The sequence below is a fragment of the Rosa rugosa genome, chromosome 2 (assembly GCF_958449725.1).
Source record: "Rosa rugosa chromosome 2, drRosRugo1.1, whole genome shotgun sequence".
NCBI lineage: Eukaryota > Viridiplantae > Streptophyta > Magnoliopsida > Rosales > Rosaceae > Rosa > Rosa rugosa.
The window spans coordinates 13,450,863-13,522,290 of NC_084821.1; the positions used below are offsets into that span (position 1 = coordinate 13,450,863).

General features: G+C 41.3%; 4 protein-coding genes and 1 pseudogene across 15 annotated transcripts; 1 reads left to right on the forward strand and 4 right to left on the reverse strand.

Moving 5' to 3' along the window:
- The first annotated feature begins 4,390 nt into the window (after positions 1 to 4,390).
- On the forward strand, positions 4,391 to 19,850 carry LOC133732190 (uncharacterized; annotated as a pseudogene).
- A 1,196-nt stretch (positions 19,851 to 21,046) lies between these two features.
- On the reverse strand, positions 21,047 to 22,703 carry LOC133732236 (shikimate O-hydroxycinnamoyltransferase-like). The gene has a single exon (XM_062159737.1). It carries the CDS (start codon positions 22,514 to 22,516, stop codon positions 21,128 to 21,130), a length of 1,389 nt encoding a protein of 462 aa, XP_062015721.1. The 5' UTR covers positions 22,517 to 22,703; the 3' UTR covers positions 21,047 to 21,127.
- A 12,849-nt stretch (positions 22,704 to 35,552) lies between these two features.
- Positions 35,553 to 37,942, reverse strand: LOC133732414 (scarecrow-like protein 30). The gene has a single exon (XM_062159956.1). It carries the CDS (start codon positions 37,618 to 37,620, stop codon positions 35,632 to 35,634), a length of 1,989 nt encoding a protein of 662 aa, XP_062015940.1. The 5' UTR covers positions 37,621 to 37,942; the 3' UTR covers positions 35,553 to 35,631.
- Positions 37,943 to 42,458: 4,516 nt separating this feature from the next.
- LOC133727944 (uncharacterized) lies at positions 42,459 to 47,419 on the reverse strand. Of its 9 annotated transcripts, none has more exons than XR_009855461.1 (9): positions 46,797 to 47,419; positions 46,642 to 46,708; positions 46,463 to 46,559; positions 45,561 to 45,719; positions 44,829 to 45,075; positions 43,958 to 44,447; positions 43,665 to 43,818; positions 42,897 to 43,017; positions 42,459 to 42,784 (listed from the first exon to the last, which is right to left on the reverse strand). XR_009855461.1 is itself a non-coding variant. In XM_062155360.1 (4 exons), the coding sequence occupies exons 1-4, from the start codon at positions 46,896 to 46,898 to the stop codon at positions 44,909 to 44,911; spliced, it is 495 nt and encodes a 164-aa protein (XP_062011344.1). In that variant the 5' UTR covers positions 46,899 to 47,419; the 3' UTR covers positions 44,683 to 44,908. The 9 variants fall into 9 exon arrangements, 1 of the variants encoding a protein (XP_062011344.1); XR_009855460.1 differs by having other exon boundaries at positions 42,465 to 42,784; positions 42,897 to 43,014; XR_009855459.1 differs by having other exon boundaries at positions 42,465 to 42,784; positions 42,862 to 43,014.
- A 15,133-nt stretch (positions 47,420 to 62,552) lies between these two features.
- On the reverse strand, positions 62,553 to 64,855 carry LOC133728017 (ALA-interacting subunit 3-like). Of its 4 annotated transcripts, none has more exons than XR_009855508.1 (6): positions 64,403 to 64,855; positions 63,796 to 63,854; positions 63,630 to 63,704; positions 63,431 to 63,544; positions 62,980 to 63,023; positions 62,553 to 62,876 (listed from the first exon to the last, which is right to left on the reverse strand). XR_009855508.1 is itself a non-coding variant. In XM_062155439.1 (6 exons), exons 1-5 carry the CDS (start codon positions 64,830 to 64,832, stop codon positions 63,461 to 63,463), a joined length of 477 nt encoding a protein of 158 aa, XP_062011423.1. In that variant the 5' UTR covers positions 64,833 to 64,855; the 3' UTR covers positions 62,943 to 63,023; positions 63,431 to 63,460. The 4 variants fall into 4 exon arrangements, 2 of the variants coding, with proteins under 2 accessions (XP_062011423.1, XP_062011422.1); XR_009855509.1 differs by having other exon boundaries at positions 62,553 to 62,879; XM_062155439.1 differs by lacking the exon at positions 62,553 to 62,876 and having other exon boundaries at positions 62,943 to 63,023; positions 64,403 to 64,508; positions 64,680 to 64,855.
- Positions 64,856 to 71,428: the final 6,573 nt, after the last annotated feature.

The following is a 71,428-nucleotide window of genomic DNA, read 5'->3' on the forward strand; positions in this document are numbered from 1 at the left end:
ATGGGGATTTAGCTGAAGAAGTTTACATGAGCCTTCCTCCTGGATATGAAACTACTACAAATATTGATGTGGTTTGCAGATTGAAAAAGTCCTTGTATGGTTTGAAGCAGTCACCTCGTGCATGGTTTGGGAGGTTCACTCAATCAATGTGCCGCTTTGGTTATAAACAAAGCAACTCAGATCACACTCTTTTTCTCAAGCGTCAGAAGGGTAAGATAATTGTGTTGATAATCTATGTGGATGATATGGTGATTACAGGAGATGATAATGATGAGATTAGAAAACTGCAACAGCAATTGGCTTCTGAGTTTGAGATGAAAGATCTTGGAGACCTAAAGTATTTTCTGGGCATTGAGGTAGCAAGGGGGAGAAGTGGAATCTTCTTATGCCAACGGAAGTATGTTCTGGACCTCCTGACTGAAACAGGTTTGTTAGATTGCAGACCCATTGACACACCTATTGAGCAAAATCACAAGTTGGCAGAGTATCCTGATCAAGTTTCTACAGATAGGGCTAGATATCAAAGATTGGTTGGAAGATTAATTTACTTGTCTCATACCAGACCAGATGTAGCATATGCAGTCAGTGTAGTGAGTCAGTTCATGCACAACCCAAGTGAGGCTCATATGGATGCCGTTGTGAGAATTTTAAGATACTTAAAGATTGCACCAGGGAAAGGTCTGATGTTTTCTAAACATAATCACCTGGAGGTGAGTGGCTTTACTGATGCAGATTGGGCTAGTTGTATTACTGACCGGAGATCTACTTCAGGGTACTTTGCATTTGTAGGAGGAAACCTAGTTACTTGGAGAAGTAAGAAGCAAAAGGTGGTAGCAAGGTCTAGTGCTGAAGCAGAGTATAGAGGGATGGCTCATGGAGTTTGTGAACTACTATGGCTGCGTAATTTATTGCGTGAATTAGGGTTCAAACCTAAGCAGGCCATGAAGTTACACTGTGACAATAAGGCAGCAATCGATATATCATAGAATCTGGTACAACATGATCGTACCAAGCATGTGGAAGTTGCTAGGCACTTTATTAAGGAGAAGCTAGACGAGAAGTTGATTGACTTTCCATTTGTTCCAACTGAAGAGCAATTAGCAGATGTGTTGACTAAAGGAGTTTCCACCAAGGTGTTCCATGACTCACTTGACAAGTTGGGCATCCGTGACTTGTATGCTCCAACTTGAGGGGGAGTGTTAGCGTGAGTCAACGTATCCTATTTAGAATATTCTTATTCTATTCGGAATGTACTTATTGTATGCAATTAGGAATGTAATTATCTCTTTAATTGTAATTAGCACTTACCTAGTTAGTATATGTAACCTTGGTGTATAAATACCTCCTTGTGAGAAGAATAAAATCATCTCATTATTCTCTCAAATACGTTCTTATTCTCAAGTTTTAGCTGTTGGAGATTGTAAATGGAAAAAAGAATGGTGATTTCCATCATGTTGAACATTCACCAACTCTTGCTGGTTGGGTAAGTGAAATTTTAGTTATTGTTAGGCACTGAAATTAAAAGTTTTAGTTTATTCACGTGTGCCTTAAAAACGAAAAGAAATGAAATTTTCAATTAGAATCTATAAGCAGCAAGGAAGCTATTAATTAGCTTTACCACTGCCTATAACTTATTAGCTTCCATTTTAAGTAAGAAATTATGCAAACTTGATGGGTTTATATACATTTGTGTTGATTCTTAAGCTTGGAAATTATGGAAAGAAGGTAAAGGAGTGGAGATAATTGATACATCAATGAGAGAAACATGTCTGCCTCATGAAGCTTTAAGGTGTATCCATGTTTCGTTTTTGTGTGTTCAAGAAGCTCCAGCTGATCGACCAGCAATGTCTTCCATAGTTCACATGCTGGTCAATGAAGCAACACCACTTCCCCTCTTCAAAGAACCTGCATATTCAACGGAAACTACTTTTGGTGATGTTGGTTCTTCTCCATCAAATGGAGTCACCATTACTATCTCAGAAAGTCGAGAGAGGTTTGATGTCTATTAGTGAAACAAGCATTTGGAAAATACATTAATCACTGGGCTCAAAATTTTACATATTTTTTCGTCAATCATGTATTTAGAGAGCATATATTTTTTTTTTTGGTGAGGGTAGCATTATTATCCATTTATTTTTTGTCACGTTAGAAGATGGCCTTTACAAAAAGCATTGTATCTATATATATATATATATATATATATATATATATATATATATATTCATTTTTTTCTTCTTCTTCTTCTTTTTTATTTTTTTATTTTATTTCAAAGGGGTGTAACACGATGATTTCGTTTCTTTTTAGCGTTTGGAGTGATGTGAAACCAAAATCAAATTACATCATTTCAACCATGAATTTGATATCATCAAGGTGAGATGTGATATACAAAATTGTGGTCTAAAAATACCGGGATTATATGTGTTGGAGAAGCCTTGCGAAATTATAGGGGTGAATGGATGAATGAGTATTCTGTCAAGTTGGGCATTCGTCAAGTTGTTGAAGTTGAACTTTGGGGACTTCTGAAAGGAATGGAAATGGCTTGGCAGAATGGTAGTTGATTGTTGGAAATAGAAATGGATTCACTTGTTGCTGTCAAGTTGGTTCTCTTTCGGAGTGATCATTTTTGTCATCTTTATAGTCTTGTGGCAAACTGTCAGGAGATTTTGAGTAGGGATTGGAATGTGTCCCTTACCCATGTTTATAGGTAGTGTAATTCAGTGGCTGGCTTGTTAGAAAATATTGATCATGGTTATGAGCCTAGCTGCAGATTCTTAATTCTCCCTTTGCTGATGTTGTTCCTATTTTGGAATATGATTTATTAGGCATATGAGTGCCTATTTAAGCTAAGATTAATTGTGATTTAGGTCTCTTGTCCTGTGCCTTCAGAATTCTTTGTAAGAATTATTTTATTATTATTTGTTTTGAAAGGGGGACGGGTGCGGCTGCCCTCAAGCCTTGATTAATGAAACTGCAGAATATAGGGGGGACGTGAAGCCTGAACCCCAAATTACAATAAACATCGAGAGAACATCATGAAATAATACCAAGAGTGTCCACAAAATCTATATATTCTAACAAACACCAATTAGCAAAGAGTGCACCAATGGCTACTCTATTTGCTTTGATATAGTGGTGACATACCGAAAAGATAACTCTATCACGAAGAAACATTATTACAAATAGCACAGTTTTCCCACTATGTTGCCACACGGAAGTAAATCCGGCCGACACTTAGTTTCATCCTGCCACTAGGAGATTGCGTCCATTTGATCATGTAAACAGCTCGCCGCCTCGCTAGGCCAGACCAGGCACACTGAGTGTGCATACCGGGACAAAGCCCATATTGCCCTATCCAATAGTGGTAGGGACTTATTACTGGCATAAAGCCACATCTTACTAAATATAAAACTAAAAAGCAGGAAATTAAAATTAGAAAATAGCAAGGGTCCAGAGCCAAAGCCCAAACCCACAAACAACCAAGCCCAAGCCCAAGCCCAAAAGTCAGGTTGCAGACTCCAAGACACCACCACCTCGCCTGAGCAGCCCATGACATCCCACCACCGCCATCTGCGCTTCCACCACCTACCTCACGCTGACCAGACTCGTCGCCCTTCTCCAGATCGAAGCCTTCCCCAGTCGGATCCGATGGATTTGACCTGAGCACAGTAGGTCTCGGCGTTTCCACCAGACGGCCATTACCACCAAGTGCGTTTCACTCCGGCGTCACCACCTCGATCCACGAACCAGACCATCTGCCCTCCTTTCTGAAGCAACCCGACATCATGAGCCCTCTCATCCTACCATACCGTTGATGCCCTTCCCTATTAGATTCTCCCAACTCACAGGGTGGCGCCGTCGTCAGCCCACAACCCTTCCTCCAGTTGGACCACAGAAATCCGGACACGAGGTCCACTCTAGCCTGTCCAACGGCGCCGCCGCGAGGGCATGTCGTCGGACTAGGCATGCGCTCTTAACGGAAACAACTCTTAGGGTTTTGAGAGAAAAGTTAATTGAAACTCTTCTATAAGACAAATTTAGGGTTTTTTAAGGTGAAGCTAATTGCATCCCCCAAATAAAACTCATTACGTACACCAGAAAATTAATTTTATTTTCTTCAAAATATATCATCTCATCTCATTCTATACTTCACAACCTTGAATTTGATGATAAACAAATACAATAGAAAGTTTGTCAAATTTTCATTAAAGCTATTTGATATAATTTGATAGATGATTATTGATTTTCAAATCTGAGAATTATCTTTTTTTTTTTTTTTTTTTTTTGGGATAATAAAGATGAGAATTATTTGAAAAAGAGAAATGTGTTTGGGCCGGGAGTCCCTTCAGCAAAAAGCCCTTTATTCATTTGGACCCTGCTGACCGTTAAAACATTCAACTCGCTCCGTAGTCTGGAATCAAAACAAACCAAAACAGAGCCAGAAACGCCGTGCAGAGGCCTTCGCTCTGCCATGGATTCCCGGCACGCATCTCTAGGCCGCCGAACGGTAACGACCTCTTCAGCCTCTGCACATATTGAATTTTGGCTTCTATTATTGCTCATATTGTTCTGTGCACAGATAATGGAGGAATGAGAAAATCGGAGAGCGCGGATCGACTCTCTGAGGTAGGAGAAAATAACTTTTTTTTTTTTTGAAGTTTATATGATTTGATTAACAATTTGTGATCTTTCTGTTCAAATTCTTATAAATTTATTAATGGATTGTACTTAGTTTCTCAGATAAGAGACTTGGATAGGAAGAATGCAGAACTGGAAGAACAAAACAAAAATTTGGCTTCCATGGTACAACTCTTGTTCTTGTGCTTGTTAGTTTCTTTTCCAAGTTTTCACTTTAGGAGGGTTTGGTTGCGGGCAATGGTCAATTTGGTTGTGCCTAATTATATCGTGGTCTTAATGTTTCAGCTTGAAACAAAGGAAGCCGGAAGTAATGTACTGCAGAAACGTTTGAATGATCTGGTAAATTTATCACCTTTTAACATCCTCACCTTTTAAGGCTGCCCCCGTTTACTTTGTTTGCTGTAATTGTAGGAGCAAAATACTGGACCGTCTTTGAGGAAAGCTGTTAAGGATGTCGCAATGGAGAAAGATGCAGCAGTTGTTGCACGGGTAATGACCGTCCATTGTTGCTTTGTCTCACTTTTCATTATGTATAGTCCCTCACAGTTTGGTTTCTTAGTGTAGGAGGATCTCTCTGCCCAGCTGCGTCGTCTAAAGGACCCAGAAGAAGAACAGTATTGAGTATGCAATTTGTTTCTCTCCCAGTTCCCTTGGAACAGCTAGTAACTATCTTTTCTAACTACTTCTTTGGCAACAGGCTGAGGAAGATGCATCATCCCTGAGAGCAGAACTCAATATGATACAGCAACAAACAATGAGTGGCTCACTTGGTGCACTAAACTCAATTGCTAATCCACCTGATCAGATAAATACATTAGAAATTGAGTTAGCTAACATAAACTTGAGTTGCAGGTAACAATTCTATTTGTTTGATGGCCTTTTGTAGTTTCTGCGGGTGTCTAACCTCAGTGAAAATTTTGTAGCGAGTGTGAATGTTTAGACAGCAAGAACGGCAGCAATTAGCAGAGAAGCAGGCTCGAGCATCCGTCCTTACATCTGAGAAGCAAGATTGGAAGAAAAACTTGCGGTTTTGTCTAGAAAGTCTTCAGGTGCCATAGCATATTACAATTCTCAACTAGGAGGGGCTTTTAGATGTTTTGAGCTATATCCATTGCCCTGGATGTGGGGTTTTTTATTTTATTTTTTTGGTTCATGCCACTTACCTATTCTATTTTGAATTTACTTGTGAAGATTATTTTAGTAATTACGATGGGGCAGTAGAGGATGCACATATGGTCCGTCAGTTTTAAGTCTTACCAAAATTCATATTACAACTCCATGAAAATTCCAGATAATCTTTTACTTCAGATAACAAAGGTACAGAAAAGAGGGCCTTCATGATGCCTCTTTTAAATCTGGGCTTCCACCCTCTGATATGTGAAAGAGGCTTAAAATAGTTATACTTAAAAGACCTTTGATCAAGAAAAGTTGAATAAATTGGCGACTTCATTTATCTTGGGAGAGGGTAGAATTTTGGACAGCTGGCATTGTTATTGTTTTTATTGCTGTAATTTGTTTGTACATCTGGTGATACATTCATACCTTCCTCTCTATCTAATATAAGTTTTATGAACTTAGATCCCTTGACCGTTGAGTACTTGGAGTTGCACCTCTTCTGGCCTTTTAGTTCTATGAAGTATTATTATTCATCGCCTTTGGCTGTGTTACTAGCCTAGATCCCTTTTATGGTTCTGTCGATTTTGTTGCGTGGCCTTTTAGTATGATTAACATCTTCTATAATAGTCTTTTACAAAAGCGGTAGAGCTTCTGATTGTTGTTTCTATGTTGTTACCCCCTGGTTCTTTTATTGCAGAAGTGTCAGACAAAGTGGCCAGCAAGGGATTTTCAATAGTAAGTTATTTGCCTGATGTTCATCTTTACGGAAATTTTGTACTGTCTTTGTCTATGAATGGGGGAAGGAAAAAAAAGGATGGAATACATAGAGGTTAGAACTCAATGGCGTGTAATCTCAGTCACAAGTGATCAAAATGTGAAATGGTTAATGCACAGAACTTTTGAGTGGGTTTCTCAGCATGGTCATAGAGGTAGTCCACTTGCTATGACCATAATAAAAAGCATGTTTACTATGAACATAGTATGACTGATTGATTAACTGTACCTTCTCTTGGTTTTGTTGGTCCTATAAAATTATGCTTTGATACATGATTTACTTAATGCATTCATGGCCAGGAAGACAAGGAGATACTCGAGAAGCAGATGCATGACATGGCTGTAGTGATTGAGAAATTGGAAAGCAGTAGACAAAAGCTTTTAATGGAGGTAGTCTTGGCAATTTATTTTTCTATTGGCATTTTTTTTTTTGTATATTTGTTTTCTACTGAAAATTTATTTTTCTATAGACTCCAATGGCATTTTTCTTTCTTTCTTTGTATATATGCTGTTTCACAGCAAACTCAGTTTTTGTAAATGGTGGCAGATTGATTCCCAATCTTCGGAGATAGAAAGGCTTTTTGAGAAAAACTCTAATTTATCTAGTTCTCTTCAGGAGGCTATGAGCATAGCTGTGCACTGGGAGAATCTGGTACTTTTGGTGGCTTAATTGATAAGAATTGACAGAATATAGCTTGTGTTCAAGGAACTCTACTATTGCCTATCTGTGCATCTATCAATTAATTATTTTACTTTTATTTTTTTTGTAGTATTATTTGGCAGTTTAGTTTCCCATTAACTAGGTTAATAAAATTGTCAGTTGTTAATGTCTGAAAGTCTGGCGGTAGCCGAACCTTTGTTAACGCTGATCCGGTGGGCGGATCGATACTTGTGATGCTCTTAAAGCCTCCGCCACCTGTCAAGTAAAATACAGAGAGGCGTCAGAGGGAGACCGCGCTGGGCGGTCTTCAACTCTCCGATGCCTAAGTTAGTCAATGTATTTATGTTGACAAAGTAACAGTAGGTAAGTATTGAATGCGTAATTAATGAGGAGAGATGAGAGAACCTTTTATAGGTGAGGAGGAGGCTGACCTCCTCCTTGTTTTCGATGTGGGACTGATGTGCTTCAGTTCCCAGCTCTGGGAGCTACTGATGCCATTTTGGCACGGCGCGTGGCGGCGCGTCGGCTGTGACCCGGGGGTGATCCGACGTTGAGGTTGTAGCCCGCCTGGCGGTGTATCTGTATGTCACTCCTTTAGTTGGAATTAGTACCTTTGGCGGTACAATGAGCGTGACCCATTATAGCTAATTATGCTTGCAAATGTACATGTATGTACAAGTCCCCCAAGTCCCCAGTCAAGAAGGGCAATCTTGGCTGGGGAGTTGCTCGGAGGTTTGAAGCGTTTTCTTCCGCTAGACTTGCAAGAGCATAATTAGCGTCAGTGCGTTGTCAACCATGGATTTAATGAGCAAACGCTTTATACCCTTTCGGGTGGGCCCCTGCTAGGCCCCCCAGGGAGTCCCCCACTCCCCGGCTAAGAAAGACCTCCTGATGGTCGGCAAATTGTTTGTTGAGGGGGAGCTGCACGGAGCAGAGGGTGTTGGGTAGCGAACCCAATCTTAGTACCCGAGTGTCGGGGGTCAACGTGCCTGATCAGGGCCGTCGTAGACTGTTGACAAGTCCCAGTGTCCCGTAGGGATGGTCTGACCGTAACGCCGCGTGGCGGTAGTTGTCAGAGTGAGGCGTGGCCTCGGGATCCGCCGCTGGCGGATATCCCCCCGCTGACTGCAGCAGGAAGCAGCGTCCGGTAGACGTGCCTGCTGGTACTTTATTAAGCGATATTGCGCCGAACAAAGCACGCAGCTTGCAAGATGAAGGGGGTGCCGCTAGAGGTGTGTAGCGGAAGACGCCCCGCTTGCGGGATGACAAGGGAGAAGTTCCGCTGGTGGGGTTTCGCTCAGCGGAGTCTTCGTCTCTTGGAGGATGACAAGGGAGAAGTTCCGCTGGCAGGGTTTCGCTCAGCGGAGACTTCGTCTCTTGGAGGATGACAAGGGAGAAGTTCCGCTGGCGGGGTTTCGCTCAGCGGAGACTTCGGGCGGTTTGTGAAGTCATCCAAGTGGTTACTTCCACCAGACGCTTCGTCTGGTGGTGGTTGACACGTGTCCAACTCGTAGAGGGTTAGCGTGCGGAGGCTTGTCTCCTAACCCTGGCCGTCTTCTCACCATAAATGATAGTAATTATGGATTTCGTAACCGAGGCGACGCCTCGGTTAATCCGGAGAGTAAGTGGAGGTCTGCGACACGTGTACGGCTGTCATGTGATGTCGTTTTTTGAGCGGACGGCTTAGAATGCGTTGATGTTGACATAAAAGGGGGGGAACTCTGTCGAGATTTGACACTTTGTAAAAACTTCAAACTTGAGTCGTCGTCTTCAAGCTCTGTGTTCGTCCGATACCGAAGAAAGAGGTTGCCGGAGTTTGGAGGTATCGTACCCGGAGAGTCGAATATTTTCCCCACTGAAGGCTACTGCTCACCATCACACCGGAGTTTCCTCCACCAAGGTTGGTATTTGGATTCTTGCCCCTGTTTCATTGGATCTGTTGGTTGCTGGGTTTACTTTTGTTTGTGTTTGGGGTGCCTTCTAGTCTTCTTTGGTGTGATCTGAGGTGTGAAGTGAGATTTGGGGGGGGGGGGGGGGGGGGGGGGTGGGTTATGGTTGTTGGCAAAGAGTTGGCGCTTAGGGATTTGCTAGATGGTCGAATCTGGGTTGAGTGTGTTTGTTCTTGTTTTGGCATTTTCTGGATAAACTGTTCTTGATGTTCTTGGTTATAACTGATGTAAGAATAGGCTAGATCTGTGTGGGTTTTAGGGTTTGGGATGGCTAACGTCATAGAGATTTCGAGCAGTGAGGATTCCGGGTCTGACGTGTCGTTCAGCGCGGCGGATAGAATATTTATTGACTCGTTGCGTCCGTCTGCCCATGCAGGAACCTCACTGCCAGAACCGCTAGAGGTTGAGCCGCTACAGACCATACCTTGGGTAGTAGCCATGGGTCGTTCTTCACGGCCAGAGAGCTCTAGGGCGGGTGAGGCCGCTGCGGCCAAAGTTAGGCGCGATGAGCGGTTGGCAAGCAACAGCGCTGCCAGTGGCTCCGCTGGGGAAGAAGAAACAGCGGGGGAGGATGCTGAGTCAGCGTGGTTCCTCCAGGATGGCACCCCTGTTGACGAGGCAGGAGGGCGGATGACTGTTGTCGCCGTTAATAAGCTGAAGCGGACGTTCCGGCTGTCGGGCTCGGTGAAACTGCGCCCCCCGATGGCGGATGAGAAGGCGTCGATTCTCCTGGAGGGGTTTGCTGCCGTACACGAGGCGATATTCCGCCAAGGAGTGACACTCCCGCTGGTGCCTAACCTTCAGATTCTGGTGTACGAGTTTGGCCTTGCCTTCAGTCAGATTTGCCCCAACATGTGGCGGTTGATGCTGGCGATGAACTCACTGTGGCGGTTGTCCGGGTGCGAGGGGCCTACTGTGGCGGAAGTGCTTCACTTCTACGAGCTGGTCTATGTAAAGCGCCAGGGTTGCAGAGGGCAAGTGAATTTGAGCCGCCGCCAGGGAGCGCCCAAGCTGATCGAAAATCTAAGGGATTCAATGTCCTACTGGCGGGGGACCTTCTGCGTCGCCACAGAGGGTTGGGAGTATCACGCTGGTGTGAACGAGGAAGGGCCGACGTTTAGGATTAAGTCGGAGTTCCAACCCATCCGAGGTTGGTAACCGGTTTCCGCCGAACGTAGTTGGCGGGCTCTTGTATTCGCAGATTTGTATTTTTACTAACGACTATTGTGTTTGTGCAGCGGGACTTGGGTATAACCTAACGCGCGAAGAAGAGTGTCGCGTAGCACGGATCAGAGGTTGCTGGCGGAACCGCAACTTGCTGGACTTCCGACTTCTGACCGGTTGAGAGTTGCTAGTCGATCAGCGGCTAACGCGCTCCGTTGGTAAGAAATCTCCGCCACAGCGCTTTTGTTTTAAAATAAGTAACCCAGGCTGACTGGTTTTTTTTTTTTTTTTTTTTTAGAACATCCGCCGGGTAACACTCGCAGTCGCGAAGCTTTCGAAAAAGCGATGGACCGTGCGGAGATAGACAACTTCTTGGAGATCATGTACGCCGAGGGGCTGGCAGCCCAGAAGACACTGGTGAACCCCGAGACACTGGCGCTGAGCCAGTCCGAGGTTCCGGTGGTGCTCCCAATGCCGCACCACTCCCATCTTGGTGAGGATGGTCTGCCTGTAGTTCAGGCGGGGGCCCCCGTGGCGGGCGGGAAAAAGGGGGCCGCAACAGCGGCTGCTGAAAAGGAAAGGGTACCCGCCAACAGGCGTGGTTCCCAGAAAGAAAGACCGGTGCAGCCGGCAGGGATTGTCACCGCGCCAAGGGAGGAGCCGCCGGCGAGGGTGACGAGGGCCGCTGGCGGGAACACAAGGGTGCTTGAGAGGAAGCGCCGGCAGATAGACTCCCCCGACGAGGAAGAGGGGGAGGATGTGGAGACTATCGGGGGCCGGCAACAGAAGAAGGCCCGTCAAGCCCCGTCGAAGGCTGCTGTGGTGGAAGGGCAGGCGCCCGCCGCCAGTGACCTGGACTCCTTCGCCGCCTACACGGAGTTTATGACGGATGGTGAGCGGGAGTTCCTCTTCCATCTGTGCGAAAGGCTAGGGTTTGGCGGCCTAGCGGGGATCTCGCGCCCGACATCGATTGACCAATCGCCCTACAGCTCGGCGTTTGGTCAGATATCAACTGGGCTGCACGCCATGTTTGAGGCGGCAAAGAAGCAGCCTCTGGTCGAAGGGGAGCTCAGGGAGGAGATTCAAAGCCTCCAGAGGGAGCTGGCGGAGGCGAGGGAGAAGCTGGCGGAGACAGAAAGGCTGCTGGCCAAGGTGGAATGTGACTTCGCCGACGCCCGCGGTAAGCTCACCGTGGCCATCGAGTGGGACTTGGAGAGGAATGAACGCGTCTCCAAGTTGGAGCAGGACATCGCCCTGCTGCAGGAGCAGATAGCCGCTAAGGACAAGAAACTCATTATTGTGCAGCGGGAGTCCACCGCTAGGGTGACGGAGCTGAAGCGGCTGGAAGGCCAGGTCGCCCGCCTGAGGGCTGAAGGGGATACTGCCGCGGCCGCCGCTGTTGAAGCATTCAAACAGTCGGCGGAGTATGCAAAGGCGATGACCGAGTCAGCGAAGGCTGGTGCTAAAGCGAACATAGACATGCTGAAGCGGAAGGGCGCCATCGACTTCGCCAAAGCGTCACAGCCCGATGCGCCGCCGGCTAAGAGTGCCCCGCCGGAGAAAGGTGTCGTGCCTGCCCCAGCGGGAGGCGCCCGCTCAGGCAGTGGAGAAAGCAGACTCCCAATCCTACCCCGTCGGAGGTGTCGCGTGCTGGATTCATGGTGGCGCACACCCGGGCGGACGACACTATAGAGACCCCAAGTCCGACAGCCCGAGGGTCTGATCAAACGAGTCGAGCGATCGTGCCGCCGCCTGCTGAAGGAGAAGACGCCGAGGGCAACCCCTGAAGCCAGCTGGAACTGCATTATATTCTCTTTTTTTTGTAGCCGCTGAGGCATAACAACTTGTAATGAATGCTTTGAAATGAAATGAAGTTTTGAATTCGTGTTTGCTATGATGTGTTTGTACCGCTAATACTTTGACTTATATTTTTCTTTTGTCAATCAATGAAACATTAAAGGAATTAAGATTGGTCCAAGTGCACCACGTAGCGGACGAGGTCCGCTGACGATTGCTGGCGTTGCCAGTTGCCCTCAGTGCTAGACTTGGTAACAATGGTTTGAATAATTCCTCGTTTCATTGATAGCTGATTGATCAGCATGTACAAAACTGGGGTAGTACCCGTTGGGTAGCTTCCCTTAGCTAAATATTGAACAAAAATTTAGCTAAGTCAAGATGCTCCTGGGTAGCGGATGACTATTTGTAGTAATACCGAAGGTGTTCGGTATTCCAAGGGTGAGTCGACGTGACGCCATCCTTGTCCATTAAGTAGAAGGTGTCTGGGCTGAAGACTTCCACAATTTTGTATGGGCCTTCCCAAGTTGGGCGGAGTTTTGTTGGCGGTGGAATGACTTCCTTCATTACCCAGTCCCCCAATTGGAGGTTTCGGGCCTTGACTCTGGCGTTGTAGAAACGCGATACCCGTTGTTTGTTTTGCAAGTTGTGCAAATGGGCCTTGTGTCTTTTTTCTTCTAGGAGGTCCCTGTCCAGGTTGACGCCGTCGCTGTTGGTCTCTGGGCAGTAGCCTTCGACCCTAGCGGTAGGCTGAGTTACTTCGACAGGTAGGACAGCCTCTGTACCGAACATCATACAAAAGGGCGTTTGGCCGGTGGCGGAAGTTGGAGTTGTCCGGATGGCCCATAGCACTTCTGGAAGCTTTTCCGCCCATAAACCCTTGGCGTCGTCGAGTTTCTTTTTTAGCAGCTTCTTGATTATCTTGTTTGCTGCTTCGACCTGGCCGTTGGTTTGGGGATGGGCGACAGATGCAAAACTCAACTTGGTGCCAAGGTTGGCAGTAAAGGAGATGAGTTCCTTGTTGTTGAACTGTGTGCCGTTGTCTGTAATGATTGTATGTGGGACACCATAGCGGCAGTAGATGTTTTTCCAGAGGAAGTGAATTACCTTGGCGGTAGTTATTGCCGTCAGTGGTTCCGCCTCTATCCACTTGCTGTTGTAATCGATGGCAACAATAATGTACTTGAACTGGCCCTTGGCGGTTTGGAATTTTCCCATCAAATCAAGGCCCCACGTGGAGTGAATCCATGGGCCGATGATGACTGACAGTGGTTCTGCCAGTGCATGTGAGAGATCTGCAAACTGTTGGCATTTGTGGTAAGACCTCGAAATCCGCCGGGCGTCATCACCAAGTGTGGGCCAGAAGTAGCCCTGTCGCATTGTGCGGTTGGCCAAGGATCTGGTGCCTGAGTGGTTTCCACATTCCCCGCCATGGATTTCCGCTAGGACGGCCTTTCCCTCCTCTGGGGTTAGACAGCGGAGGTTGGGATGGGTGAATCCTTGGCGGTAAAGCTTGCCATTCTGGATGTTGTAGCGGGTTGCTCTCCGCTTGAGTTGTCTCGCCTGGACCTTATCTTCTGGCAATGTGCCGCTACGCTTGTATGCCATGATCTCGTCCATCCAGCTGGGACTGACCTCAATGCTGAAGATCTCTACCAAGATTTTTGTGATACTTGGCCTGTCAAGGCACTCCACTCTTGTGTCTGCTGGACTTTGATGTGGTTGGGCGGTTGCCAGTCTCACCAGTGAATCAGCCTTAGCGTTCTTTTCCCTGGGGATTTGTGTGATGGTGTGAAATTTGAACTTTTTTAGCAACGTTTTGACGTACCCCAAATATGCCGCTAACTGTTGGTCCTTGGCCTAGAAGCTGTCGTTGACCTGGTTAACGACTAATTGAGAGTCACTGAATATGTTGACGCTGTCAGCTCCTGAGTCAATGGCGAGGAGCAGGCCGGCGATGAGTGCCTCGTACTCCGCCATGTTGTTTGAAGCTTTGAAGTTGAACTTCAACGCGTACTCCGCGTTCAGTCCCCCGGGTCCTGTTAAGATGACTCCGGTGCCGCTGGCCTTGGCGTTGGCTGAGCCGTCCACATGCAGGTTCCAATCCGAGTGTGGGGGAGTTGCTTCCTCAGCGGTTACCACTTCTGTTCCGGGCTCTGTCTCGGTACCGGGTTCCGGTTGACGCTCGGTGAGTTCAGCGATGAAGTCCGCCACCGCCTGGCCCTTCATGGCAGTTCTTGGCTTGTAGTCTATGTCGAACTCGCTGAGCTCAATGGCCCACTTGCTGAGGCGGCCTGAGTGTTCAGGGTTCTGCATCACTTGCCTCAGCGGTTGATTGGTTAACACATGGATTGTGTGAACCTGGAAGTATTGGCGGAGGAGTCTGGCGGCAACGATGAGTGCAAGGACCAGTTGCTCCAAGGGAGGATACCTTGTTTCTGCTCCATTCATACCCTTGCCGGCGTAGAACACTGGGAGCTCGTCTTGGCCTTCCCGTCGGACAATGGCGCAACTTACCGCCGATACCGAGATCGCTAGGTATATGAACAGTATCTCTCCTTGCACAGGGACAGAAAGGAGAGGGACTGCCGCTAGGTATTCCTTCAGGCCCTGGAACGCCGCCTGACACTCTGGGTTCCAGTTGATGACTTTTTTGTGAGTCGTTTTGAGGAGTTTGAAGAATGGGGCACACTTGTCAGTGAGTCTGGAGATGAATCGAGAAAGGGCCATTAACTTGCCCTGGAGGCACTGTACGTCCACCTTATACTCGGGGTCCGCCAGGTTAAGGATGGCCTGTACCTTGTCCGGGTTAGCCTCGATGCCTCGCTCGCTGACGATGTAACCCAGAAATTTGCTGGCGGTGACTCCAAAGAAACATTTTTTTCTGGGTTGAGGCGCATACCATAGGCCAGGAGAATGGTTACTATGATATTGAGGTTTGCCACATGTCTGCTGGCCTTTATGCTCTTAACTAGCATGTCGTCCACGTAGACCTCGATGATTTTCCCCAGATGCTCCGCGAACATGGCGTTCATCAACCGCTGATAAGTTGCACCGGCGTTCTTCAGACCGAAAGGCATGACATTGTAGCAGTAGAGGCCTTTGTCGGTGGTGAAGGTGGTGCATTCCTGGTCACCGGGATGCATCTTGATCTGATTATATCGGGAGAAAGCGTCCATCATGCTGAGGAGCTCATGCCCGGCGGTTGCATCGACTAGCTGATCGATACGAGGTAGCGGGAAACTATCCTTTGGGCATGCCTTGTTGAGATTTTTGAAGTCGACACACATCCGCCACTTGCCGCTGGGCTTCTTAACCATTACCAAATTGGAGATCCACTGGGGATAGACGACTTGGCGGATGAATCCAATGCCCTGGAGCTTGGCAACCTCCTCTCCTATTGCCTGGTACTTTTCCTCATCAAAGGCCCTCCGCTTCTGCTTGATGGGATAAAAGGAGGGTTTGATGGTCAGCTTATGAGTGATAATTTCAGGAGAGATACCTGGCATGTCCGCGTAGGACCATGCAAAAACGGCGGCGTTATCACGCAGGAATTGAGTGAGCTCCGCCGCTACCTCTGGGTCCAACTGGGCACCTATGCGGACTGTCCGCTCAGGGTGCTCGTCCGAGATGCAGACAACCCTCAACGACGTCTCCGGGTTGACCGGCTCTTTCTTGACATATTTCTTCTCCTCATCCCTAAGATCCTCAAAGATGTTTGGTGCCTGATTGCCCACTGTCAGAATTTCATGGCGGCTCGCCGACCGCGCTATAGTTGTTGAATAGCACTCTCGAGCCAACTGTTGACTTCCTCTCACACAGCCCGTGTCGTTGGGTGTGGGGAATTTCATGAGAAGCATGTATCCGGCGATGATGCACTTGAGCTTGTTAAGCGCTGGTCGTCCAATGATGGCGTTGTACGAACTGAAACAATAGACAATAATGAATTCCGTATGTACCTCCGCCATGTATGGACTAGTACCAATAACCAGTCGCATGTAATCCGACCCCAGCGGTTGTGTGACGTCGCCGGAGAAGCTGAGCAGTGGCTCGTGATCCTGGAGTAGTTTCTTGTTCCGCTTGAGGTGGTTGTAGCATCCGCTGAAGATGACGTTGACAGCGGACCCGCTGTCCACCAAGATTCTCCCTACTGAGAATTTGCCAAGAATGGCGTCGACCAAGAATGGGTCGTCATGGGGTAGATGCACCCCGCGCTCCTCCTCTTCCGAGAAGGTAATAGGTTCCCAACCTGATTTTGGGAGCTTGGCGGACCTTTCGTAGCGGATGTTGCAGACCTCCTTTGGATGATTATCGCGTGCATAGCGCTTTCTTGCCCTGTAAGACATGCTTGTGATTGGAGCGCCGCCATCGATAGTGTTGATGCGGCCCAAGGTCTCAATGTTGGCAATTACTGGTGGTGGTTGGCATACCTTGAACTGCTCCAGCTTGCCGTCACGGTACAAGGTCTCAACGGCCGTTTTGAGAGCATTGCAGCTGTTGGTATTGTGGCCACTGTCATCGTGGTATTTGCACCACTTGCCTGTGTTCCTGGGTTTGCCCGTTTTTGGGTATTTTGGAGGGGGTGGCGGTGGGATCTGATCCTTGCACTGATTGTAGATGTCTTCATACGAGGCCGTGAGGACCGTGAACACTGCATACCGCTGCGAGGACTCTGCCTGCTTGTTGCGGTTATCCCCATGGGTTGGGCGGTTGCCCTTGTTGTAATGTTGGTCCTTCTGCCGCTTGTTCTGGTGGTGACCCTGCTGCCACTCCCTCTTCTTGTCAGTTGGCGGTGCTGAAGGGGTCTTGTGAGCGGTTTCCTGATGACTGGAGGATGGCTGTGTCGACTTTGTTAGAGTTGCTGGTGGCGGTGGGGTTTCTCCATATGTGAGGAATTCCGCCTGGGCATGGATGACCGCCTCACTCATGACGTGGTCATATGCCGCATTAGGATGATTGTAGTTGAGATGATAGAGGAATGGCCCTTTATGGAGTCCCTGCTTGAAGGCCGCCAATGCCATTGTTTTGTCTAGGTCACGGCACTGAGACGCTGCCGCTCGCCACCTTGTGACGAAGGCCTTCAGTGATTCGTCCGCCCCTTGTTAGACGCAGAACAGCTGACTTGTGTTGTGATGTCTGGCGGACAATAGGATGAACCGAGAGAGGAAGGCGTGTGACAATGCATGGAATGAGTCAATGGACCCCGGCGGACACTCGAAAAACCAGCTCATCGCCCCACCGTCCAATGTTTCGCTGAACAAGTGGCACAGGGTGGCGTCGTCAAATCCCTTGTTGTTGGTGACTTTCTTGAAGGTGTCCATGTAGACGAAGGGATCAGACATTCCGCCGTAATGTGACATCATTGGGGTCTTTGCAGACGCTGGTCTGATAGCTTGCAGAATTGCAGCGGTGAAGGGCCCAGATCTGGAGGCGAAAAGTGGATTCTGAGTTGGCGCTGGGGCGCCCGACTCCGCCCGGATCAACCTCTGCTCCAGTTGGTGCATCCTTTCCAATATCTGGGCGGTTGCATCGCCGGCGGAATCAGCCTGAATAATCCGCTGGGTCTGCCTGTGTCTCGGCGCAGGCGGATTGCCTTCAGTCCTCGCCCTAGCCTCCGAGCGGTTGGTGTGTGGCAGTGATTCCGCCTCCTGCTCTATCATTAGCTGGGGGATGGGTAGTGGTCCCATTCCCAACAACTCAGGTAGGTCCAGCGGTACCTGCATCTGTATGACTGGCCCTGGTAACAATGTGCCAGTGACTGGTCTACTGCGCTTGGTGCTATGTGACTGTTCGCTCTGTGCTGGGCGGGCAGTGGCCACCACGTCCTCTTCAGTTCCTCGAAACGTGCCATGAGCGTAGCCACCAGTCTTTGGGCCTCAGCCTTTTCCCTGCGCTCCTCCTCACGTTCTCTGTTTGCCTTATGAAGATCCGCCAGTGCTAGCTCGTACATGGTGACGAGATCTTGGCCCGGCGGGCGGCTGCTGCTTGGATTTGCCTCGCCGCCGGGGTTGTGAATAGTGCGCGGTTAACGGCTACCGCTAGGTCAGGGGGTTGGGGAATGGCAGAATGGTCTGCCTGCTCCTCAGCGTTTCCCCCGCTACCGCTAGTCATGGTGATTGTGGTGGGATGACCTTTTGTTCAGGGATTCCCACAGACGGCGCCAATGTTAATGTCTGAAAGTCTGGCGGTAGCCGAACCTTTGTTAACGCTGATCCGGTGGGCGGATCGATACTTGTGATGCTCTTAAAGCCTCCGCCACCTGTCAAGTAAAATACAGAGAGGCGTCAGAGGGAGACCGCGCTGGGCGGTCTTCAACTCTCCGATGCCTAAGTTAGTCAATGTATTTATGTTGACAAAGTAATATTAGGTAAGTATTGAATGCGTAATTAATGAGGAGAGAGGAGAAAACCTTTTATAGGTGAGGAGGAGGCTGACCTCCTTCTTGTTTTCGATGTGGGACTGATGTGTTTCAGTTCCCAGCTCTGGGAGCTACTAATGCCATTTTGGCACGGCGCGTCGGCGGTGACCCGGGGGTGATCCGACACTGAGGTTGTAGCCCGCCTGGCCGTGTATCTGTATGTCACTCATTTAGTTGGAATTAGTACCTTTGGCGGTACAATGAGCGTGGCCCATTATAGCTAATTATGCTTGCAAATGTACATGTATGTACATCAGTTGTGCATGAAAATGGGTGATATTGTTTAAGCTGACACTTTTGCTAGAATAGTAGTGAGTCCATCTAATCTGAGCTTGCAGTATGAAACAGCGTGTTGATGTGGAATAATTAATGATAAATGCAGAGTCTTCTGTTCCGGGAGTAGAAATCAGTTTTATATATGTGCTTCTCTATTTTGTTTTCCTTATTGCCCCTATGTAAACTTGCAGGTGAAAGACTGTCTTAAGCAAAATGAAGAGCTCCGAGGACTCTTAGATAAGTTAAGAACTGACCAGGCCAAGGGGTTGCTCGACTTCCATAGCAATGGCTCTAACAAGACTGGTTTAGCAGAATATATACCTGAAGTTCTGTCTATCAAGGTTAGTCTGTTGGTTTAGTGTCACATTTGATCATCAATAGAGTTCTCTTGAACTTTCTATTCTATATGGATGTTGGGTTGTTAAGAGGTAGAGAAACAGCGAGTGCAGTATAACGACTTGTTGTAGAATAATCATAAGGAGTTATCTTGGAAAATGATAATTCAATTAGTTTTTCACTTTGTTATTTCTTAGGCTGATATTGCTGATAAGGTGTATCATTGGGGTTGCATTTTCTTTGTAGGATCAACTTGCAAAAGAACAGAGCAAAGCAGAGGCATTATCAGCTGAGGTTTTACAGCTCTCAGCAAGACTCCAACAAACCACTCAAGCATACAATGGGCTTGCATGCCTGTAATTTTTCTCTCCTCCATCTCTCTGTTCATCTTGTTTTTATAAATTCCATGCAAGGCTGCGGTAATAAGATAAATTTCATCTAATGTATGGCAGCTATAAACCGGTGTTGCGAAACATAGAAAGCAGTCTCATTAAGATGAAACAAGTTGGCCCTGTTACAGTGCGGTAAATACAAAACTTTTGCACTACCTGTTTACAGAAAGTTGGTGGAATTAGCACGTTTTTATTCTCTAATTTTCGTAATTGTGCTTGGCATCCTTCATGTACCAAAATGTTCACTAGCCAAAACAAGGTATCCAAATCTTCACTGAATAGCTTTATGTAGAATGATTGTTACGGAAATATAGTGAGAAATGAAAGATCTCTTTACATTTTTTGTTGGAGGAGAAATGAAAAGTCTCTTATACATTATTGTAAATAAAAAATCTCTTATACATCGTTCTAAGAGATTAATTGGTACATTGTCTCTGCATTCTGTGACTAAGATGACGATTAGAACTGATGGGACTATTTCAATTAAGGAACTGAAATCTTATTTATAGGCTTGCTCTCGGTATTGTAAACTGAGTGATTTTTCAGTCAATCAGTCACCTGTGTTCTTTTATTTATATACAGGTGAATTATTTACATGCATATGGCATGTAGGATTTTTGGTTTTTGTTTTTTTTCCTTCCTTTCTTTTAGCCGAGAGCTTGACTTTTAGTTCATGAGGTTTATGATTAAAGCTACAATTAGCTACAATTAAATTTAAGTTGCAACTAAGACATTAAAGATGGCAGTAGGAAAGCAAACATATATCAGTATAATTAGAGTCGGGCACGATGATCTACTGTCTGAGAGCCTAACACAGAAATGAAAAACTAATAGGATTTATGACCTTTAATAGATATGAAAGTTTCAGTTAATTATATTCTGGCTGTTCAGCTTTAGTTTAGTTTTTGTCATTTTATTTAAGAATTAACCGAGAACTGCACTGCAAGCGTTGGTTTGGTTTTGGTTAAATTTTTATCCAATTGAGTTCAGTTGGATATTGATTGTCCATTCAGCAATGGTTTGGTTTTGGTTAAATTTTTATCCAATTGAGTTCAGTTGGTTATGGGTTGTCCATTTTTTGTTTTAAAAAGGGCCACTCCTAGACACAACTACAACACTTGAGTTTTTGGTGCCAATCAGGTATCACCGCGTGTCAAACTGTGTCAGGCAGGAGGCGTTTCATAGTCTTGTTCATCGAAGAGATAGTTTTAAGGGACCGAGGGATAAATGCATTTTAATCACATGTATTCATTGTTCAATTTAAAAGCTGAAATTTATAATAATTTAAAACTATGCATTTATTTTAAACAGTCGGATTCGCTTTTCTCTTAGTCCCTTTAAAACTATCATTTAAGTGAGCAGGCCTCACGCGTCCCATATCAACTTATCAAGCAATATGAATACTTTTACTTGACTCTTACACTAGCACTTTTAAAATAACAGCCAACTCTTTTACCTGCTCCTATTACCAAACAATCATCTTCTTTCGCAACTCATTATTCTCACAGTATAAAATATTCAGTGGTGTTCATCTGGTCAATAATTGACCATGAAAACCATGCTCAATCGTCGTTGGATGTAAATTTAACAGAGGACAATAAAACAATTCAACTTAAATATTTTCACCGTTGGATTTACATCCGAGGTGATTAAGTAAGACGTTCTTGGAAAATGATATCATATGCTGAGATTGCAGACTAATGGACAGTGACAAACTCCCATCATCAGTTGCACTAGGTACCATGTAGCCCTTCCCTTCACTTGGAATTTCAGAACGCCCAACGGAAATTGGTCTACCCCACCCAAAATCAGCATCATAGATGGGCAATTTACACCAGCTATTTATCTCAAAATTAGGACACCTATAATGAGTCCCATGAGCAAGGCTTGACAGTTCCTGATGACGCTGCTGAAGTTCCAGGTAGTCGATTGCTGATCGAAGATAATCATCGTCCATACGCACCAAAGCATTGTGAATACAGCGTGCAGCATACCATATTGGTTTCGATATGAGATCCCCTGCTAAGGCTGTTGCTGTGGCTCTGAAAACCACATTGCCGAAGTAACCAGGTGGCAGAGGGGGTTGTAATCTGGACCTTCCATTTACAGAAAGGTATAATATAGTTTCTTGATCATTAGCTAGTTCACGTGCCTTGCAGGCACATCTCCATACATGACCTGCAAACACCTCAAATGAGGTCAACTTGACAGGTATAGTGTTCATATCATCGCCATCCGCTATAGTCATGGTTGACATAGCTTTCAAGACATTGAGCTGCTCCCTTGTAAATCTAAATTTTGTAACCGTTGTTTCTGAAGTGCTCTCATGCTTATTCCGAGGAGGGTATGCAATGTGGTGAATGTGGTCGGGTAAAGGCTGAGGTGGGTCTCGGGCACGAAGTATCGTCCTGTCCATGCTTGGCCGAATTGCAACCTCGAGACCACAAGCCGTATCAGACCACGTATTTATGAAGTGGAAAGTAGATAATCCATCTGATACACGAGGGTCCACGCGAAGACCAAGTGCCACTCCACCACATTTCAAGGATGTGATCTGAACCAGCAACAAGGGAAAAGAAGATATCCCAGCTGAATAATCAACTATGGGGATGAGCCCTCTCCCGAATTCGGGAGTGGGTGCAAAATCACCAAAATCACTAATGCAAGAGCTGCTATCGGCCACAGCAAACAAGGCTCCCTCTGCATTGCAATCGATTTCGATACGGCCATTCTCTCCTTCGTCCTTTTTCGGCCGTAGGCGGCCGGCGAAAGGGTAAAAGGGCACGAGGGCCTTGCTGAGCGCGTCCTTCAGCACGTGCATGTCAAAGAAATTGTTGTCCTCGCCTGCACCAGCTATGTTTTTTGGCTTGTAGAAATAAACAAGAGTGTGAGTGTTGGTCTTCACCATGTCTAAGTTTGAGATCCAAAGTGACAGCCCAGGAGTCTCCGCTGCTGGCCTCACCAATGTTGTCTCTCGCATGCTAACGTCGTTGACTGCCATCTTCAATTCCTTGAAATTTATTCTTGCTTTATTATATAGCCAAGCTCCTGCTACCTTCTTGTTTTAGGAATATTGTCTCATGCATTCAATGAACAAGGGGTGAAATTATTGTGATATTTTGAGGCAGAAGGCTGGAATGTTTGTAAGTTGTAACCCTACGCAAAACCATTAAAAGATGACTGAAAAGACGATGACTGCTTGAAAGAGCACTTTAGCAATGTGGGGCGTCATTGCTGTACAAGTGATTGGTGTTGGATTGGTTAGGTGATGGCAAATCAGTGGATATAATGGGATCTACTGGTGATGATATGATATGTCAAATGGCGCTGAGCGCTAATGGTGGATATAATGGGATCTACTGGTGATGATATGATATGTCTTATGGCATGTCAAACAAGATAGCAATAATTATGCGTATATATAATTGATTACATGATATGGACTGGTTCACGTTTTGCCTGAGGCTTCAAGTAAAACGTGATTGTATAGAAATTAGGAAATGAAGAAAAATTTGAGAAAAAAGTTGAGAAAAGAACGGACAGGTTATAGTAGTTGGGAGAATGCGCAACTCTCAGTCCAGGAAATGCACCGCAGCCCGACGAACTAGCTCTCTGTTTTTTTTTTTTTTTTTCGAGCGAACGAACTAGCTCTCTGTATTGTACGCTCAATGAACATTGGGTTGCATGCCTAATAATGCTCAATGCTTAAGTGGTCACAGTTTACAGTTTTACACAAACAGCGAGTATACAGATATTTTCATCGTTTAGCACTTTAGCTGGTGTCTCATTAATTCCACCACCGAGTCTTTCATCAGAGTCATCCATACGAGGTACTATATCTGAATTAATGATAAGAATTATTGGTGTATCCCTTTTGGGAATTCAATACAGAGAAAACCCATGTGAGCTCTGAAACATTATGGAAAAGAACGAACTCGCAGGAGGAGAGGGGCAATTAAGTGGGTGTCCCCACCACGTGGAAGGCTTAAAATAAATGTGGATGGGGCTTCAGGAGTGAGTCTCAGTGTGGGGGAATTGGGGTTATAGTGCGTGATGAGTTTGGAGCTTTCAGAGGAGCCTGGTCCAGCTTTCTACCCCATGTTAACTCCGTCCTTCATTGTGAGGCAGAGGCATGTAGAGCGGGTTTATTGTTGGCTATTCATCAAGGGTGGAAGGAGATCGAATTAGAGAGTGATTCCTCCGTCTTGGTTGCTGCCTTAAACCATCAAGAGGTAGATTTTTCTGAGGTAAGTCGTATTACAGACGATTGCAAGGATTATTTACGTAAATTTGATATTTCTGTAATTCGGCATATCTATAGAGAAACAAATAGTGTGGCGGATAGATCGGCCCATTTTGCTAGTCTAGGTCATGTTATTGATCTATCTTTAGAGGAGGCACCTAGTTTCTTATAGGATGTTCTCTATCAGGATTCTTGTAATATGAGCGCTAGGGGTTCAGGTATTACGTCCCCCCCCCCTATGCGACGTATTGAAATAAATAATAATATGGGCGTGAGGATGAGCCTCCCAGCTTGACTGGGTTCCAAATCCCTTTTCAAAAAAACTACGTTAATATCAAATTAAAAGGCATTTTGTGTAACCAAAAAAAAAATTAAAATTAAAAGGCATTTTGAGGCGGTTTCTACAAGCTTGATTACGTAATAAGCGGGTGTTGCTTTTTTTCTTTTTATTTTTATCTAGACCTAAAATCATTTTAACTTTATAAACTGTAGACATAAAATCATTTATCTTTAAGTTTCTAGTTTGATCATATGTGCCATTGTACTCGTCGATTTGATCAATTATAACTAATCAAGTAATCATTATTTCACCCATCAATTTTTCATGAATTGGTTACTTAATGAGCCTATTCAAACTAGTTTGACATTGGGTTAAGAAATACCACATTTTACATGATCAAGGTTAAAAATTAACATGACTAGACTCACCCCGTCAACAACTCATGGAGAAATTAACATATATGTGAACAAATTAGAAATTCTAGTGCATAAATAAATTAAGAGTATGTCACCTCTATGTCAAAGCAAATAGAGTAGTCATTCGTGCACTCTTTGTTAGAATACATAGATTTTGTGGAGAGTCTTTGTATTATTTTAGGATGTTCTCTTTATACTTATTGTAATATGGGGTTCAGGCTTTACGTCCCCCCTTGTATTCTGCAATTTCATTAATCAAGGTTTGAAGACAGTTGCACTAACCCATTTAAAAAAAAAAAAAAATTAAGGGTAAAATTCAAGAAGATAAAATGAATTTAACCTTCAAATCTATTTGTTCATAAGAAGCAAGAAATCCCTTTTTAATTGAAATTAGTCATAAAATACAGCCAGTGGAGTGTACAAGAATTCCAGCACGTCCCATGAAGCTTGGTCGCCCCCACCCAAGATAGAGGGAAAGCGTAAACCAGCTAGTTACCCCAAGATTGGGGCACCTAACATGAGTCCCATGAGAAAGGCTTGACAGATCCTGATGACGGTGCTGAAGTTCAAGATAGTCGAGTGTCGATCGAATATAATCATCGTCCATATGCTGATATGCACCACAACATTGTGAATGCAACTTGCGGCATACAATAATGGTTTTGATATGAGATGATTGAGATCCCCTCCTAAGGCTGTTGCTACGGCTCTGAAAATCACATTACCAAAGTAACCAGGTGGGAGTGGGGGGGTTGCAATCTGGTCCTTCCGTTACAGCAAAGTATAAGTTGGTTTCTTGATCATTAGCAAGTTCACGTGCCTTACAGGCACATCTCCATACATGACCTGAAAACACTTCAAATGAGGTATAATTGATTAGCAAAGTACTCATATCATTGTCTTCATCCTTAGTCGTGGTTGAAATAGCTTTCAAGATGTTGAGCTGCTCCCTAGTAAATATAAGAACCGAGACTACTGTTTCTGCCCTGGTGCTTTCATGTTGATCGTGGTCATCAGGAGGTTGCAATAATTGTCTTATGGCGCTTAGCGTTCATGTCAAACACGATTGCAATAATTGTAAGTATATATAATTGATAGAGCTAAAATCATTTTACCACCCTGAACTTTATACCTAAAATCATTTGTGTCGCTAGCTAAACTTCTAATATGATCGCTTGTGTCCTTGTACTCTCCAATGTGATTGATTATAGCCAATCCTTAACTAATCCATCAATTTCTTCATATAGTGTTACCCACTCAAACTAGATTTTGGCCTTCAATCATGCAAAAAACACACTATTTACATTTCCAAAGCTAAAAACTAACCCTAAGTGGACTCTCATCATCACTAATTTATGAAGAAATTGATGAATTAGTTTACTAATGGCTTTGGTTGATCATATTGGAGAGTTTGAGAGCATAGTGATCAAATTAGAAGTTTGGAAACACAAATAATTTTAGGTGTAAAGTTCAGGGTGGTAAAATGATTTTAGCTCTAATTGATAACATGATATGTACCTATCCACGTTTTGCCTGAGCATCATGTAAACGGAGATTGCAATAATTGTAAGTAAATAGAATTGAGGACATGATATGTAGTTATGTACTAGTGATGAGATTTAGAAATAATGCTTGTTGTGGTATTGAGATTCCACTTTGTGCTTAATCACAGGAAAACTGAGATTACTCGTAGGGATACTGAAAAAGTTCACCATAATCAAAAGGATGTAGTAGAGGAAATAAGAGTGAACTATAGATTTAAGTTCTTAAAGAAGAAAATTTGTAAAAGGAGAAGAAAATTTTCTAAAGAACAAATAGAGATTAGCAAAAGGGGAGAAAATAGCTAAAAACATACCCAGGCATGGATGTAGGAGTTCGTCCACCTATGTGTCCCAAACCCTTCAACACACACACAAGAAAAATAAAACACAATGCAACCTGATCAACAATTCAGCATGACTACTTTTGTCTAGGAACTGGTACCTGTTGGCCACTGTGGATTTACAAATGGGAAGACGTGCATATGAGGCTCAGATATGTCAGACATATCTCTTTGTGGCCTCTCTATTGCAATCTTTGAAGAGGTTCTTGTATGAGTGTTGCACATGACAATGTCATTGGTCATACGTAGATACAAGATATCCTCATAGTTTGGGTCGAAAGACAACACCCGAAGCCACATCCAGCAGTTTGTCTTTGCCCATTCAGCAAACAATGGATCCTCTGGAACCAATATTTGGTCCAAGGAAACCCTTTTCATCAAACACCATTTCATTAGCTTGTTACCTTCAACCTGCTTTTCTACTTCTTTCAACTCCCAAACATACAGAGTGGGATATCCGTAGAGAAACAAAGCACTGGGTCGACAATTGCAGTTACCCTCGATATTGCACATCCGCAGAGACCCTTGGCGCACACCTAGGCATTCAACCATTTCAATGTTCTCTGCAGGCTTGTCAAATTCAATGTAACGGCACGTATAACCAATAGTGTCATTACTAATACTAGTTGTTGTGCTATTGTTGTTGAACAGTTCCAACCCGAAAAGAATGCCCTGGTAACCCAACCAGTACACTGTTCCATTGTAAGAAACGCTCTCTGTAGTGATAGCATAATATTCAATACCTGGTCTGGATGATACAACTAATCTTTCCATTCTCAAATCTCAGAAGAGAATATTTGCACCTTAAATTCCAAGGAGTCATCTTCATATTCCAGAATTCGCACAACTTTGCACCTATACTCAGTATTAAGCTGGAGGTAGGAAACTGGATTTACTCTCTTCTAATTTCTTGCAGTAAAAGTATGGGTGGTCGCAGATCAATCCAACACATATCGTTTCGTGACTGTAGTGTTGGGGATCTGGGGTGGGAGGAAGAACAACCCACTGTTTCGTGTATGGATTGCAGATGTAGTAATAACAGCAACGATTAATAGGATCATATCTAAAGTGGTATGCACAGCACAAGACCAAGACATTGTACGCGTCCCTAGCACATATGGTTCTTCATCCAAAGGGAGGAAACTAAACATAGAGCGTGTTTTCCCGGCTGAAAGAGTGGACATGGTGAAGTTTTCCCATTTGATGTCTTTCTCTACGTAGATAGAGAACAATAATATTGGATCTGTTTAAGGATAATAGAATTGAGAGAAATTAATGAGAGAATTGTGTATTATTATTGAGAATAGGAGTCCTATATATAGGGATTACAAAGTACATATTCTAATGTTACAAGGAATACTAATCCGACTAGGATTAGGAAATCTAGAACCTTCTCTCCTATTACTACTCCTAGTTTGATAAGGCACACTAAGTTGATTTTCCTTCAACACTCCCCCTTGTGCCGCTCAAACTTAGTGGTGACGCTTCATCCGTTGTCTCGTTAAAAACCTTGCCAGGTAACAAAAAACCCTGTATACTAATCCGACTAGGATTAGGAAATCTAGAACCTTCTCTCATATTACTACTCCTAGTTTGATAAGGCACACTAAGTTGATTTTCCTTCAACACTCCCCCTTGTGCCGCTCAAACTTGGTGGTGACGCTTCATCCGTTGTCTCGTTAAAAACCTTGCCAGGTAACAAAAACCCTGTGGGACAAAAATAATCCTGGTCGAAGGACAAAAAGAGCACAACACGTCCTTCACTCTTTGAGATTGAACATGTAGACATCATAGCTCCCCCTGATGTCGATATCTCCCCCTGATTTCTACAATCATGGGAGTTCGGATAACTTTTTCAATCCGATGCTCTTCACATGTTTCTCGAAGGTGGATTTAGGTAACGACTTAGTGAATAAGTCTGCTACACATCCCTTTCCAATCAAGTAGTCACTTTAGTGAGCGTTTCAACCTCGTTGCAAATGTGCTCCGTGGTCTAGAGCCACTTGACTTGGGAAAATGAAGTTCACAAGAACCTTCATTATATTCCGTATCTAGATCCCCATAGAGATACGTAGTGACCACATTCGTAAGCTGCATGTTCAGTTATTCAGAAACTACCAAATTGACAAGGTAGTGGAGTGCAATGACATCCATTACGAAAGAATATGTCTTATCGTAGTCGATTCCAGGGCGTTTTGTGAGAAACCTTGCACCATAAGGTGAGATTATCATCTTTTTTTCTCATCACGCTATCTAACGAAGACCTATTAATGTCAACAGGTTTTATGTTAGGAGGTGTTGGCATCTCAAGCCCGAAAACCTTCCTTTTCGTTAGTGAATCAAATTCAACCTGGATCACATCTTTCCATTTAGGCCAATCTGCTCTACGTTGGCATTCCTTTCAACGAAGTAAGGTTCGATGTCATTGGTCTCAATAATTCCACGTCCTCATGTACACTAGTGTAGTTTGTAGAGATCTCTATATTCTCAGGAGTTGGTTCTAACATTGAGGCGTCCCCCAACAATGTCTCTTGGACATAACCACAATCCAGAATATTCTCATGAGACGGATTTTGAGTATCAATGATCAATGGATCGAGTTGTGCCAAACTCGCTCTCTTCCTAGGGCGAGAATCCATCAAACCTATGGGTCTCCTACGCTCTTTAGCGGAACTCATGGCCTATGATGCCACTATGCCACATTGTGGCGTCACTATACCACCATCTATGGTGGTGGTGCCGTGCCCATCTCTTCTGGGTGGCGCCATGTCCTCTTGAGTGGACATCTATCCTTGCAGGCATGTTTGCAGCAGGTATATGTGATCTCGTCACTTTTTAGGGGATCAAGATGAGACATAGTGGGGACAGACCACGACAATTCCTGTCGTTCCTGTGGAACATAGACGTTCTAATCTCCCCCTAACGACGGGAAGACTGTCTCATCAAAGTGACAATTCGCAAATCTAGCGAAAAAGAGATCGTCTGTCAAGGGTTTTACATGGCAGACTTTATGGTTGGAGACTTATGTCCAACACAAATATATATGCATTCGTTGCAATGACTCATGTTGATGCGCTATGGCGGTGCAATTGGCACATAAACCGCACACTCAAATATGCATAAGTACGAGATATTAGACTCGAACCCAGTCACTAGCTGTAACGCAAATATGCACTCCCCACTTTACATTCTCCAAATTACATTCTGCACTCTCTCTTCTTTTTTTAATAATTTCTTTTGTTCTCCTTTTATTTCTTTCTGACACTACCCTTACAATCATAACTTTTTGACTCCTTCCATCTTTTTCCTCTCTCTCTCTCTCTCGCGGTAGAACCTCTCTTTCTTCTCATCATCTTCCCATTTGTCTGATCACATAATTATCTCTCTCATTTGGTTTTGTTAACTGATCTGGGAATTATATTAATTAGATCATTTTCCTGTAATTGTCAATCTCACTCAATCTTTATTTGTCTGGTGATTAAACAACCAAACATCTTCTCTCCTTTGCTCTCACAATCTCGATTTGCCTATAATTAAAATGGATTTCGTGTTGTTTTGACTGTGAATGAAACTCAAAGATCGAAGAGGAACAAACCAGAAAACAAGTGGTATCATTCGAACCCTGCACCGCTTTTCCAAATTTGTAAAAATGTATATCCTCAAACTTTTCTATAATAGTTGTCATCATCAAATGCAACACTTCCGTGTCCCTGCAATCAATGGGACCCTCACAATAGAGTCGTCGACCACCACTTCAGCCTCTTCCACCACCACGGTCACAGCTGACTTCAAGTCATCAACATCAGTTGCATTGATGAAGCTTTCAAACTTAGTTTGATTGCGAGCAAGAAAATTCTCGCCAATCTTGGCCTTAGTGCCATCAGATATGAAAGTGGCATTGGATTTGGACATGAGGAAACTGCTGATCTTGATTGATGGGTGAAACAAAGGGTCTTCAGGTTCATAAGTGGTGGCAATTGTGATGCCCCGGAAATTCGTATTTATTTTCCGAGGATTTTCCGGAATCTAATTTTTGGTTATTGGACGGTTTGGTGGCTCGTGGACGGAGCGGAAGTGTTTCGGACATAATTATTCGAAAAGTGTGGATTTAGGGGGGGGTTTTCAAGGTTGACTTTTGATAGATTAAGATTCTCTAAAATCTTCCTTCACGAAATTTGTAGAGCACGTCGATACGAGTTCGTGGATATGTGGAACGCGGAAATCGGAGTTCATATGAGAAAGTTATGAGCATTTGAAAATTTGGAAAGTTACTATATATAGGGGTTTCCGTTTTTGGAAGGTTATTATTTTCATTTTAGCAAGTTTCCATTTCCGGAAACTCAGAAACTCTCCGTTGTCTCTCCTGATTTTCGACTGACCCGACCCGGATCCGGTCGATCCGACCCGACTTTTCCGGCGAGCTCCGGCGGTCTCCGGCCATGAAACTTGGCTAGCTTGTTCGCCTCCTTGTTCCGCTCCTCCCTGTGGTGGCCTCTAATGGCGATTCTCCTCCACGGCGGCACAGATCGAGGTATTCGGACCCGACCGGAAATCCTTGCTCCGGCGACGACAAGGCTTCAAGTCTTCTTGGTTGAGTTCGTAGGAGCCTCCCTGATCGACCTGTGATGTTTGTTTGGATCGATTCATGTCGGAATCGAATCAACTCAAGGTGAACAGTTCAAAGCGGCTTGTGGAGGCGATTGGTGGCGATCTAGGCCGAGTTGGCTTGAACCCTAGGTATTAAAGTTGATCTATTTGAGGTTGTTGACATTTTGGACGGTTGGATTAATCTAGTTTTGAGTTTTGACTGGTGGTGGTTGGGGTTGTTACACTGCCAACTGTGGCGGCATTTTGGCAGCCTTCCGGTCATGTAAGGGATAGTTTCTGGTATTATATATCTTCTACTCGTCGATACGAGCGTTTCGATATATAATATGCAATTTTTGGAGGTCGTATGAATATATTGTGATTTTTACGGTTTCAGACTGTTTGATGATTCGATCCGTGAGGATTTGAGCGTCCAATCGACTTGTGATTTTGACATATCGATCGTAGAAGTATTCCGGAGACATTGGGTGGTCTCGGATGTGGTTTCGCCTTGATTGGCATCACTTTGGGGATTTTAGTTCAAAACAAGGGTTTTAGACTTAAATCATTTGTGAATTGTTACTAAGTTGAGACCATATGTGATTGGGTACTTGACGAAGTATTCTTGGACGGTTATTTGTGGTTTGGCTGCTTTGTTCTATATTGAAGACGCAGCGGGAACTTCGAGTTGAGTAATCTCACAAGGTTCATTTACGAACGGAATTACCTTTATCGTTTTCAGAGTTATTGATTTAACTGCAAACTATAGTTAGTATTAGTAGGCATTTCTGAGCGGATGACTACGTATATATATATTTACGTGAAATATATATGTATTTGTGGGTTTTGTTGATTTATGAAAACAATATGCATGAATGATGCTTTTTATTGTTTTGTGTTATGGCTTTTCGGAAAACAAATGTTTATGGAAATGTTGATTTCGATTGTTTTGAAAAGCGTTGAGATTTGTGTAACATTTTGGGTCCAGTGCGACTCCTTTAATGTTTTATTCCAAGGGACTGAAAGGTTCGAGGAAGGAAGGTCTATGACCTTGGGTAGAATATCAGGTAATCACGTCTTTGGCCGGACGAGTGGTTACGAATTCAGTTAGAGCTCTAGTCTGTCTGCCACAATTGTGATTCATGGGGTAACCGGAATTGGTTATATCTAACTCATGAGATTACGTGTTTTTAGGGAAAAAGGTGTGAGTTGCTTCCTTATTAACGGTTTTTAAGGGGACAAGGTGCAAGTTGTTTTCCTTATTAACGATTTGATAGAAATCAAGGTGTGAGTTGCTTTCTATGGTACGATTGATAGAAATCAAGGTGTGAGTTGCTTTCTGTGGTACGTTTGATAGAATTCAAGGTGTGAGTTGTTTTCTATGTTATATTTGATAGAAACCAAGGAGTGTATTGCTTTCTATGTTTCGTTTTAAAAGAAACCAAGGTGTAAGTTGCTTTCTTTTATTTCGATTTGAAAGGAAATTAGGGGTGGGTTGTTCTCCTTTATTTCTTGTTTTAAGGGATCAAAGTGTGATTTTGTTTCTTGATTGAAACATGATTTGTGTGAGTTGTTTCCTCGATTGAAACGTGTGGGTTTTATATATCCCGTGATTTTGTGTGAGTTGTTTTGAGTTACTCATACGGGCTTGCAAAAGCTTACCAGGTTTGTTGTGTGACAACCCGGTGCACTATTCAAACGGTGTAGGGGTTAATTCTGCAGGTCAGGATAATCGTGGCTAAAGCTGAGGTAGCACCTTTGCAGCTTTACGGTAGGAAGCCATTTTTGTGACTTTACCGTTGATAAGGATTTCCATTGTGTAGTAAACTCTGAGGAGTATTTATGTTTTATTTTGTTGTTGACAATTTAATTCGTAAGCTTATGTAATATATGACTCTACGGAGCGGGTCAATATTGACATAGTGGGTTCAGGGCATCAATATGTATTTAGTTGAAAGGGAAAAAGTTTCTTGGTATTTGGTATTGATGACTGAACGATCACGCATGTATAATTATGAGATTATATATCGATTTTTATTTGTGTTAAAAATCAGGGGCGTGACAACAATAATGGTGAAGATTAGTACCCCAAAAACAAAAAAATGAAGCACAGGTTTCCGATCAAAGAAACGGTGTTGGGGCCCAGATTCTTAGGCCGAAAGTTTTCGGTTCTGGAAAATGTGGACCGACCCAACATTGTTTGGCACCTAAAGCTTACATTAGAGCCACTTAAATCTTGTATATAGCAGAAAACAGAATCATCCGGATACCCAAAATGATAAAGATGAGATCTTTATTCGATTTGGTTTGTTTATTTTCATATCCTGAAACTAATAAGAAGTGGGTTTAGCAAGATCTTGAAGTTAATGTAATTTCTTGCCCTTCGTTATGTAATCAGCCTAAGCCTAAAATTATACACTCCAACCAAATTTTCCATACTTGTTTGCCACAAACAAAGACCAACATTAGAAAAGCAACACAAGATAAATTAGGTGAATCGATATTGTGAAATTGATTGAATATATGTTCAACAAAAATACCAATTTGTAAGACCAATCAAGACCCAGTTTGTTCCACAATGAAATTCTTCCAAATGAGTTGCAGTATTACAACAACAGAGTCTTTTTGAGTAGGGTGGAGGAAGAAGAAAGCTTTTGGGCTTTTCCAGTTCTTCAACCATGATGGCTCTATTGGAGGCTTTTGAACATCTGTATTCATAATTTTGGCCTTGTTGCTGGGTTCTTTTCTATCGAGTTGGAGAGAGAGATCAGAGAGCAGGGGAAAATAAAGTGACAGAGCAGGGATATTTTCAGAAGAGAAAAAAGAGTCATTCAACTAAAAGTATTAAAATATTGAGAGGAGTGTGGTTTTAGAAAGGGGAGTGCAAATTTCACTCCTGTTATTTTATAGTTGTTAGGTGTTTGATTACTATAAGTCCCTATAAAGTTCATGTACACAGAGTCGGGCGTGTAGACAGAGTTAAGCTGAATACATGCATGTGTATGCACTTAAAGTTCATTGTCTGTCCTAGATGAGGCGAATCATTATCAAATGGACGCAACCTCTTAGTGACAGGATAAAACAAAGTGTCGCTTGAGTTAGTTTGGTCGGAAGTATGGTGGGAAATCATGTTTGATTGTTTAATGGCTTTGTACGAGCATTATCTTTCCAGTATGTCACTGTTGTGAAACAAATGGAGTTGCCCAGTTTTTTGATATGTCAACTCTTGCTAGTTGGTGCATGTTTGAATACATAGGATTACCGGATGCTCCTATTATTATTCGGGTTGTTCTCTCAGTATTGATTAGAATTTGGGGTTTAAGCTTTGTGTCCCTCCACTGTATTCAGCAGTTTTATTAATGAAGACTTAAACATAGCTGCACCAGTCATAATTTAAAAGAAAAATGTGTCTGGTCCAAACTCTAGGTTACTTGACCTAGTTGTAATAGGGTTTTGAATTAGAGATATTCTCGAAGATATTCATAGATATCCGATTAATTGTACTATTATCCTTCCTTGTACAACTCTGATTCTATTTGTAATCATCTATATAAAGAGGCCCCTATTATCAATGAAAGTACGACTCAATTCTCTCCCAATTCAGTTTTCCTTAAACACTACCATGTATTTTACCTCTCACACCCAAAAATTATCTTTCATAGGAATAAATAATTGTATTGTTCTTATTCCAAACTTATCAATTATGTAAGCATAAATGTTATGAAATAAAAGTTGTATTTGAAAATTTCCTTTATTAAAGCACACACCTGAAATTAAAAATCATAAGCATACAAACAACATAAAAAATAAAAAATAAAAGCACACAAACAATAGAAAAAAATTGGAATATATTTCAATTTTACAATAAATAAATTAATAAAAAATTCAATTAACAGTAACTGGCTGGTCAAGAAACATAACGGATGGAAACACATGTCCAGTGAACAGTGTCTTGACCCAGTGACCCGGACCTATTGACCCAACGGATGAACTTTCTCTTAGGTGAGTGATCGAGAAGCTACTTGAATATGTATTTTTGGATTATTGTTGTTTTAGAATTGGTGTTCTTGGACTTAGGAATATGTTTTTATTTATATATTGGAAAGAAGCAGTGTTGCTCATATTTTGTACCTAAAGTAGTCAAGGAGTACTAGTTTGTTGATCTCTTATATAGCTTTCAGTCAGAGTCAGGTCCATCCCTTTTGCTATTTGGTAACCTTTGTTGGAATCTGATGGGATCATGGGATTAATATTCATGTTATCGTTATATTAGAAATGATTAACGATGAAAATCATTATAAACTAATAAGACAGCACAGCCAATTATGTTCCTGTTTAAAAGACTACCAAAAAAATTCAAGAACAAAGAGACTAGCTAATTGTAACCAGTTGCCTAAAGATGAGGAACACAGAATGCTAGTCGAAACAAGTTTGATTCTATCATGGTGTCTTATGATGAGGAATGCAGAATGCTAGCGATGATTTGTAAATCTTATGTAGCTATTCATTTAGAGTCAGCATTCCTAGCCCTGTTGCTATTTGTTATTCTTTGTACAAATGTGATGGGATTCATATCATGTCAATTTGCTAGAAACGTTAAATATTAAAATCGCTAATAAGACATATACACAAAATCCTTAAAAACAAATTCTAGGACTACATGACGCAGTAGTTTAGCATAACATTGGGAAACTTAAGGTCCTAGGACCTAGGCAGGTTTCCAAAATGAAAGAGCCGTGATGATCTTTCCTTTCCATCCATGCAGCATCCAATGCCCATCTTCATCAACTCTAAAATCATTATGATAACCCATTAACTTCGACAATTTCTTCGCTTTCTTCAACAGTTCCTGGTCCAGTGGGAGCTGCTTCAACCCAGCCCTTACATTCCTGATCTGCCACTTCTTGTAAGTCTCAGGCCTTTCAACTCTTTCCACTCCCTCGCATGCTACGATATTCATTATGTCTCTACCATGTAAATCTTTCTCCAACATCATCCGACGTTTCTCTTCACGAGGAATGGTTGCTTCATGTATATCAAACAAGGCATAGAAGTGCAAGAGTGCCTCTCTGAACCGTGTAGCAAAGAAGGGTGTATTGTGTGTCCCATTGACAATCCCATGAATGAAAAGGTTGGGGTTTATATTCTTGATCAACTTCAGGACGGCATCTCTCGGAGAGTTCTCCATCACCGTCTCATCATGTATGTGCCTTAATCGGTGCAGACAATTGACCACTACCAGCTCGTTTCTGTCAATTTTAAGATCCTCACATTGGATAGTTTCCCATTTTTGAGCAATGACATTGTACTCAAACGGCACACTGAACTTTGCACAATACCTTGCTAGGCGATGTCCTGTCTCTTCAACCCTTTCTGTAGGTCGAAAACCAGGTTGTGGAAACTCTATTGCTGTGATATGCAACTTAGGTGGTCCGTTAGGTCTATTGGAGAGATGTTGGATAAGGCAAGGCCATTGGAAACCATAAGAAATACCAAAATCAATAATGTGAAGCCATGTTTCATTTCTTGCTAGCTTCATGATTGTTCTGTTGGCAAGGAATTGTGATATCGTCTTGAAAGGGCATGAATTAGTAAATACCTCGTAAGCTAGTAGGATTTCAGCGGCTGATGTCTGCCTAGTAAAGAGAGGTGAAAATGATGGGGTTCCGACACCAGTAAGGCGCGCCTCTAGGCCATTGGCAAAGTAGTGAGCTAATCTCTGAGTTGCATGTCCATGGGGGGAGGAGTGCTGCCTTATCTTCTTGAGTAGTTCACTCGCCGTTCCTTGTTCATAGCTTGCCACTGCTTGTGCACATTGATTTAGCATGGTGGTCAAATCTACTCCTTCCTCATCTTTATTTTGTCGCTTTGAACGATTTGTTTTAGATCCTTTTGACTGCCTGCTATGCTGCAACTGCTCTGTTCCCTCCCTTTTCATAGAGCAATGAGGAGTACAAGACTCCCACTCCTGATGATGCTCACCTTGACAGAGTAACACCTTATCAAACATTTCTTGAGGCTCAGAGTCATCAGCAGAAACAACCGACTGCTTGCTGCTTCTCCCATCTTCTGGATAATTTTCATCATCTCTTTGATGATTCTTCTTTCCCTTTAGTCCATTTGTTTGGTACCTCTCCTCATCAATGAAACCAAAATTCCCATTTGTAAGTAACTTGTTTGCCTCCCCAGCCTGTTCGAAATTCCCAAGACTTTGCTTCTTTAAATGAGAATCTGAAACCAAAAGAGTATCTGAAAAAGACTCAACAAGAGAAGATTGGTGCAACATATGAGTGGAATCATCATCCGAGTGCTCAAAGTTTTGGTACACAGGCAGAGGGAGTTGGTTGGGTGGAGGAGGATCCTTCGGATTAAGGACATCGTAGAAAGATTTTTCAGCAGCTTGGAGAGACAAACTGTCCTGCAACATGCAGTTCTTTCCTTCCAGTTCTTCATCCAGAAGAATATCGCTTATGTACTTGAGCATCGGATTATTGAAGTAATTTATATCAAAAGTTTCTTCCTCGGAATTCGGGCTCAAAGACGTACCTGAATCACTGGGATGGAAAAGTGTATCGGTGGATTCCTGATTTATTTGAAACCTGTTGTCAAGATTTGGATTGGAAGTGACTGAAGTTAAGGCATGGCCAAATTTGAATCTTTCCGTAGGACCAGAAACTGTATCGAAAAAGGTATCCATGGAAAGAACCTATCTAAGAAGACCTGCCCAGATTCTTGAGTTTCAAGAAACCCAAGTACGTACTGTACGAAATTTTGGAACTGATGACCAAGAAGCTGTGGAATAGAAAAGGTGAAGTGAATATTATATAATTCACTTACCAAATAAGAAGTGGAACCAATTGGGAAGAAGAAATGGGTTGTGGACACAGGAATTTGAATTATTGTAGAGTTCCTTTCACTTGAGGAAAATCAATACGATCAATGGAACTGGAGGTATACTTATATATATTTTCACAGCAAAAGTAATCTTATCCAAAATCGAAGCTGGAGAGCTATTTTCATAGCAACAGTTCTTGAACTTCGAGTAGTCAAAAGCCGCCTTCTAATAGTTGCATAGATCGATGTGGACACCAGAGTAATACGTACTATTCCAATTTTGTGTCAATCTTTGAAAATTGCTGATGTTGATAGCACTCCCTGCTCATGTTAATCTCCCTATAATCAGTCTATTCACACAGCTGTTGAATATCTTCCATTTTGTAAGATTAGGCTAAGGTCAGTTGTGGGCTTGTGACCTTCCAGGTTACTCTCCTCTTTTTCTCAATTCTAAAAGAGCATGCAGCTAACCTTGACTGTGTGTGTTAGGTTTGAAGTTTAACAATTCAATTCAAAAGAGCTGAATTTCGATTGTTTGCATTGCTTTTTAAGTAAATGTGGATAATTTGTAAGAAAAAGTTGACCTATTTCGTAATTTATCTTTTGATCATTCAAAAAAGTTACATTTTTTTTTTTTTTTTGGAAGGGGTTTGGAACCCAGCTTAACTGGGAGGCTCAGCCCCACGCCCGGTTCCATTTATTATATTATAATTTTGCATCGGGGGGGGGACATAAAACCTGAACCCCGAGCTACATAAGAAGAGTGACAAATATCCACGTAGAGAACATCCTGAATAATAGCAGGAGTCTCCCCTATCCATACATCATCAAGTATACGTAAGCTAGCAAGATGTGCTAAACGATTGGCGACACCATTTGCTTCTCTATAGACGTGCCGAATACTAATAGATTGAAAGGCCAACATGTAGTCTTTACAATCTTGGAATACCCGACACACCTCAGAAAGGTCCTCACCTTCTCGTCTCAGGGCGGAAAGCAGTAGGAAAGAATCGCTTTCAATGTCAACATCCATCCAACCTTGGTGGATACCAAGTAATAAACCCGCTCGACATGCCTCAACCTCCATATTCAAAGCAGAGTGAGCATGTAGAAAAGGTCTAGCTAATGCCGCGATTCCCACACCTTCATCATTGCGAACCACCACCCCAACACCTCCACTACCATCAACACAACGAAACGCACCACCAATATTTATTTTAGAGAAAAATTCAGTCACCGTCCCCAAACTATGCTGCCAAGGCCAATTTGTTATCCGAACTCTCAAAAGTATCAATGTGATACCCAAAGACCTATTTTGACATCAACGTGATACTTCCGTCCAAAATCTCAAACGGATCCGTTTGTCTGCTGACGTGGCAAGCACGTGGACCCCAAAAAAGGGCAAAATGGACTTTTTAGCTAACAGTTAAACCTAATCGAACAAAACCTCCATTTCCCTCCCCCTTCCATCATTTTCGATACTTCCCTCTTCTAAACTTGATCCAAAACATACCCAAACCCTCCCAAACTAAAGATTTGACCTTTAGCTCCAAAAAGATTCGAAAAGTGAGAATCTCACATTGACAGTCTGATCAAAGCAGGTCACGAACTTGATTCTCGAATCTCCGACAGTAGAGGATCACTATCATGGTGAAGATGTGGGGGATATTTCGGGAGTCTGGACCACCACCTGAAATTGAGTCCTCCAATCTCTATCTTCTATTGTATTCGTATCATATGTAAACGCACTTTGCACAAAAGTTGAAAACGAGTTTGTCTCTATTCTGGGTTTCATCGAGGTATATGGTTTGACCGAGGAAGATATTAAAATGGGTTTCGTTGTGCTGGTTTAATAAAGAAAAGAGAAGAAAGGAAATCGATTTGTGTGTTCTGGGTTTTTAAATAGTGCTTTGGACTGTAGTTGAATCATCGTTGAACACAAACTATGGTTTTTAAATGTTGAAATCCCCAATCTGATTTCCAGAAACTAAGATGCTGAAAATTTGTTGAATATTTTAAGTATCTCTTTAAGTAATCTGAAATTTGAGTTGAAAGCACATGAAATTGGTGTGTTCATACTATGTTTGTTGTGTAATGAGTTTGGAAAACTAAAGATAGGTGCTGACTTTTATCGTTTGAATTTCAGTACCAGAAAACTTGTATACAATGGAGATTTTTCATGGTGGTTTTTTTGATAAGAAATTGGATGGCACAAGGAAGTATAAGGTTCCTAGGTTTAACAAGTTGGGAGGGAAGATATACCTTGATGGTCTAGATCCTGAGTTGATCAGTTGGGTGGAGATGAATAATATTGCTCACGCATTGGGGTACAGGGAGAAGCCAATATCTTACCACTTTAAGGTACCTCGGACACCCCCCAATGAAGGATTCATATAGATCAAGAGTGATGGAGATGCCATAGAGATGGTGAAGATGATACCATTGAAGAAGAGGCAGATAACTGTGTACATTACAGGTGGGGGTCCTAGGAAAAAAGAAGAAGCTTATGCTGAGTTTGCATTGCCACCGGATCCAGATTTTGTTAATCATTTGAACAATCAGACTTCAAGAGAGAAGGAAAGGGCTTTTTTTGAAGCAAACTTGATGGCTAGCCAGTTATATAGTGAGCCAGATGGAGTAAATGCAGTTGGTGGCTCATCTAGAGTAAATGCAGAAGTGGAGCCAGGAGTTATTGATCTTGAAGATGATAGTGGTTCAGGTGGCAATGTGGTCAAGGATGGGAGTGGAGTAAATGTGGAGGTTAGAGCCAGTCAGTCCACTTTTGCTGGTTTGTCTGATATTGTACCAGACATCATGGGTTCACAACCATATGCAAGCCAAGGTGAGGTGGGGCAGGGTGGTAATACAACAACGCTGCAAGGGCATATGGGTAACTTACAACCCCCTAAAGCCAAACCTAGAAAGGTGAAACACACTGTTAAAAGGCCGTGGCTTGCATCTGCAAGAGAAGCTTTGAACAAAAAACTAGAGGACATAGAGAAGAGGGCTAGAGAGGAAGCTGAGAGAAGGGAAAAAGAGGAGTTTGAGAGAGCTGAGAGGGAGGCTGCTGAATTGAGGGAGAGTCAAGCTGCTGCTGAATTGAGGGAAAGAGAAGAAGCAGAAAAAAGAGAAAGGGAGGCTTCTGAGAAGAGGGCAAGAGAAGAAGCTGAGCTTAGAGAAAAGGAGGCTTCTGAGAAGAGGGCTAGAGATGCATTGGCTGTGAGGCAACAGTTAGCTGCTGAATTAGAAAAGAGGAGAGCTGAGAAGCAAACATCTAAGATTGCACCAAACAAGGGGAAGGAGCCTGTTCACCATAAGGCTAAGGCAAACAAAAGAGGGAGGAAGCCTAGAGAGCCAAGGTATAACACAAGGCACAAAGGGCAGAAGAAGTTTGAAGCACAAGTTGAAGAGGATGAGGATAGCAATGATGGGTTCGACTTCTATGTTGATTCAGACTATGACGTTGAGAATGATGAGTTTGATGATGTTCAATTTGAAGAACATGTCACATAACCAAGTGTTGTACCAGAGTTTGAAGAGATGGGTTTCACTGGCTACTGTTCTGAAGAACCTGCAGATTCAGATGACTTGCAGAGTTTGAGTAGGAGTGAATCAAAAGAGGATGAAGATGGGAATCCAATTCCTAAGAAGAGTAAGAAGGGGTTCAGGGTTAGGCCTTGGAATAGGTCAGTAGATCTGAAAAATCCAAAGTTCAGGTTAGGTCTTGCATTCCCAAATTCTGCACAATTGAAGGAGTGTGCCATTAGAAACCAACTTGGGTTGTGGTTTGAGAAAAATTCAAAGAAGAAGATAAAGGTGAACTGTCAATGGGACTGCCCTTTTAGGTTATATGCTAGCACAACCAAGGGTGAGGGTGATACTCTGATAATCAAGACTCACTACTAGAAATCTGTTCATTTACATCAGTCCAGAACCGATGTAAAACTAAATTCTGACCGATCTCATAGTGGCTGATGTAAAAGATGCAGACATCAGTATAAGCGCGTTTTTAACCGATGTCCCAGACAACAACCAACATCGATTTTTAAATACAAATCGATATATAATCGTTATAATCATCATAATCTTATATGTTAACTATATTTAATTGTTCATATTTTCACATTTTATACTTAATAAAGTATATCCCGAACAATACCTAAGTGAACATTTAAATCGATTACAGTTTCAGAAATGATGTCTAATACTGTCGTAGACATCAGTCTCCAAAAAATTTTGTTTGTTCATGTCCAGTTTTAGGTGCATCTGGCCGCCTTATTCTCCTGAGAACGATGTATGTACCTTTAGGCAACATCAGTTAATCTATTAAAAATGATGTTTTATGTTACTAGGAACATCGCTTTTCGTTAGTTTAAACGATGTCTATTAGTTTTGTAGACATCATTTATATTTTACAAAACTGATGTTCTGTATTTCATGGTAAATTAGTCTACTTTATAAAAGCTGATTTGTACGTTGATAGTAGATAACGGTTTGGTGTTTAGATATCGATGTGCATTGGTCTTGTGTACATCGATTTTTGGGTGCCATTTCGATATGTTCATACTCATGAGACATCAGTCCAGTTTTAGGTACTAATTTGTAATCACTGAATTGACATCGTTTTCTTTGACATTAGTGTTTTGTTTCCCATTTATATACATCAGTTCATACATATAAGAATGATGTGCAAATAATCATAAAGCTGCTGGTGGTGGGAAAAGATCTAGAAATACATTTCTCATCATCCAAAAATTGAGGCTTTCCATTAATTTTCTCATCTTCATTCATGATTCTACATAATTCATAAAATAAAACCCCAAAACCTACAAAGGCTAGCCCATAAACATATTAGCAACCAACTACTGTACATCAGTTCTACATACACCAAACTTTCCTTCAAAGCAAAAACTAGCCTTACTCAAAATCATGTTAGTAGCCAAAACTCTTGTTGAACCATGTAGAAATCAAAATATTAACTGCAATAACTTTCCACCAGCAGCAAAAGATTGCAAACCAATGGTATCCTACAACAAGGAACCAATACTTCAATATCACCAAAGCACAACTCAAGTTTCAATTGACATGATGAGGAATAAATCACCTCTTCAATGGACTCAAGATAGTGAAGAACCCCACCCTTTATCTCAGACTGGTTTTGAGGAAAAGTAAGATATTCTCCGGACTCCATCATCACCCAAGTATGTTTCTTGATGAATGCAGCAAGCTTTGGATGCTCCACATTCTTTTACAATATCTGCTTAACATGAGAAGTCACAGAAAGGGGACATTAGAAAATCTCGTCACCTATTAATGTACTACGATTAAACCCGAGACCTTGCATAGTGATATTGCTATTGCCAAAATATAACTCAAGTACATCTCCAGTAATTTAAATGATACAGGAACTCAATCTCGCAGCAAGAATGGTCCCTAAACTGGCCAATACACTAAGGTCATTGACAACAGGTATTAAGGATCCATGACCATAATAAAGGCTTCTACTTTACAGATAGAAACTACCGCAAAATAGAGTCACAGCTGCTATGAAGATACAATAGTACAAAATTAAAACTAAAACCCTGCGCACATATTCCTCGCTCCTTAACTCTTTCTCATTCCTTCCAAGTACCAAAAGAAATCCCAAGAAACAGAAACTCAAACAGCAAACCAGATATTCAACTCACAATCACATAATTCAAAACAAAAACTTTCATCCATCAGAACCCAATTTCTGCAACTCCTACATATTGATTATAACAACCAGTCGAACATATTGACAAAACATTCACAATATAGCAACACAAATACACCAGTATTAAGCCTATCAATATCATATTATTGTTGCTATATAGCTATTAAGGCACTACTCACTAGCAGTATATGAAAGGAACCTCGAATGCTTACCAAAATGTCTTCCACACCATTGATAAAGTTGTCAACTCTCCGCTGCAAGTAGATTGGGTTGTACTCCGACGACTGAACTATGAAATAAAAGCCAAAAACACCAAATATCACCTCCCAGTCACACTGAACAACATATCCCAGCTGCTCCTTCGTTCTATATCCAGAAATACATCAACAATTTTAAGAGTATAAATCTCAATATACATCATCCACCCCCCAAAAGACTACATTATCAAATTCAGGTTTTCTAGCAAGTCAATGTTTAAGTAACACTTTCAGCTCTAAAAAATTACCTTAGTTGATCGTAAAATGGTTCAAAGTTTCAAAGTAACACTTTCACCCCCTAAAGAATTACTTATAAAAATTCAAAGTTCTTTCAATAAGTTTCTGTCCAAAGTTGCATACTCACTTGACCAAAAGCTTGAATTTCTTTTCTCTGATAATTAAGAAGGCAGTCTAGTTGGCCCTCTCAACAAGAGTGGTGTTGTTCTTTAAGCTGTTCAAAATTTGATGCATATCCCAACCAGTTTTCAATCATCATACCTCATTGTACTTAAGTTCCCATTGCTCATTTGTTTTAGTTATTCTGATTTTTTACACTATATTCTTTGATCTTCAAATGCTTACCTTTTCAGAGAAGAAGCAAATTCCTTTATCTGGATAGTCGGCTTCATAAGTTTCACCTAACAAAGGATTGAATGGCTTACAGTGCCGCCCTTCCGATGATGCATAACCAGAAACCGCAAATGCAGCAACATTTAGAATCCTTTGGAGACTATTCCCCTAATATTTCAAGAGACCAAAGAGGAACATGTCAGCTTCAAAATATAATTGGTCTTAGATGCATTCAAGATATTCTGCTGCACTTCCTATTCCAGTCAAAGTCGAGCTTAATTTCAATATAAAACACAAGACACAGCAAAGCTATTAACAGTTATTCCTCCTGTGATTGACCCATTACAACTAATCATCAAGATTTTAATATAATAATAGATAATAAAACCCTAAATGTAGTCATTAAAAGATGTTACTATGTAGGACTAAAAACAAAAGGTGGAGGCGGTTGAGGAACTGCTGGCATAGCCATCATTACCAAAATATCACACAATAAAATTACATTGGCATGGCGATGTAATATAAGTTAAGAAGACTCTCTGGTCTTACCATTTTTCCATACTCATATGCCCGATCCAAAAGATACGAGTACTCCATGTCCTCACAACACTTTTGAAGAGACCCGCAACTTATTTGTTGATCTTATTTGTGTTATTTACAACTTGCACAGACCCGCAACTTATGTTTGGTTCAGTAAAATACTCTTTTGTGTCAAAAAATGACAATTCATCTTCATCTGACACTTCCTCGAGCTCTTGTTTCTCAATATCGTCAGATGATTCAGTTGTGCTGCATTCTAAAAACCGAAACAGATGTCAGTATTCAAGCAGACATGGAAAAGGAGCAAAAATACAAACCACTAAAAATTCTCTTGGATAGCGTGACTTTGAACCACTAAGCTTTGAGATACAAAATGAGAATAAAAGCTGATGAATTCCTATGATCATATAAGTCCTAATTAATATACCAGCCATCTTTCAATTAGATTGAAAACACTAAAAGGGAATTTAAAAACCACAAACACAAAGCTAACTATTCGTCTAGGTCAAAGTTAAATCTATTGATTCAAATAAAGGAACTTACTGCTCTTACATGCATCAACAATGTCATGACCAGTATATATTACATCTTGCATGTCATACTAGCATCTCTTGGTTAACTCGATATAGTAGATATGACCTTATTAATACAATTCCAAATGGCATAAAGCTGCAATATATGGAGATTCAAGAAGTATAATCATCAACTTTCAAAATAAGTAAACACAATTCCACCAAGTACCTGTACGCCCATGAGAACCCATATCAGTGATAAGGTCACAAAAGCTCTTTGAAGACAAGCCAAGGCGCACTGCATATTTATATACCAAGAAACCCAGGTCCATCTCATTCTTAGTCCAAGAATCCAGCCACATTGTAGAGGTGTAAATCGTGCGAAAACCTGACGAGAGACCAATGTAGAAAATTGAATATACAATTATCAAGAAACGTACAGATAATAAACGCAGAAACAACCACCAAATAGAACATTAACTTTTGAAGAATTCTCCAAGAACCAACCAACTGTCACTAAAATTGTTCTTGCTCACCATTCTCAAGCTCATAGAAAATCATATCATCAGCAAATTCATCACCATATGAAGAATTGAACATACAATGCAGATAATCATTAAGCAAGTGTTACAAGAACAAATCCACATTAATAATTACCAAGAACACTCAAAATTTTCTATGACCCAGTTCAATTGGGACTCACAAACAGAAGCAGGGGGCAAAACTACAAAGTATAACCCACCATGACCATTTAACCAACACATCAAAACAAATTCCCCAGACTCTGTTAGTTTGGAGGACAACGCATCTATAACACTTGCACTAAATCAAGTCAGGAAGAGGCAACCATAAGCTCAATGAGACTCAAGAACAAGTATCACACTCATTGACAATAGTTCCGTCTTTAGATTTTAAGTCTATTAATAGTTTAATAGTAGTTATGTTCTCCATTTTAACTTCTTTAATAGTAGTTTAATAGCCACCATTAGCAGAACAAAGATATACCCATTAAAGAAAAATTAGAAACACCCTCAAAGCTCCAAGCTTTGCACTGGAAACTAAACCAACATTGCAGAAATCCCAAAAACAAACACAGAACAGAACACCAAGAATGTTAGAGATTTCTCTTACAGGTTTCTGTTCCCGATCTGACACGATCTCCAATCTCCCTCTCTCTCTCTGAGATAGAAATCTCTCTTCTTTTTTCTGAGAGAAGGGTCTAAATTCTCTGTAGAACAAGTTCCATGAAGAATGTTTTTATCCAGATCCCAGTAAATAAATTGTTTTTATCCAGATCCCCAAAGCCCTACTTGGGAGAATCTTAGTACTTCCAACAAACAGTACATCCCCGATAACCATCTCAGCTACAATATTCAACTTCAGAATACACAAAACACTCAATCAACTAATTGAACCATTAAAATCTCAACTGAATTAAGAAAGTATGAATGGAAATTGAAAGTACCGAAGATGCAGCCGATGGCCCAAATGTCCGCCAAGTCGAGTAATCTGTGGACCCAAGCAAAATGTCCAGCACTTGGTAACAGAGAGTGACCGTGTCCGCCATAAAAACTCGCAAAAGAAAGCGAAAGACTGATTGATCCCATCGCCAATCTTGAGGCTCTGTTGTTTCTGGTCAAGCAACAGATTCTTAGGTCTAGGTTTCGGTGAGTATACTGTTATCATTACAGTCGTCGACGCCCTTCAGGTGCTGGAAGAGAAGCTTTTTGACCAAATCGGATGGCAAGGGTTTGACGAAGACCATTAGCGACCCCAAATTCTAGCCTCTGGTAAGCCGTTGTCTTCGTGATCGGAAATTGAATCGGCGGGTTGAGGAGCAGAGGGCGGAGAAGACCAGAGCGAGCTGTTGAGCAAGGTGGAGAGGGAGCTCAGATCGAGGCCGGGCTCAGGATTCAGAGTTGTTACTTCAATTTTAGATCGAGGTCGGGATCTCGGCACTTTAGATTCCGCCTGAGAATCGAGGAGGGAGAATTGTGATGGTGAGGAGGAGGAGGGGGAGGAGCTCGAGTTTAGGAGGAGCTCGAGTCTGGGTTGAGAATGGAGGTCGAGAGTCGAGACTGAGCTTAGGGTTTGTGTTTCAATTTTGGGGTCGGGCGCAATTTTTTTTTTTTAAGTATGAAAGTTTTGAGTTTTAGTCCCCGCTTCTTCATTTCACTTAAAAGACTTAGCGCTTTTTGCAAAACTAGGTTCCCGCAAATTTTCAAACAAAACTTTTAACACCAGTCATTTTAAGAACCGATGTTAATGGTATACATTTAAATCGGTATTTTTCTAAAACGATGTTAACTTACTTTTTTACATCATGTGCAAGTCTGACCGATTTAAATGATGTGATGTAAATGAACAGATTTCTAGTAGTGACTTTGAACAACAAACATACCTGCTCTCCAGTTGAAACAAGTCATTTCTTGACTTACAGAAGAATAGCTCAAGAGGTTGCTCAGGATCTTATGGTTGATGAGAATTGGTCCAGGAAAGGGATCCACAATCATATTGAGAAGAAGTACAAGTTGGATGTTGGTGTGCAGATAATCACCAGAGCAAAAAGAGCAGCAAAGAGGATGAATGAAGGGCATTATATTGATCAGTACAACATGTTAGCTGCATACAGGAAGGAATTGCTTAGGAGCAATCCTGGATCCACAATTGAGATCAAGACACAGATGGATGGTCTTGTAAGGAGGTTTCATAGGATGTACATCTGTTTTGTAGCATGTAAGGAGGGCTGGATGAGGGGTTGCAGGCCTATTATTTGCTTGGACGGTTGTCATGTCAAATGGCAGCATCCTGGACAGCTTCTAACTGCGGTAGGCATAGATGCAAATAATGGGATGTTCCCAATTGCATATGCCTTGTGTGAGGTTGAGAACCAAGAGACATAGACCTGGTTCATTAACTATCTCAGATGGGATCTAAGAATGGAAAGGGATAGCAGCTATGTGTTCATGACAGATAAACAGAAGGGGCTAGGAAATGCAATTGCTAGTAAGTGAACTGTGAAAATTTTGGACATTCATGTGTTTTTTATAATTTCTGCTTTGTTTTTTTTTTTAAGTTAACTAATGATTTCTTACTGCAATTGTACAGTTTTGTTCCCTAATGCTGAGCATAGGCACTGTGTTAGGCATCTCTATAACAATTTCAAGTCAAAGCATCCGGGAGAGGGCCTGAAGCAATTGGTTTGGAATGCAGCCCGTTCTAGTACTCAAGTTTGGTATAACAAACACATGGATGCCTTGAGGGAGCTGGATGAGGATGCCTGGCTGTGGTTTCAAGACAAGAATCCAGCACAGTGGTCAAGAGCCTTTTTCAAAGATGAACCTAAGTGTGACATTTTGCTGAACAATATGTGTGAGTCTTTTAATTCAGCTATTCTACCTGCTAGGGATAAGCCTATACTGTCAATGTTAGAGAAGATTAGAATGGACATGATGGTTAGGAATGCAAATAGAAGGGTGGCCTGTGAGAAGTGGAAGGACTTGGTTGGTCCTACAATAAAGAAGATAATTGATAAGATAGGGCAGAGAGCTACAGAATACAGAGCACATAGAAGTGGGGAGTTTATTTTTCAAATAACTGGAACTGGTGAGGGAGGGAGCAAGCATGCTGTGGATTTGGGACGCCATATTTGCACATGCAAGAGGTGGCAGCTGTACATACAGCCTATATCACATACCGCGTAAGCATAAGCAACGACCTCGTAGGTGGGCCCCGCGACATGGTTAGTCCCGCCTATGACATGCATCCGGGAGACCGACACCCGAGCTACCTCGTCATGGTGAAGGTCGGCTGGTATCTTGCTAGGAGGCCACTCTCCCATGCTCTCCAAGAGGCTTCAAGAGAAGTAAATATGTGTATTATGTCCCACATCGGAAATGTAAACTAGATGGAGACTTCCTTTAGCTATAAGAGGAAGTCCTCCCCTTCTTGGAAAGGGATGGATCTATGATCCCCACACTTGTATCACTACAAAGGTCACTTGACCTCACACATAGTAAAATATCTAAGTGGACGTAGCCTTGCCTCAAGGGCAAGGTGAACCACTATACATGCGGTGTCATCTCTCTCTCTCTCTCCCCATCATGCTTCTTACTTTAGGTCCCGTATTCTTCAACAGAAACAGCAGCTTAGTGGGATTCCTTGTGTGCATGCAATCTATGCAATCAGATTCAAGAAACAGGAGGCAGCCTTGTATTGTGATGATTACCTCATGCCTAGCACATATATGGAGGCCTATAACCCTATCATCTATCCCATTGCAGGGGAGGATGATTGGAAACCTGTAGAGTATCCCATTGCACCTCCACCTTACAAGCAGCAAGCTGGAAGGCCTAAGATGAAGAGGCATAAGGAACCAGGAGAGAAGGAGAAATCCCTACCACCACCCACTCCTAAAGAGGGGAAACACTCTAAAGTTGGGATCAAGATGTCCTGCAAAATATGTGGCCAGCAAGGACATAACAAATTGGGTTGTCCTATAACAAAGGCCAAAAAGGCAGCAGCAGCAGTAAGTAGTTTTCATCAACATTCTATTCTTATTTTCATCAACTTCATGTTGACAAATTCTTTTTTGTTGTACTAATCCAACCAACTAATTGTAATAGGGAGAAGGAACATCAAGTGGAGTAGCTACGAAGAAAAGGCAGAGAAAAAAGGTTCGTGCTTATGGATTTTTTTGGACTTGGTTGTTTGAATTTGGTGTTTATGTTGACTGAAATGTTGCAATAGTTGTGTGAATTTTGGTATATGTGTTGGCTGTGTTCAACTGAAATTGGTTGGTTGTGTGAATTTTGGTATATGTGTTGGATGTGTTCAACTGAAATTGGTATTGAAATTGGTTGGTTGTGTGAATTTTGGTATATGTGTTGGCTGTGTTCAACTGAAATTGGTATTGAAATTGGTTGGTTGCGTGAATTTGGTTGGTTGTGTGAATTTTGTAGGTCAATAGAGTACCTGCACCAAAGGGGTGTACTAATGTAAAGGACGAAGTTATCAGGTCCAGGAAAACATGGAAGAAAATCAAGCAAACTGTGGAGAGTACTTCCGGTCCCAATGTTGGTGCCTCAACATCACAATCATATCAGCAACCTCCCACTCAAAGTAGCCAGAATCCAGCAGCTAGGAGTGCTCAAAGGAAAGCAGCAGATCCTATCTATTTTTGTTATTGCTTAACGGTCAAATTTAATCAATTTGAACTAGCATTGCACATTAAGGCACTTGCTGCTTATGCATTTTGCTGGACAAATTATGTAGATGAGTGATTTGTTAATGGATATCTATGTTGATTTGGTTGGTACGATCTTTTTCTTATTAAAGTGTTTGAATCAGTTTTTATGTTCATATTTGTTGCTTGTTCAATTTGAATTTTTTTATACTGATCTTGTTATGGTTGAAATGGAGTGAAATGAGTTTGTTATAGTGGTCAAACATGGAGTCATATTAGGTACAATCAGTTTGCTTCAATTTGGAGGGAAAACGGTTAAGGAACAGTGCAAAAATGGAGGGAAGAGGTGTGGGACCAGTTAAATAGGGAGGAAAAGGTATGGTCGACCATAACTCAGGGTTGTTTCTGTCATTTGCCCTTTTTTTTGGGGCCCACGTGCTTGCCACGTCAGCAGACAAACTGATCCGTTTGAGATTTTGGACGAAAGTATCACGTTGATGTCAGAATAGGTCTTTGGGTATCACATTGATACTTCTGAGAGTTCGGGTATCAAATTGGCCTTGGCAGCATAGTTTGGGGACGGTGACTGAATTTTTCTCTTTATTTTAAGCCTCCCGCGAGGTGGAAACTCCCACTGTGTAACTAGTCGTTTCTTCTTTGTTGTAGCTTTATAACGAGCTCTTTGATAGGCCTCCAAATAAGAGGTAGTCCACTGAGCTGCAAAAGTTGGATTAAAAGAGACCCCCTTCCAGACAATTTTATTTCTTTCACTCTAAAGAACCCACATAGCCATAAAGAACATGCATACTTGCTCCAACATGCATACTTGCTCAAAAAAGTTACTTTAAGTTTCATTATTTTGGGATGACAAAGTTTCTCCATCAGGAAACTATATAATGTTTAGGAATGACAGAGTTTCTCCATCAGGAAACTATAATGTTCACTCCTGATTATGCATTACTTATAGAGTTAAATACTGCTTACTCCCTATACTTATAGGGTTTCATCGTTTTAGTCCCTGACCTTCGAATTTCACCTAAAAAGTCCCTGAACTCCCAATTTCCTCCCAATTGGTCCCTGCCGTCAAGCATCCGTCAAAAACTATGTTATTTTCTCCTAAAAAGTCTATTATACCCTCAATTACTTTAAAAAATATATATATTTGTCCTCCTCTATCTTTTTATAATTTTTTTTTTCTTTTTACCTCTTCTTCTTCCGGCTCTCTCGCCTCCTTGTTTTCATCTCCTCATCAAGATGGTTTCAATCCACAGACCTTCAAGAGGTGAAATGAAAAAAAGAAATAAAAGAGAGAGAAAAAATAAATTAAAAAAAAAAAAAGTAAGTGAGGGCATAATAGACATTTTCAGCAACTTTAACAGAAAATTTTGACGGCAGGGACCAATTGGGAGGAAATTGAGAGTTCAGGGACTTTTTAGGTGAAATTCGAAGGTCAGGGACTGAAACGATGAAACCCTATAAGTATAGGGAGTAAACAGTATTTAATCCTTACTTATAACTATTAGCTAGACTACATGGATTTCAAATGATCTGCGTATTTGCGTTCTTATATATGATAATGATAAACAAAAAGTTCCTTTCAAAAAAAAAAAAAAAAAAGTAAACCACAAAATTGATGATTGTGCATGTTTGGAATTTGGACTATGAGGAGCTCCAGCAGTCAAAAGCAACCAACACATATAGCACTATAAAGGTAATTTAAACTGGCTTTTTTCCCCCACTGCGTTGAAACCGGTCGAAAGTCGACCAATCTAATCCAAACTAAGGCTGAACCAGTCAAATAGAACAAAGGAACAAAGAGATTGGAATTTCCAGATGTAATATTTACCTTCTCCGAACGGAGTATATATACAAGATACATCAAGACATATTAGGAAACTAATTACAACAGAATAACCCTAATAATACTCAATATTCACAATCCTAATTACATGGCATGACTCAAGCCAACACTCCCCCTCAAGTTGGTGCATACAGATCACGGATGCCCAACTTGTCAAGTGAGTCATAGAAGGCTTTACTTGAGAGAGCCTTTGTAAGAATATCCGCCAACTGTTCTTCAGTAGGAACGAAGGGAAACATAATTATCTGTCCATCCAGCTTCTCTTTAATGAAGTGTCGATCTACCTCCACATGCTTCGTGCGATCATGCTGAACAAGATTGTGAGCAATTTCATTTGCAGCCTTATTATCACAATAAAGCGGCATAGTCTTTTTCTGCCTGAACCCCAAATCCCTCAACAAATTTCTCAACCACAACATCTCACAAAGTCCTCGGGACATTCCTCTATACTCTGCTTCTGCACTAGAACGAGCCACCACCTTCTGTTTCTTGCTCTTCCAAGTAGCCAAGTTACCACCCACAAATGTGAAGTAGCTCGAAGTGGACCTGCGATCTGTAATATTACATGCCCAGTCTGCATATGTGTACCCGGAAACATCCAAGTAACTGTGTTTTGAAAAGAGTAATCCCTTCCCTGGAGCAGACTTTAAATACCGCAAAATACGAAATACAGCATACATATGAGTCTTACTGAGATTATGCATAAACTGACTCACCACACTAACTGCATAGGCTAAATCTGGTCTAGTGTGGGATAAATAAATCAACCGGCCAACTAACCTTTGGTATCTTGCTTTATTCGTAGGTACTTGATCCAAGTACTCTGCTAACCGATGGTTTTGCTCAATAGGAGTATCAACAGGTTGACAGTCAAGCATACCTGTTTCTGCCAGCAAGTCGAGAACATACTTCCTCTGACTCAAAACAATACAATCCTTCCCACGAGCAACTTCAATTCCCAAGAAATATTTCAAATTACCCAAATCTTTCATCTCAAATTCTAAAGATAACTGATCTTGTAACGTTTGAATCTCCTCAAAGTCATCACCTGTCACAACCATATCATCAACATAAATAATCAAGGTAGTCACTTTACCACACCGATGTTTAAGGAACAACATGTGATCTGAATTGCTTTGCCGGTACCCAATTTTCTTCATGAACTTGGTGAACCTGCCAAACCAAGCTCTGGGAGACTGCTTCAAACCATAAAAAGATTTTTTCAATCTGCACACCACCTGCTCTCCAGTAGAAGTACCATATCCAGGAGGCAAATCCATATAAACCTCTTCATGCAGATCACCATGCAAGAATGCATTCTTAACATCAAACTGTTGAAAAGGCCAATCAAGATTAGCAGCTAACGAAAGAAGTACCCGAATTGTGTTAATTTTGGCCACTGGTGCAAATGTCTCATCATAATCCACTCCATACTTCTGAGTATAGCCTTTAGCCACTAGTCTTGCCTTGTACCTGTCCACCGATCCATCTGAATTGTGTTTCACGGTATACACCCACCGACAACCAACTGTCTTCTTCCCGGGTGGTAATGATACTAGCTCCCACGTACAATTCTTCTCAAGAGCATCCATTTAGACTATCATTGCTTGTATCCACTTCTCATCACTCATTGCATCCTGCACTTTACTAGGGAGAGACACAGAAGATAATTGATTCACAAAGGCTACATACGGTTTAGACAATCTATGGGTCGACACATAATTAGCGACGGGGTATTTAGCTTTTGCACTTAGAGTAGGTTCATAGTGCTTTGGGGGTTGACCACGGGTGGAACAACTAGGCAGAGTTTTGGTGGGAACAATATTTGACACAGAAGAAGGAACACTAGCTGACACAGAAGGACTAGGCAGAGTTTTGATGGGAACAATATCTGACACAGAAGAAGGAACACTAGCTAACACAGAAGGAGTATTAGATACAGAAGGATTAGAACATACCTCGGGTGATGATTGAGTAGGTGAGACCGCTGAAGGAGAGGGAGAGACAGAAGAATTGTTCAAAACGACATTGGCGACATCGGGAATTTCATTGGAAACAGAATCAGGAACTTCCTCTCTGGCCGACCGGTCAGACTGATCCGGTAGATATTGTTTAGTCCCAAATTCTCTTCTCCGTTCGGTGGGCTGCTGTCCTCTTTTCCAAGTTTCGTTCCCAAACACTCCAGCCTTGAGAACTCGGATGCCAGTCTCCCATCTTGCCCACTAAACAAATCTTCATAATAACAAGACTTCTCCCCCTGACGAGGAGTCACAGGAGGCAAAAAATAACATGCATCTTCACTGAACGTAACATCCATGGTGACATAAAACTTCTGGGATTGAGGATGATAACATTTGTAACCTTTCTGATGAGAACCATACCCCACAAACACACACTTAAGGGCTCTAGCATCCAACTTTGACCTCTGATTCTTATATAGATGAACATAAGCAATACAACCAAAGACACGAGCAGGAAGAGTATTAGAAGATGGAATAGAAACATAGTTAGACAGGACCTCAAGTGGGACACGACCTTGAAGAGGGACATATGGAAGACGATTGATTAGATGAGAAGCACACAATATGGCCTCTCCCCAAAGATACTTAGGCATGTTAGCACTAAGTAGAAGAGACCGAGCCATGTCCAGAAGAAGACGATTTTTTCGTTCAGACACCCCATTTTGCTCAGGTGTCTGTGGGCATGAAGTTTGATGTATTATGCCATGGTGTTGGAAATATTCATGAAAAGAATGATTGACAAACTCACCCCCATTATCGGAACATCATATTAAGTACGAACAAGCTTATGGAATGCTGTAAAAGTAGAGAAAATAGAATCTTTGGACTTAAGTAAAACCACCCAAGATAATCGAGTAAAGTCATCAATGAATAACACAAAATATCTCATTCCAGGAAGGGTAGAATGTTTAGAAGGACCCCATACATCTGAATGAATTAACTCAAAAGGCATAGTACTAGAATGAAAACTCGAAGGATAACGTACTAGACCTATGACTCTTAGCCAAAGCACAAGTTTCACAATGCAAGCTAGACTCACTAACTCCTAGAAACAATGAAGGCAAGGAATATTTTCTATGTTTTTAATATCATTTTCCCTACATTTTACTTAGTTATTCTCTTATCAATATCATTTCTAACTTACTTTGTTGTATTTAGGTAGAAATGAGCTTCATATGCACGAAATGAGCTAAGAAGAGCTGGAAATGAAAGAAATGAAGGCAAGGAGGAAATAAAGCGCAGAAATGTGAAAAAATGGAGAAATGGAAACTTTCCTAATCCAAAACAGGAAATCCTAATTGAAGTAGGAATCCTAATGCAACTAGGAGTGAGCTCGGAAAAATGGTGTTCAGAAATGAGAAATGACAGGGTCCTAGTTGGACTAGGAAACCTGATGATACTAGGAGTCCTGGTGGTGCTAGGAGATGCTATGGCTTCAAGATGACTGAAGATTGTTCAAGAATGTTCTAGAATGCACAAGGAATTTCGGCAACAAAGGAATTGGCTTTGAAGTTGTCCAATTGAGAAGCCTGGCCCAAAGATTGAAGCATGTGACTTGCACATGAGTTTCTAGATCTTTCTTGACGTTTTGGGAGAACCCTAAATCAATTATTATTGGTTTTTGCCGAAAATTAATAGAAGATTCATGAAGATTTCGGCAAGAGTCCAACTAGGGTATTTTCGGGTTTCTTTGGAATTCTTGGAGAGAAAATAGAGTGACAAGACCCGCCCCGGATTCCACCCTGGAATCCGAAGTGGCCCTGCGGGACCCACTTTTAAAGAAGGTTTACCAAAAATTTCGGCATAACCTCCCTTAAAAAGGGACAACCCAAAAACCTGCGGAAAACAAATTTCACTTCTAATAATCCAACCACATACTCCTGGAGCCACCCTGCTCCCATCATTCAACCAACCCAAACTCAAAAATAATAATAGTGTATCAAGTACTTCAAGTCTAAGAAACTCCAAGATTTAGGATTCTACAATTCACAAAGTTAGGTCGTAGAGCTCAAATATAATTCATTACAAGTCTGGCTCACAAATCCCATAGTAATCAGAGCAAATCTAGGAACGTAAATTAACATAGAGTACAGTAGGTTGAACAGGTAACCTACGAAATGTGATGACGGAAGCGGATGCGGTCACTATGGCTCACTCCTAAACGCCGAGCAGCAATACTGTAAACTGGGCATTTGAAACCGAAGGGCCCAGGGGAAAAGTATTGAAAAACACGTTAGCGTGAGTGGACAAAAATAAACAAATTTTAACAAAAGGAAATTTAATACTTTCCCCATTTATTTCTCTACAAACTCCCGATGCATGCAATGTTTAAGGACAACAAAACAAGAGAAGTTTTGTACAAGAAAAACCGACTAGCACCGCTGGTCACAAACTAAAAGAAAAGATTGAAACTCCGGTACTCAAGAAAAATAGGACCAGCCCCGCTGGTTAAACGGAAATCGAACTAGCCCCGCTAGTCAAAAATAGTAAAGTGAGTAGGGGAAGACGATAGCCATACGAGTGAGCCTCCCAGGCTCGGGTGATAGCCTCCCAGGCTAAAGTACTCCCATTACTCCCGTAATATACCCTTACGCCACTAAGTGTAGCGATAGGATACTGGGCTTCAGAATTACCGTCACAGAGACAGTAACCAGCGCCACAAAGGCGGAGGGCTTCGGTGATCCCATCACCTCGCCACAAAGGCGGAAGATCAAAGCTAGCAATGATAATAGTCACCCAAAGTATGGCAAAAGAAAATCCGAAAACCACAGTAAAATCATAAATACATAAGGCTTCCCCAACTCTCGCAAAAGAATTTCCATGACGTGTCCCACACGCCAAGATAAACTCAGATTCAAAAATAAATAAGATAAAATAAGCATAATTCAATGACGTGACCCCGCACGCCATAAAATCTTCAAATAATAAATTATCCAAAACAATTTCCGAAAATAACCATATGCACGAGAAAGTAATACGATAAATAAGTTATCATCTCGGAAACAAATAAATAAATGCATGCATCATTCTTTGAAAATAAAAGTCCACTCACAGTATATGGTCAATCCTGACGTCGCTCGGTATTTTCCTCGTATGGGGACTCCTCTCGTCCTGTACGAATAGCACTCGTAAAAATATATTTACAGGACGGAAATTAACTTTACGATAATTAGAAATTGAAATTCAAAATGTCCCCCTTCAAAATCCAACTTCTCAATTCACATCGAATCCATCCGTAATTCTCCAATAATATTCATTCATCGATATATAAATTCTAAAGTGAATTCGAAAGAAATTCGGCGATCGAATTCACGTAAATCACCAACCGATAATTTATATTCAATTCATAACTCCTCAAATTTTCAATCAAACTTTATGTATAAAATTTTACAATCATTATAGGATTTATGGAGCCAAAACAGTAATTAAAACGCAGCTCTACGCGCCACCCACAGTGGCCGCGCGTGGGGCCCACGCGCCGGCGACCACCACCTCCGATGGCCACCAAATTCTGGCAGCAGCAACATCACAACAGACCCAACAATTTCTTCAACTACAACACATTCCAATTTTACCTTAAAATAGTCGAATCCGGCCGGTGAAGAAAAACCCAGAAAACTCAAGAACCCTAGAAATTGCAATCGTTAATTCGACCTCCACACTGCAAATTCAAATGAAAGACCTTAGGGGAAATGATCTTTGGCAATAACCGAACCTTCGACGCCAGTTTGGTGACCGGAGATGGCCAGAATCGCCGGAAATCGACGAAAACCCCAAACTGGAACTATAAAGAACTTTGCTTCGATCCAAGGTTCCTCGGCCAAATCGCCACAATATAAGGCCACTAGGGTGCAGAGAGGAGGGAGGCGCTCCTGTGGTGGCCGGCTGCACGCCGGTTGGTGGCCGGAAGACGTGGAATCGAAGGAAGGAAGAAGAACCCGAAAGGGAAAGAAGAAAAGTCGGGGGAGAGGAGAGAGGGAAGGGGTGGGTTTCCGGTTTTGGAAACCTACGTCAGTAAATTTCCTTATTTAACTAAATTTTTATCATGAATAGTAACTTTCGTATTTCACTCATAGCTTTCACATATGAACTCCGATTTAAGTGTACCACATGTCTACGGACTCGGTTTAACGTCCCCTACAACTTACGTGAAGGAAATTTTCTCAAATTGTTAACCCATAAAAAGTCAACTTCTAGCAACCCCTAAATTGATAAATACGGGGTGTAACATAGAGGAAGAAGAATTGAATTATGATTCTACATACAAGGAAGCCGAAATAGAGACTAGATACATGGAGAATTCGGCCAAAGATAAGGTGACTTGTTCTCTAATTCAAAATTGAATTTTCTCATTGGTTGAATGATGTCACATAAGAGAGATTTCTTAGGGAAGTAAACCCTAGGCCGTGCTCTATATAAAGGAGGGGATAAATTTCCGTGAAGATCATCATGAAACCCTGAATCAAAATCGCAATACCTCCCTCTACTCTCTCAAAGTTTCGGCCTCTCCAAGTGTTCAAGGTTTTGAAGCCGTGAAGCAAGTTCTCTTTCCATCCTCCATCCTTGCCATGATCATCCTTGCTGTCCACCACCTTTGAAGATCTTCTTGCGTTCTTGAAGTTCCTCTAAAAGTGTAACCATGAACCTTAGAACTTTGTTTTCGGTTTTGCTTTCTTGTAACTTTGAAATCAAATTGTGTAGCGTTCTATCTTTTTGGTTTTCTTGGATGATGCGATTTCATGTTAGATTAAAGTATATGTTTTGATGATTAATTTCCATTAACCTTGAAGCATGATTTAGTTTTAGGATTTTCAGATTTATAGTTTTCGAAATCTTTATATGTTCTTGAATGTTTGTTGGTTTTGTTCTTCAATCCCATCTTTCATGTTTCGATTTCTTTGTTGACCAACTTAGGTTTCGAGTTGCATGATTGAATTCATAATAAGATGCTAGCGTCCTAGGTCTTGTTAATTAAAGTGGAAAACCTATAATTACTTAGGTAAATCAACAAAGAGAATTGCATGCTCGATTAGCGTTCTAACTTGTGTGTTTTTCTTAAATTAATCAAACTTTCTAAGTGTTTAATGCGTTGAATGTGTTTGTTATTGGATTGGTCACTCACTAGCATAACACGTTTAATAGGGTTAATTATGGTGCGTTCATCTAGTTAATTTAACTAAGGAAAGTAATAAAAACTTATGCATGCGTTCATGGTTTGTTCTTGATTGATTTCGTTCAAGTATGTGTTTGATTCGAAAATTATGATTTGTGTCCTTGGATTCGTGTTAAAGGTTGTTAATTACATCACACATTCTCATCCGTCCATCTTATCTTGATTCTTGGTTGATTGGTCATTGTAATTAGTTAGTTAGATAATAAGTTTAGAAAACAAAACAAATTTCGAAACCCCCCTTATCCCTTGTATATTTTTGTAAATATTGTGCAATTATATTAATATTATTTCTTTGATGCTTAAATGACAGGAGCACCCTCAATCCCCGGACAGAACGATCCCTATTTGCTATATACTAACAATTGACAACAGGGTTAATTTTGAGAACTCATTTTGAGCTCATCAATTTTTGGCGCCGTTATCGGGGATTGAAAAGTCTTTTTGCATTTGTTGCGTCAATATTGTGAATATATATGTGAAATCGTAAAAAAATTAATTTGTTTTGTGTTTTTCGTTTATGATGATATTTGGTAGAAATAAGAGTTTTATTATAAGTTTGAAATTAATTTTGGAAATAGGTGAAGTCTCTTTTGTTAATATTGGCCTAAACCCTTTAAAGGCACCTAGTTCAGGTCCCTTAAGGTTGAGGGTGGGCTTTATTAACACTTGTTGAACTGTCTTCACGCTTATGAATTTTCTTATCTAAGTAAGTATAGCCTATGTGAAGTGGTGTCTAGAAAGGGGACAACGTCCATAACGGGTTTTGAATTCAGAAGTGCATACAATTGGGCATAAACCACTATGTGGGAGTAGCCCAAGCCAAAATGAATTCTACCTCTTGTGTTCGTCCTCCCCCACCTGGCCATTTCAGTAAGGTTGCCCAAAGGATTTGAAGGGAAGTTTGTGTCTAGGCGACTATACTTGGGCCGCACGTTCCAACCTTGATTTTGGATTTATAATCGAATTTTTGTTTTTATTAAACATTGGAAGAAGCGAAAAATACATTTGTAAAATTGTAAAGTTATACCCTACAAAATACTTGTAAATTTCGTGTGACATGTATAGTTAAACCTTATACTTGTGTTTTTCTTTAATTCTATTTTACTAACTTATTCTTTGAATTCCAGGAAAATCAAATGGCTGAAGAAACTCAGTCTATTAAAGACCTTGTGTCCTCCAATGTACCTGGTGGGCTCCCTAATGCAATCATATATCCTGCTGCTGAAAATGGGAAGTCTGCTCATTTTGAAATGAAATCTGGATTACTACAAGCACTGCCCATTTTCCATGGCCTTAACGTTGAAGATCCTAACAAGCACTTGAAGGAGGTTCTCTTTGTTTGCTCAAGTATGACGCCCCAGGAGGTTGATGAAGAAATTTTCAAGTGAAAGACATTTCCATTTTCTCTAGAAGAGCGTGCTAAGGATTGGTTATATGAGCTGCCTAAAGGACATATTACATCTTGGACAAGATTAAGGAAAGCATTTTTGGAAAAGTATTTTCCCACTTCCCGTGTGATCATGCTTAGGAAGAAAATCACAGGAATTACTCAAGATGTGCATGAGACTTATCCAGTTTATTATGAGAGGTTCAAGGCCTTGTTTTCACAATGTCCACAACATAACTTCAAGAACAGCAATCTCCTCCAATTCTTCTATGAAGGACTCACCCAGTTGGATAGACAAATGCTAGATGCTTCTAGTGGTGGGGCTTTTGTAGACAAAACACCATCAGAGGGAATGAAATTGATCGCCAACCGTGCTATTAATGCTCAACAATATGAAGGCCTTGGTAATTCAACGCAGAGGGTAAGTGAGGTAAGTACTTATGATCTTTTGGATGAAAAGCTTAACAAACTTACTTCAATTGTGAGCCAGGTACTTAGCATTCATGGAAAAGCAATCTCCAAAGACTGGGACGATTGCAACAGTGTTAATGGTTATGTTCAACAAGGTTTTCAAACACCTCAAGTTTCTTCAAATTTTGATTCGATTTCTAACCTTAATTATGATAAGATTTTTGAAGCTTTAACAAGTTCTACTCAAGCACTTGTGGAAAGTCAACAAGGTCATAGTAAGGACATCTTAGAATTGAAGGAACAAATGAGTCAAGTTTTGAGCTTCATGGGTATAATGTCAGACCCAAAACCCCAATTTGCTAAGGCTGTCACAACAAGAAGTGGACGTACACTTGTTGATCCACCAAAGAAAGGTAAGAAGGCCCAAGCCGTGATTGGAGAAGAAGAGGATAATGTTGAGTCCTCCAATAGGGTACTTGAGAAGGACCCTGCTACATCTCAGGTTGAGACACAAGTAACTCCAATGTCTGAACCATTGAAAGGTAACGATCTTAACTTGCAAAGTTCAGTTTTTGCTAATCCATCTCCTCCTATTCCATTTCCAACCAGATTTGCAAAATCAAAGAAGGAGGAGGAGGAAAAAGCAATTTTGGAGATTTTTAAGAAGGTACAAGTCAACATACCTCTAATTGAGTGCCTTATTCAAATCCCTAAGTACGCTAAGTACTTGAAGGAGCTCTACACCACAAGGAGACGTACACGTGAGAAAAAGGTAGTAAAAATGTCTGAAAACATCTCAGCTGTCATTCAGAGAAAGCTTCCACCAAAGCTAAAAGATCAAGGAAGTTTTTCTATCCCTTGCACTATTGGTAACACTAAATTCGAAAATATGATGCTAGATCTAGGAGCTTCTATAAATGTTATGCCTTATAGTATTTATGAAACTCTCGACCTAGGTGAGCTTAAATCTGATAATGTGATTATCCAATTAGCTGACAGATCTAATGCTTATCCGAAAGGGTATCACTACAACAAAACTGGGCAATACACACCATTCCAAATAGTGTGTATTGATACAATAGACTCCAATCATTGGTGTGAAAACCCAATAGCCACCACTTTAGACACTATTATGGGGTTGGTTTCCTTTGCTGTCGTGACATATACCCAAAGAGACACTATCAGAATTTTGGTGCCTTAGAATTGTGGGTCCTACCATGCCAATGGTGCCTCAAATTGATTTTAAAAACTTATTCTATTTCACACCATTGTTGACAATGGTGACTTCAGAAATTTCAAATTAAAAAAAAAATAATAATTCAAATATGAAATCATTTCATGTGGATCCAAAGCACTCCCTTCTGATCAACAATACTCCTAGTTGAATACAAAATATTCTGCATACATAAAACTATCTAGAAGTTGATGCATGTACGTTAAACTACTTGGAAGTTGAAATGTTCCTATACTAGCAGCGACACTATCCATCTTCTCCTTCAATCACGAGCTACTACATCAGACAATGTTAACATGAAGTGATAATAACTTTTGAAATACAAAAACATAAGCTTGGTGCATATCCAATTTGACAAAGAAGAAAAAATACATACCCTGCTATTCATGTCATTGGTAGATCAATGTTGACCATGGATTCCTGAAAGTAACAGAGCCATATTGACAATCAACAAATCAGAAACAAAATTGTAGTTTGGAGGCCAAGAATGATATAACGGAATTGGATATATCAATTAGCAGGCTATTTTCTAGGATTGGTGCTCCTTGTTTTCTGATTAATCAAGCACAATCACGACCTTCATCAACACCACCATAGTTACTTTTTGCCACACTGCATCTACTAAAGTTTGGCTTCCATCACAGTTTAAAGTTTCCAAAAGAATTTGGAAACAATAAGAATGAGATGAGACATAATGATGTAAGTATTAGCTCAAATGGAATATTGCTGCCTCCCAATCAAAATATTTGAAGGAGGATAACAACAAGCAAGCCTCCAATTGGATGGAGAAATTACAGTCCTTTGATATTAATGAAAGAAGGTCTTACCATCAGAGTTCTGTTGCATGTTTTATTTCCTCAGGTCTGGATGTATATCACCTTAACACTTCTAGAGGATGCTGGTATGCAATCAGCTTCATATCGATCAACAATTTCAACAACCTGATAAAAGATGTTCCTGATTAAGGACATGTAGAGCTAGAAAAGAATACAGTTATGCATCAAATTGGGTTTCACTTGAACATACATCTCGGGAAGCAAATAGGGTAGCAACTCCGATGTTTATAAAAACGATTGCAACGAGCATGAATGCTGAGATTACCTACAAGCACAAGCATATAAAGAGTGCAGTTGGAATTCTAACAGGTATATGGATACCAGGCAGACATATGATTTTTTGGTAGAAAGCCTACCCAATTTGGCGTGAGAATTGGCTTGCATGCTGGAAGTTCCTGTTGAGTAAATCTTGAATCTGAAAGGATTAAATTTTCAAGATACCTCTCAGTTTATGATTAATCATAAGGTTACTAAGAACCTAACTATTTACCAAGGCACTAAACTGGGGCTCTTTGCAATTGGTAATTATGTTGCATCAACTAGTCTTTCACATAGGTAAACTGGAATCACATAAAAGATTTCCAAAATCAGTTACCACATCTTCCAAGAACTGATTACAGTAATAGTGCATTATCTATGTTGGGCTGCCAGATGTTATATGCTTCAAACTTAAATGTTTAGCATTCTAAAACCACCACATCTTTTTTCTTGAATCTGTACAAGTTGAGTCTTCTTAAATAACATGAAACTATCTCAAAAACTCACTTTCACAAATTCGACTACCAAAATCAGACATAATCAACTTCAAGGAAACTCCTAAACCTAACAAATACGAACATCTAGCTAATCGAAAACCGAAACACGAAGGCAGAAACAAACAAAATCTCCATCTAGGTATTTCCTATATGAACTGAAAACCCCAAAAGAAGCAAAAATCTAAATTCTTGGAGAAGAAAAATTTACATTTAGGCCGCTTGGACCTCCTGGGAGCAGCTGAATCGGCAGATCTAGCGCCTCCTGAGCTCGACGGCGCAGTATTGGAACTCATCAGATACAAACCGTAGCTTTTCTGCAGGAAAGACTCAACCTTTTCCGATATTAAAGAAACCCAGAAGATCAATTTGATGGGTTAAAAACCACATGCTCACAACACCATGTAAGTGTAAGTGTCAGATGAGGAAGTTGTTGTAAGATTCAACGAAAAAAGCCAGCTTTTTACCCAATTGAAAGAAAATAATACCGTTTTGGGGCGGAGGATGATGCCAAATGATGAGCAGAGATGAGGCCGATGATCTCGGATCGAGACTTGAGATGGGAGACCCATTGAAGGAAATTGGGAGAGACATAGGTCCACAGATCTTATTATTCTCAACAGAAATAGGTCTACAAGCATGAACAGAAATAGGGTTTGGGAAAGAACATTAAGAACATTTTTTTTTTTTGAGAAAGAAGTTGCATATTATATTAAGCAACTTAAGAGAGAAAGAGGAGTTCGATCAATAGTTTGGGATATAAACAAATAAAAGGACCACTTTTCAGAAATAAAAAATAATTTATAAAAGAACCAAACCCCCCATTATATGATTTATATCCAGCCTAAAATGCATCGGCACCAATATGGGTAAACATGAGGTTACCATCTATTAATAACAAATGCTTACACACTATTATAAGTAATAGTGAGACCATGCAAGTACACACCCAGTCCAAATATCTCCCACAGACACCATTACCCGATTAGTGCCCAGAAAATGGTGGCCTTAGCCCACTTTTGTGGTAGTGTATGTTGAGGATGTCCTTGTGCAGGTAAATAGCTTGATCTTTCCTGCAGACTTTTATGTCTTGGAAATGGGGGAGTCTCCTCAGAACTCGACACTATTTTTGCTTGGAAGACCCTTCATGAGAACAGTTAGGACCAAGATTGATGTGTTTAATGGCTCCTTGACTATGGAATTTGATGGTGAAGTTATTAGCTTCAACGTTTTTGAAGCTATGAGGTATCCCTTCTCTAATGATTACTCTGTTAGTACTACTGATCTTCTGGACTCTCTTGCACAGAAAATATTTGAAGTAATGAATGAGGATACTCTGCTCACCACCATGGAAAAAGGAATTGGTTACTCTAGCAAAGGTAAGGAAATCCCATTAAAGGAAGCCATGGAGGATGTTTTGGATGACAAAGTTCTTGAGAGTGTGGCTTTTCTTGAGTTAACGCCACCCATTGTAGGTAAAGTTCCTAAACCTTTGTCAATTCAGTTATCTACTAACAAATCTGTCCCTTCAGTGATTCAGGCACCTACACTTGAACTTAAACCGCTTCCAGATCACTTGAAGTATGCCTTTTTGGGAGATAACGACACCTTGCCAGTAATTGTGTCTTCAAAGCTCACGGTTGAGCAAGAGGGTAAGTTGGTGGATATATTGAGGAAACACAAGACTGCTATTGGATGGACTCTGGCAGATATCAAGGGAATTAGCCCTACACGTTGTGTCCACAGAATACTTCTTGAGGAGGGGGCAAAACCCACAGTAGAGGCCCAAAGGCGCCTCAACCCTCAAATGATGGAAGTAGTCAAGAAGGAGGTGATAAAGCTCTTGGATTGTGGAGTCATCTACCCCATTTCGGATAGTAGGTGGGTTTCACCTATGCAAGTAGTGCCAAAGAAGAGTGGAATCACGGTTGTGAAGAATGAGGAGAACGAGCTTGTGCCACAAAGGACCGTGACTGGACACAGAGTTTGTATTGACTACAGAAAGCTCAACGCCACCACAAGGAAAGACCACTTCCCATTGCCCTTCATTGATCAAATGCTTGAGAGGTTAGCTGATCATTATTTCTATTGTTTTCTTGATGGATATTCTGGATATAACCAAATTTGGATAGCTCAAGAGGATCAAGAGAAAACTACTTTCACTTGCCTTTTTGGCACTTTTGCATATCGTAGAATGTCATTTGGACTTTGTAACGCCCCAGGTACGTTCCAAAGATGCATGCTTTCCATATTTTCTGACTTCGTTGAAAAGATTATTGAAGTGTTTATGGATGATTTTTCAGTTTTTGGAAGAGATTTCGATAATTGCCTTAATAATCTTGAATTGATTTTGGAAAGATGCATTGAAACTAACCTTGTTTTGAATTGGGAAAAATGTCATTTTATGGTAACTCAAGGTATAGTTTTAGGGCATATTGTATCTGCTAGGGGAATTGAAGTAGATAAAGCTAAAGTAGATTCTGTTAGATACTTACCCCCTCCCACTTCTGTGAGAGAGGTTCGTTCTTTTCTTGGACATGCAGGATTCTACAGGCGCTTTATTAAGGATTTCTCTCAAATCTCATGACCCCTATGCCAGTTGTTGCAAAAGGAGGTGGCGTTTGTCTTTGATGAGGAGTGCAAGCAAGCTTTCGAAAAACTCAAGGAGTTGTTAACTACTGCTCCTATCATGCAACCGCCAGATTGGTCCCTTCCATTTGAGCTTATGTGTGACGCCTCTGACTATGCAGTGGGAGCTGTCCTTGGTCAAAGAAAGGACAAAAGACCGCACGCTATATACTGTGCTTCTAGAACTTTGAATGATGCTCAATTGAATTATTCCACTACAGAAAAAGAACTTTTAGCTGTTGTGTTCGCTTTAGAAAAATTTAGATCTTATTTACTTGGAACTAAAGTGACTGTTTTCTCTGATCATGCAGCTTTGAAATATCTACTTTCGAAAAAGGAGGCAAAGCCAAGGCTGATACGTTGGATCCTTCTTCTACAAGAGTTTAATGTGGAAATCAAAGACAAGAAGGGAAGCGAAAATGTGGTGGCAGATCACTTGAGCCGCATCATTCATGATGAAGACGCACTACCTTTGGTGGAAACATTTCCGGATGAACAACTCTTCGGAATAGAGGTAAGTAGCCCTTGGTACACAGATTTTGTTAATTTCTTGATTACCAAGAAAATCCCTAGTAATTTGTCAAGTCACATGCAAGCTAAACTTAGAAAAACTGCTAGGCAATTTGTGTGGGATGATCCTTACTTGTGGAAAATTGGTAATGATGGCATAGTTAGACGATGTGTTGATAAATCTGAATTTAATGATATCCTGTCTTTTTGCCATGCTAAAAATTGTGGGGGTCATTTTGGTTCTCAGAAAACTGCATTAAAGGTATTAGAATCCGGTTTCTATTGGCCTTCGTTGTTTAAAGATGCACATGCTTATTGTATGACTTGTGATACGTGTTAGAGAACTGGAAACTTAGGACCTTCAAATCAAATGCCCTTAACCAATATACTCATTGTCGAAATTTTTGATGTGTGGGGAATTGATTTCATGGGACCTTTTCCTTCCTCTTATGGTTTTCTATATATCTTGCTTGCTGTTGATTATGTGTCGAAATGGGTGGAAGCAAAAGCCACCGAGACTAATGATTCTCAAGTTGTTTCAGAATTTATAAAGACTAACATCTTTGCAAGGTTTGGAATGCCAAGAGCAATTAATAGTGATGGAGGGACACACTTTTGCAACAAGACCATAGCTGCTTTGTTCAAGAAGTACAACGTTACACATAGGGTTTCAACGCCCTATCATCCCCAGACAAGTGGACAAGCAGAAGTTTCTACCAAGATTTAATTTCAATCAAACTCCATGTAATTCAAAGGACTAAATACTATTTAGTCCTTGAGCTTTTGACCATAAAACACTTCAGTCCCTGACCTTCTAATTTCACACGTTTAGTCCCTGTACTTCAAAATTTCAGACCAATAGGTCCTTGCCGTCTAAAAGTCGTGGAGAAATGTCTATTATGCCCTCAGTTCTTTTTTTTAATTAATTAATTATTTTATTTTTTTTTGGAAAAAGATTTTTTTTTTTTTCCCTTTCTTTCTTTCTATTTATTTTTTTCTGTTTTTTTTCCCTTTCTTTCTTTCTGTTTGAAAAAAAAAAGAATAAATAAAATAAAGAAAAAAGAATAAATAAATAAAAGAGAAAGGAATAAATTTATTTAAAAAAAAAAGACCTGAGGGCATAATAGACATTTCGCCGTGACTTTTAGACGGCAAGGACTTATTGGTCTGAAATTTTGAAGTACAGGGACTAAACGTGTGAAATTAGAAGGGCAGGGACTGAAGTGTTTTATGGTCAAAAGATCAAGGACTAAACAGTATTTAGTCGTAATTCAAAACACTGCTACTTTAGTGCAGTTAGCAAGGATCAAACACTTGATCACTCAAATGCAAGCTCCAACCTTACCCGCCAAGCCACAAGCTTGCTTGTGATATTTTATGTTGGGGTTTATATTTATATACAAAGTGAAAACATTTAAAAAGAAAAAGGTTGGAGCTCTCGTTCTCCAGGTCTTCATCCAGAAAAATATCACTTAATTATCCAGGTAAAAAAAAACAGGGAATATCACTATGTACTTGATAACAGGATTGTTGGGGTAACTAATATCAACAGTTTCTTCCTTAGAAGCTGGGCTCAAAGACGTACTCAAATCACTTGGATAATCTAAGTTAGCTGGATGGAAAAGTGTATTGGTGAATTCTCGAGTTACTTTGCACCCGTTTGCAGGACTTGGATTGGAGGTAATTGAAGTTGAGGTCAGGCCCGGCCTTTCCCAAGGGCAGCTTAGCGACAGCCCAAGACCCTAGAGAAAGGGGGCACTAGTAAGGGATGTCTTTATTATTTTTTTTTTTTATTATTTTAAGGGTTGAGGTACTAGATAAATCTTGATATGACATTTGACTCGCTGCCTTTTCTTTGACTTTTGTTCTTTCTTTATCTGGGAGACGGTCCAAAATAAACAGGTATGGAAGCTATAATTGTAAGCCACGATCTCGCTTATCAGACGAACTTTTCGGTCACAAATCGACATCTCTACCGTTCAGTTTTTAGGTTCCTATGTATAGATCAATTTTGTAAATTTTCAGCCAAATTGATGATAAATTCGGTAATCATAATTGTGATTTACTAATTATGAACACGAACGATTCAGGTTGGCGATATTCGGTTTGTCCATTGATTTTATCAAGTTCGATACCTTAACATTTATCAAATTGGCTGAAAATTTGCATAAGTGCTCTAGCAAATTTTTAGGTCCCTATGTGTAGATCAAATTTGCAAATTTGAAGTCAAATTGATTATCGTTAAGGCATGCAAAACTGTGATTTACAATTATAAACGTGAACGGTTCAGGTTGGACAGATTTGATTCGTCCATTGATTTGTTCTAGTTTAGTACCTTAACGATCATCAATTGGGCTAAAAATTTGCATAAGTGATCTATTCATGGAGTTTTAAGAATTGAACGATCGAGAAGCCGATATGTGATCGAAAAGTGAGTCTCACATAAGATCTCTTCAATTGGCCAAAAAAATCTCTTAGTAGAATGGCCATATATATATAAATAGCAGTAAATGTTACATATGGTAAAAGATATTATTTTATTCACGTAGACGCACCTTAATTGATACAACATATGGACACTAGAGTGATATATACTATTCCAATTTTGTGTCAATCTTGGAAATTACTGATGCATGATAGCACTCCCTGCTCATGTTAATCTCCCAATAATCAGTCTATTCACACATGCAGCTTTTGAATATCTTTCATTTTGTTAATGTTAGGCTAAGGTCAATTGTAGGCTAGTGACCTTTGAGGTTACTCCTCTGTTTTTCTCAATTCAAAAAGAGCAGCCAACCTGATATTTGTTAGGTTTGATGTTTAACAATTCAATTCAAAAGAGCTAAAATTTAGATTGATTTGCATTATTTATTTTATCTTAAGTAATAGTCGATAATTTGTAAAAATAAAAGAAAATTAATTAAAACTTGACCTATTTCTTAATTTATCTTTTGATCAGCCAAAAGAGATTTAAGGTTCATTAATTAGGAATGACAGAGTAAATAAAACTTTATTACTCCTAGAGGGCAAGGAACTAGGGTCTGCTAGGGTTTGGTTTTCTTAGGGTTTTTGGTGGTTGCGCCGTCTTCTTTAGGCTCTGATTCTTGGTTTTTGCGGAGTAGGCTGGTCTGGTGTAGATTGAGACGGTGTAGAATCTATTTATCTGATTGGTTTTGGCGGTTGTGGGTTCAAATGGACGAGATGGAGCGTTGTTTTGCTGGTGCTTTGGTTCTGTCAGAGAGGGAAGCTAAGGGCTTAAAGATTGGTGGCGCTGCTGCACAATCTGCCATTAGGTACAAATTTGTGTTGGTCTGCAAGGTGGTAACCCCACGCATGTTCCGGCACCATGATTTTATTGACCTGTTTACCAAGCTATGGGGAGGTGGTCATGGGGTTTTCATAAGTGATGTGGAGGATGATCGTTTCCTAGCCCGGTTTTTATGTGAAGATGATCTCATGATTGTCCTTCATCGTGAGCTAGCCATGGGACTTTGATAAATCGCTGGTAGTGATGGGTCGATTATCTGACACAAGTGCGATTACTATGGTGAACCTCTCTACGATTGTTTTTTGGGTGCAAATACACGGTGTTCCCCTACGGTATCGCACTCGGGAGGTTGCCAAGGATGTTGGAGGTATGGTGGGAACTGTTCTGGATGTAAAAACTGAAGAGGATGGGAACTGTATCGGGCGTTTTCTTTGAGTTAGGGTTAGGATGGATATTGGTATTGCCCTGTTCCGAAGGACCTTTGTTGATTTCCTTAATGAAGGGGAGAAACTGGTGACGTTTAGGTATGAAAGATTGCTAGAGTTCTGCAAAGAATGTGGGCTGACATCCTACTCGGGTGTGTGATGATAAGCTAAAGATTGTTGGTAAAGCGGATGTTGATCGTCCCTTTCCTTCCTCTTTGAAAGCAGAATGGGACTTGCAAGGAAAACGGATGGGAACCCGAGTGGGAAGATACGGTGGGGGAGAAGCTAGTGATGGGGATAGTGGCTCTGATTCGTGGGTTCATACACAACATAGGGCAGAGGTTGGAAGGAGTGAGAGAGATTTTTTGATTGAGAATCCCCCTTTTTGTTTGGAAGGTCCTTTACA

Bases quoted from the DNA above. Each gene is read 5' to 3' on its own strand.
- LOC133732236 (XM_062159737.1), bottom strand. From the start codon at position 22,516: ATGGCAGTCAACGACGTTAGCATGCGAGAGACAACATTGGTGAGGCCA.
- LOC133732414 (XM_062159956.1), bottom strand. From the start codon at position 37,620: ATGGATACCTTTTTCGATACAGTTTCTGGTCCTACGGAAAGATTCAAA.
- LOC133727944 (XM_062155360.1), bottom strand. From the start codon at position 46,898: ATGGCGGACACGGTCACTCTCTGTTACCAAGTGCTGGACATTTTGCTT. The intron at 46,709-46,796 runs GTACTTTCAATT...TGTATTCTGAAG, and splicing joins GGCCATCGGCTGCATCTTCG to TTGAATATTGTAGCTGAGAT. The intron at 45,720-46,641 runs GTAGGGCTTTGG...GTCTCTCGTCAG, and splicing joins AAGTACTAAGATTCTCCCAA to GTTTTCGCACGATTTACACC.
- LOC133728017 (XM_062155439.1), bottom strand. From the start codon at position 64,832: ATGCTTGTAGACCTATTTCTGTTGAGAATAATAAGATCTGTGGACCTA. The intron at 63,705-63,795 runs GTAGGCTTTCTA...TTGTGCTTGTAG, and splicing joins CAATTCTCACGCCAAATTGG to GTAATCTCAGCATTCATGCT. The intron at 63,545-63,629 runs GTATGTTCAAGT...ATCTTTTATCAG, and splicing joins CCCTATTTGCTTCCCGAGAT to GTTGTTGAAATTGTTGATCG.